This window comes from Pongo pygmaeus, chromosome Y (assembly GCF_028885625.2).
Source record: "Pongo pygmaeus isolate AG05252 chromosome Y, NHGRI_mPonPyg2-v2.0_pri, whole genome shotgun sequence".
In the NCBI taxonomy this organism is placed as follows: Eukaryota; Metazoa; Chordata; class Mammalia; order Primates; family Hominidae; genus Pongo; species Pongo pygmaeus.
The window spans coordinates 40614376-40686464 of NC_072397.2; the positions used below are offsets into that span (position 1 = coordinate 40614376).

General features: G+C 40.7%; 1 pseudogene; it reads left to right on the forward strand.

Moving 5' to 3' along the window:
• Nucleotides 1-9592: 9592 nt before the first annotated feature.
• LOC129025790 (adenylate kinase isoenzyme 6-like) lies at nucleotides 9593-39170 on the forward strand (annotated as a pseudogene).
• Nucleotides 39171-72089: the final 32919 nt, after the last annotated feature.

Genomic DNA, 72089 nt, shown 5'->3' on the forward strand with positions numbered 1-72089 from the left:
AGTGGTCAGGCATGATTTGTATTTGAACATTGTTTGTATTTGGTTCCCAAGAAACATGTTTCCTCCTCACTTTCAAGTCTCCATTCTAGAATCTTTTCCAAGATGGACAGCTCCCTCCAAATTTGTGGTTGCTGAAATCAATCCTCTGGGCAGGACCAGATGTGAGGTACAAATAGAAAGCAGGGTCTGCAGAACATGCATCCCAGAGGAGATAATGACCAGTTAATCCCTGCAAATAGTTAAATCTAGGAGACTACACCTGGGCTTCAGGGCTCCCTGCCTCTGAATCCAGCAGTGCAAATGAAAGCCTCTATGGTCACCCCAAATAATAGGTGGCTGAGTAGCCATGGTGTTGCCAGCATTTCTATAAAGGAAGAGCTCAGAGCATCAATCTCATCAGAGGGGAGGCTGGGGCTGGCCTTGAATTTTAGTTGTATGTATATTTGGGGCAATTTGCAGGGAGGGGGTGCCCTGATAGAGATTAAGTGAGCTAAGTCCCCCACATAAACCCATTTTGTGCCTCTGTTCTTGTGCCAACTGACCAGAAAGGCTGGACTGATTTCTCCCCTCTCTCCTTTCCTGGTTGTGTTCTCTGACCCTGGGTGATTAATGTAACCTAGCTATGTTCAATTACCCATCCTTTTCACCATGTAAGGATGTCTGCTACCTGTCCCTGGTGCTCTTCTTGGCTTCCCATGAGCCGTGACAATGGGAGTCTTGTGAACTTGAAGGAGAGTAATGGGCCCTGTGTCTGCCATCAGTCTGGGCTCCCTAATCACATGATTGTCACTGGAGCCTGCCTGAGCTGGGAAGTTGCAAAACAAGCATATAGGGAACAATCTTCCACCTAAATATATTCCCCTCATGAAATCATCAAGCAAACCCTGAATGCTTTCTCTTGGTGCAGTCAGGGAGAAGGGCTTTCCTTCTCATACCAGAGCAGACAGTGGCCATTTGCTGACTGAGACTAACAGCAGATCTAGAAGGATTTGGAGAAGACTGTCTTTGTTCTCTTAGAACTGCATGTGGCCCTAGCGGTGCACATGTTTTTGGGACAGTGGTTACCCTGCAAGCCATGAAAACTGAAGGGGCAGGAGGGTGAGCTCCAGCCAGAAATAGGAAGTGTCTCAAACGTTAGTGAAGTTGTTGTGGGAAGTCAGGGACCCCAAATGGAGGGACCAGCTGAAGCCACGGCAGAAGAATGTAGATTGTGAAGATTTCATGGATATTTATTAGTTCCCCAAGTTAATACTTTTGTAATTTCTTATGCCTGTCTTTACTGTAATTTATAAACATAAATTGTAAAGATTTCATGGACACTTAACCCTTCCCCAATCAATACCTTGTGATTTCCTATGCCTGTCTTTACTTTAATCTCTTAATCCTGTCAGCTGAGGAGGATGTATATCACCTCAGGACCCTGTAATAATTGCATTAACTGCACAAATTGTACAGCATGTGTGTTTGAGCAATATGAAATTTGGGCACCTTGAAAAAAAGAACAGGATAACAGCAATGTTTAGGAAACAAGAGAGATAACCTTAAACTCTGACCACTGATGAGCCCAGAAGGACAGAGCCATATTTCTCTTCTTTCAAAAGCAAATGGAAGAAATATTACTGAATTCTTTTTCTCAGAAAGGAATATCCCTAAGAAAGAGAATGTGAACCTTGGGGTGGGTCCCTGAACTGGCCCCCTTGGGTGTGGCCATCTCCTATGATCATTTTGCAGGGTGAAATAGACCCCAGTCTCCCATAGCACTCCCAGGCTTATTAGGAAGAGGAAATTCCCACCTAATAAATTTTGGTCAGACCGGTTGATCTCAAAACCCTGTCTCCTGATAAGATGTTATCAATGACAATGGTGCGCGATACTTCATTAACAATATAAATTTTGCTCCAGTCGTGTGGTCCTGTGAATTTGCCCTGCCTCCACTTTCCTTGTAATATTCTGTTACCTTGTAAAGTACTTGATGTCGGTGACCCACACCTATTTGCACACTCACTCCCCTTTTGAAACTCCCTAATAAAAACTTACTGGTTTTTGCGGCTTGTGGAGCATCATGGAACCTACCGACATGTGATGTCTCCCCCAGAAGCTCAGATTTAAAATTTGTCTCTTTTGTACTCTGTCCCTTTATTTCTCAAGCTGGCTGATGCTTAAGGAAAATAGAAAAGAACCTACATGAATACCAGAGCAGATTCCCCAATATCTGGCACCCACATGGTCTTTCTTTTTTCCTAAGAGCATGAGGGAACCCGATTCCCTTCGGTAGGTGAGGTGAAACGTCAATGGGCTTGCTCCACAGATACATGCGTTAGACTCCCTTACAAGGGCTGAGTAGTCTGTGTAAGGTCTGTTTTAACTATGGTTCATGAGGAGTCTAAGCATCATGCTTATCTCTGGTATATTAAACTCCTGTTAAAACAGGGTGGTGTCCGAGTAACAATGAAAAATATGGTCACTCTATTTGGACAATGGTGAAATACTGTCCTTGGTTTCCTGAAAGAGGAACCGTGTATACAAAATTGTGGAATTGTGTTGGTAAAGCATTCCGGAAATGGATCTCGGCAGTGTATTATGTTCCCATCACTATGTGGGGTGGTTGGGCCTTGGTACGTGCTGTCTTAGTGGTGTGCAGATCTCATGACCCCCTGCAGCTTTCTGCCTTTTCCTCAGTTTCTCTGTCTTTCCTCAGCCTTCCGCTACCTCACAGCCTTCATTATCTGATCAGACTCTCGCTTGGGCTATGCCTCCCCCACCTATCAATGCTGAAAATTCAATGTCTAACTCCAGTGACTTTGGCTTAATGTTACTCTCTACTTATCTCACTTCTTTTCACAAATAGCCAAAACTTGAAACTCCCGCGGCTGTGGCTCACACTGCCTGGTACCATAGATATGATAATTCTCCTCTCTTCAAACCTCTGGCGTCAGCTAATGGCTCCAGGACCAAACTACTATTTACCTATCATTTCTCCAGGCCCTCCCCCATCCACTACAGCCCCTCAACCTCCTGTCGTTTTAGTTCCTCAACCTATCTTCTGGATTCAGCAGTGGCCGCTTTCTAAAGAAAAACTGGAGGCTTTAAATCAATTGGTTTCTGAGCAGTTGCAACTTGGAAATGTGGAACCTTCCCTTTCCCCTTGGAATTCTGTGTTCCTAGTAAAAAAGGAGTCTGGCAAATGGCAGATGGTAACCGATTTATGGGCCATTAATGCTGTAATTAAACCTATGGGGGCCATCCAACCTGACATGCCTGCCCATGCTTTAATACCTAAAGATTGGTCTCTCGTAGTTATTGATCTTAAAGTTTTTTATATTGCTTTAAATAAATTGGATTATGAAAAATTTGCTTTTACTTTACCATCTATCAATAATCAGGAGCCTACAGCTCATTATCAATGGAAAGTACTTCCTCAGGGAATGCTAAATTGTCCTGCAATCTTCCAGCTTCATGTTGGACAAGTGCTTTCACCAGTTTGAGCCCAATTTCCTGAGGCCGATATTCTTCATTATATTGATGATATTTTAATTGCTGCCCCCACTGATAAACAATTAATTCACTGTTACCAAATTTTAAGCTGCTGTGTTACAGAGGCTGGATTACACATCACTCAGGATAAAACTCAACAAACCACTCCTGTTCAATATTTAGGAATGGTGGTCGATAAACAATAGATTCAACCTCAAAAAGTTCAAATTAGAAGAGATTCTTTGAAAATTTTAAATGACTTCCAAAAACGTTTGGGTAAAATTAATTATTTAAGACCTACTTTAGGCATTCCAACCTATGCGCTGTCTAACTTTTTCTCTATGCTGCGGGGAAATTCTGATTTCCACAGTGCCAGGACTTTGACCCCTGGGGCTTTACTAGAACTGGAATTCATAGAGGAAAGAATCCAGACGACCCAGTTATCTAGAGTACAGCCATTTCAGCCTCTTCAGTTTCTGGTTTTTGCTTCATTACACTCCCCTACTGGACTAATAGTTCAACATAATGGTTTAGTGGAGTGGTGTTTTCTCCCTCATTCTGTGTCAGAAACTTTGTTTATCTAGACCAAATAGACATATTAATTGGACAGGCTCAGTGCAGAATACTTCAAATTTCTGGATTTGATCCAAATATAATTGTAGTCTCTTTAAATTGGCTCGAAGTTGAAGCTGCCTTTCAATATTCTATACTGTGACAAATTCACTTGGCTGATTTTATTGGTGTTATTGACTATCATTATCCAAAAAACAAATTGTTTGATTTTATAAAAATGAGGTCTTTGGTGGTTCCTTGCTTAACCAAAGATCAACCCATTCCTGAGGCTGTTACAGTGTTCACTGATGGCTCCAGTAATGGCAATGCTGGCTATATAGGTCCTATAGACAAACTTATTTCTACCTCTTATACTTATGCTCAAAAGGCAGAGTTAATTGCTGTGATTACTGCCTCAGAGGATTTTCCTAAAGCTTTAAATATTGTCTCAGATTCCACTTATGTTGTACATGCCACTAAAAATATAGAAACTGCTACTATCAAACATACTGATAATTCTGAATTGGCTTTTTTATTTTCAAGGTTACAAGAGGCGGTTCACAAATGTACACACCCTTTCTGTATTACACATATCAGTTCTCATACCAATTTACCAGGACCCATGTCTATTGGTAACCGTGAAGTCAACTGTTTGGTCTCTTTTACAACCCAAGAAGCTCAGGAGTTCCGTAATCTGACTCATGTCAATGCCGCTGAATTAAAAGATAAATTTGCTTTTACCTGGAAACAGGCTAAGTTTATTTTTCACAGCTGCCCTCATTGCCAGTTCTTTCTACTTCCAAATCAGGAACCTGCTGTTAATCCTAGAGGCCTAACTTCTAATGCTTTATAGCAAATGGATGTGACTCATGCTAGTTCCTTTGGCAGACTGTCATATGTGCATGTCTGTGTAGATACCTTCTCAGGTTTTATCTGGGCTACTTGCCAAACAGGGGAAGGCATGGCCCATGTTAAAAAAAATCTGTATTCTTGCTTTGCAGTTATGAGGCTTCCATATCAAATAAAGACAGATAATGCTCCTGAATATGTTAGCAGGGATTTTGATTCATTTATGCAACAATGGGGAATTTCCCATATTACTGGAATCCCTTGCAATCCTAAGGGAAAAGCTGTGGTGGAATTTGCCAATCACACTTTAAAAACCCAAATGTCCAAACAGTCTGAACAACCAAAACATGATTTAACTACTCCACCCTCCCAATTACATTTGGCATTGTTTAAGTTTTTTTCAGTCTTCCTAAAGATACTACTCTAACTGCCGCCGAATGCCATTATACAGGCAAAAAAATTTCCTTAAATGGAGGCAAGCCAGTGTTATGGAAAAACTCCCAAACCAATACCTGGGAACCTGGCACAATTATAACATGGGGAAGAGGATATGCTTGTGTTTCAGCAGGAGATCATCAATACCCTGTCTGGTTACCCACCAGAAGAATCAAGCTCTGGGTGAAGGCTGAACAGTGAAAATCACAGAGAAAAGACATCTGTGTCAAAGACTGCCTTCAGACATGGTGAGATCTGTATTGACTTCTCAGAAATAGGCACACCAAATCACAATGAGTGTAAATCAATCCTCCCTGATGGCAATGGAGACCCATGTAACTAATCACACTTCTCTTGATTACCTTTTTCTCCTTACAAACCTAAAAATCTCACCATTTCTATTAGCCTGAAAATAACGTCCCTCTGTTCTTCTCTTCCTCCTTCAGCACTAAATCTTGCTTACGCTAGGTTTTATTTAATGATTCTCTTCCTTATACTTTTTGTCTTGCCAGTTTCCTCTTACACTGATTTACTTGTTACGCATAATTATTCTTATTGGGCTTTTGTGCCTTTTCCTCCACTTATTCGACCTCTCAGCTGGATAGATGCTCCCACAGAAATCTACACTAATGATAGTGCGTGGGTGCCTGGAGACACAGATGACCATTGCCCTGCTCAACCAGGAGAAGGCACTGCATTTAATGTAACCATGGATTATAAATACCCACCTCTGTGCCTCGGACATGCACCTGATTGCATGCATCTAGAAACTCTATTCTGGGCTGCTTATCTTCTGGAAAGATCAGCTAAAGATAAAATGGGACGTTTGATCTCTGGCCTCTCCCTTTCTCCTTTAAAACAAATGAAAAGAGGAGTAATGGGAGATACCCCATACATTCAATATAAACCTGCAGGAAAACCATGCCCTAAAAATTTTGAGGGCCCATCTAAAACTTTAATTTGAGAAGACTGATAACTCACATGCGGTAATATTAAAAAATGACTCATATTGGTTTAGTAATAGACTGGGAAATAAAGGCCTTTTTTAAAAACTATTACTCCTCTGGAGGAAGGGAATGTCTGGAGGCTACTTATTTTATTTCTTATTAGAATGAGAATCATCACTCTACTTTACATAGGAGGATCAGCTCATTCTTTCCCTTAAAATGGGAAGATAAAAGCATTACCCTCCCCAGGCCTCATATGATACACCCCATTCTGAGCCCAGAACACCCAGAACTTTGGAAATTGGCTATTGCCATATCTGGACTGTGAGAATGGGAAAGGAAAACTATTCTGACTGTTGTTCCCACTACCATCCCACCCTCTCAGTATCAACGTACACCCAGACATTCTGCTTTACTTACCTCCAACCTGACTGTTCCCATATAGTGTTGTGTTAAGCCTTCTTACATACTGTTAGTAGGAAATATCAAAATTTGGACGAGTAATCAAACTGTCCAATGCATTAATTGTTATCTATACACTTGTATTAACTCCCATTTTGACTCCAGGGAAAGTGTAATTTTGGTTCAAGCTTGAGAAGGAATCTGGATTCTGGTAACTTTACTTAGACCTTGGGAATCCTCTCCCTCAATACATGTAATTAATGAAGTGCTACAGCGAATTCTAAAAACATCTAAGAGATTTGTTTTCATTTTAATCGCTGTTATCATGGGCCTAATTACAGTCACTACAATGGCCACCACTGCTGGAATGGCATTATACTGATCTATTCAAATGGCTCATTTTGTTAATGATTGGCAAACCAATTCCACCCAAATGTGGAATTCTCAACAACGGATTGATCAACAATTGGCAAATCAAAGTAATGATTTAAGACAGTCTGTTTGGAGACCGGGTAGTGAGTCTCGAGCATTGCATGCAAATGCAGTGCGATTGGAATACTTCGGATTCTGCATCACCCCGTATTTCTATAATGAGACTTATCATTCATGGGAAATGGTCAAAGGACACCTTCTGGGTAGGGAAGATAATTTATCATTGGACATAACTTTGATGTGCTTCCGTGTGAAGAGACCACCAAACAGACTTTTTGTGAGCAATAAATCATTTAATCACCTGGGTGCAGGCGGGCTGAGTCCGCAAAGAGAGTCAGCAAAGGGAGATGGGGTGGGGCCATTTTATAGGATTTCAGTAGGTAAAGGAAAAAGAGGGGTTTTTCTCTGGCGGTTAGGAATGGGGATCACAAGGTTCTCATGGGGGAGCTTTTGAGCCAGGATGAGCCAGGATGAGCCAGGAGAAGGAATTTCAAAAGACAATGTCATCAGTTAAGGCAGAACAGGCCATTTTCACTTCTTTTGTGGTGGAATGTCATCAGTTAAGGCAGGAACCGGCCATCTGGATGTGTATGTACAGGTCACAGGGGATATGATGGCTTAGCTTTGGCTCATAGGTCTGACATTCCAGTCTTCTTATATTAATAAGAAAAATAAAATGAAATAGTCGTAAGGTGTTGGGATGGTGAAAATTTTTGGGGGGTGTACGGAGAGATAATTGGTGATGCTTCTCAGGGCTGCTTCGAGCATTAGTAGGGGTGGCATGGGAACCTAGAATGGGAAAGAGTAAGTTGAAGGAAGACTTTGTGGTAAGGGGTGATATTGTGGGGTTGTTAGAAGAAGCATTTGTCATTTAGAATTATTGGTGATGGCCTGGATACAGTTTTGTATGAATTGAAAAATTAAATGGGAAAAGAGAAGGAGAAAAACGGGTATTAAGGGACTAAGAATTGGGAGGACCTAGGACATCTAATTAGAGAGTGCCTAAGGAGGTTCAGCATAGCCTTGCCAGAGTGGCGGTTTGGGGATAGCACTAGGAGATATCAGCTGTGCTGGCTTGGAGAAACAGTGTAAACTGGCAGTGTAAACATGAGCAGGGCATGTATAAGTAGTTGAGAACGGTGAATAGGAGTATGACTAGGCAGAAGACAGTAGGGATGACAAGTTTCTTGGAGCAAAGTCCAAGTTGGTCTGGTGTCTGGAATGAGACTGGGGCCTAATAAAAAGGAGCTTAATTGGGCCGTACCTTGTAGCATTCCGAGGACAGGCCCGAATTCTGCGAAGTGAAAGTGGTAAAAGTATTGTCCAGTCCTTTTTAAATTGGTGGCTGAGATTTGTAGGTGTGTTTTTAAAAGACTTTTAGTCTGTTCTACTTTTCCTGATGACAGAGGACCATAAGGGTTATAAAGGTTTCACTGAATACTAACAGACCAAAAAAGTGCTTGGCTGATTTGACTGATAAAGGCTGATCTGTTATCAGGCTGTATAGAGGTGGGAACGCTAAACTGAGGAATTATGTCTGACAGAAGGGAAGAAATGACTGTGGTGACCTTCTCAGAACCTGTAGGAAAGGCCTGTACCTATGCAGTGAAAGTGTCTACCTAGACTAAGAGGTATTTTAGTTATCTGACTTGGGGTATGTTGAGTAAAGCTAATTTGCCAGTCCTGGTTTGGGGCAAATCTTTGAACTTGATGTGTAGGGAAGGCAGTGGCCCTGAATAATCCCTGAGGAGTAGTAGAATAGCAGATGGTACACTGAGAAGTTATTTCCTTGAGGATAGATTTCCATGATGGAAAGAAAATGAGAGGTTCTAAGAGGTGGGCTAGTGGCTTGTACTATAGAATAGCCTGCCTTTGCTGGTGTGTGGTGATTAGGCCTGGTGGAACTGCCATCAATAAATCAAGCATGATCAGGGTGAGGATAGAAGGAAATATGGGGAAATGGGGTGAATGTCAGGTGGATCAGAGAGATACAGTCATGGGGGTCATGTGTGGTATCAGGAATAATACAGGAGGCCGGATTGAAATCCGGGCCAGGACCAATGGTAATTGTGGGACTTAACAAAGAGTGAGCACAGCTGAAAGAGCCAGGGAGCAGAAAGTATATGTATCAGGTATGAGGAAGAAAATAGATTTTGGAAGTTATGGGAAATGCAGAGACTGAGTTGAGCATAGTTTATGATTTTCAGGGCCTGTAAAATTATTAAAGCAGTGGCAGCCACTGCACACAGACGTGAGGGCTAGGCTAAAACAGTAAGGTCAAGTTGTTTGGACAGAAAGGCTACAGGGTGCAGTCCTGGTTCCTGTGTAAGAATTCTGACCACAGTAACCATGCCTAGGAAGGAAAAGAGTTGCTGTTTTGTAAGGGATTGAGGTTTGGGAAATTAGTTGGGCATGATCAGAAGGGAGAGCACATACGTTTTTATGAGAATTATGCCGAGATAGGTAACAGATGTGGATGAAATTTGGGCTTGACTGAAGTAATGGGGGCTATCTGTGAAGCCTTCTGGCAGTACAGCCCAGGTAATTTGCTGAGCCTAAAGGGTTTCAGGGTCAGTCTAAGTGAAAGCGAAGACAGGCTGGGATGAGGGTGGCAAAGGAGTAGTAAAGAAAGCATGATTGAGATCTAGAACAGAATAATGGGTTGTAGAGGGAGGTATTGAGGATAGGAGAGTATATGGATTTGGCACCATGGGGTGAGTAGGCAAAACAATTTTGTTGATAAGGTGCAGATCCTGAACTAATCTGTAAGACTTGACCAGTTTTTCGACAGGTAAAATGGGGGAATTGTAAGGAGAATTTATATGTTTTAGAAGCCCATGCTGTAGCAGGAGAGTGATAACAGGCTTTAATCCTTTTAAAGTGTGCGGTGGGATGAGATATTGGCATTGATCAGGTTAAGGGTGATTAGGTTTTAATGGGATGATAAGGGGTGCATGATCGGTTACTAAGGAGGGAGTAGAGGTGTCATACTTGTGGGTTAATGTGGGGAGATACAAGGGGAATATGGGAAGGAGGCTTTGAGGCTGGGGGAAAAGGCAGCAATGAGGTGTGGCTGTAGCCTAGGAATAGTCAGGGAAGCAGATAATTTAGCTAAAATATCTCAGCCTAGTAAGGGAACTGGGCCGGTGGCGATAACTAAAAAAGAGTGCATAAAAGGGTATTGTCTAAGTTGGCACCAGAGTTGGGGAGTTTTAAGAGGTTTTGAAGCCTGGTTGTCAATACCCACAACAGTTATGGAGGCAAGGGAAACACGCTCTTGAAAAGAAGGTAATGTGGAGTGGGTAGCCTCCATACTGACTAAGAAGGGGACAGACTTACCCTCCACTGTGAGAGTTTCCTAGAGCATCTGTGATGGTCCTGTAGGCTTCTTAGCCAATCGGGCAGTGTCAATCTTCAGCTGCTAAGCTGAGAACATCTGAGAAGGAGTCGCTCAGAGAAACTTGGACCAGAGTTCCAGGGGCTCTGGGAGTGGTAGCCAAGTGAGTTGAACAGTCCGATTTCCAGTGGGGTAACACACAGGTGGGAGGAGGCTTTGGAGGAATCCTGGGCTGCAGGCATTCCTTGGTCTGGTGGTCAGATTTCTGGCATCTGTAGCAAGCTTCTGGGGGGAGGAGGTTCTGGAGGAATTCCTGGCCACTGTGATTCAGGCATTTGGAAATCCTTGTATGCTGGAGATGTGGCTGGGGTTTGTCTCATAGTGGAGGCAAGGAATTGCAACTATTTTCTATTCTTGTACACCTTGAACGTGAGGTTAATTAAGTCCTGTTGTGGGGTTTGTGGGCCAGAATTTAATTTTTGGAGTTTTATTTGATGTCGGAAGCAGATTGTGTAATAAAATGTATATTGAGAATAAGTCTTTTGACCTTTGAGTGTCTAGGGCTGTAATGTATCTCAGGGTTGCTGCCAAATGAACCATGAACTGGGCTGGGTTTTATATTTGAAAAAGAGTCTAAATGCTATCTGATTTCGGAGAGGTCAGATAAAGAAAAAGGAGCATTAACCTTGACTATGCCTTTAGCTCCAGCCACATTTTAAGAGCAAATTGCTGGGCAGGTGGGGGAGGGCTACTCACGGAATGAAACTGTAAACAAGACCGGGTGTGAGAAGGGAGGTAATAAAAAGATTATAGGGTGAAGGAGCAGAGGTTGAGGAAGAATTGGCACCTAGCTCGGCCTGGTGAGGAGCAGCCTGGGGAGGAGGGGAGAGGTCAGATTGGTCTGTAGAAAAGGAAGATTAGGAAGACTCAGTGACACTTGGGGTTGGGACTGAAAGGACTTGCTGGAGGGAAAGAAGAAAGATTTGGGACAAGTTGGACTGGACACAGAGACTAGTGAGGGACCGATGTGTAAAAGAATGCCTGGATGTCAGGCACCTCAGACCGTTTGCCCATTTTACATGAAGAATTATTTAGATCTTGCAGGATGGAAAAATTGAAAGTGCCATTTTCTGGCTATTTGGAACCATGGTAGAGTTTGTATTGGGGTCAAACGGCATTGCAGAAGAAAATAAGACACTTAGATTTTATGTCAGGTGAGATTTGAAGAGGTTTTAAGTTCTTAAGAACACAAGTTAAGGGAGAAGAAGGAGGAATGGAGGGTAGAAAGTTGCCCATAGTGAAGGAGGCAAGCCCATAGAAAAGAGAGATTAGAGACATGGAGGGAAGGGGTTAGGGGGTTCTTACCCTCCAGAAAAGTGGGAAAGGGGTCAGGGCACACAGATATGAGGTCAGGGTGTGGAAATAAATTATTGGGTCACAGAGATATATGAGGTTGGGGTGTGGAAATAAGGGATTGGGGTGCAGAGATATAAGAGATTGGGGTGCAGAAAAAAGGGATTGGGGCACAGAGATATGAGGTTGGGACACGGAAATAAGGGATCAGGGCACAGAGATATAAAGAGTTGTGGTACTTGTCCCTCCCCCAGAAAAGTGGGACTTGTAACCAAGGGTGAAGGAGAAGGGGTGGGAGCTTTCTTGCCCCCTAGAAAGGCGAGGAATGGGTAGAGACATGGAGAGAAGGGGTTGGGGTACTTGCCCTTCCCCAAGAAAAATGGGACTTGCTGCTAAGGGTGAAGGACCAAGACAGGCAGCCTTGCGTGGTCTGACAACTCTGAAACCTGGGTGAATAATCAGAGAGGCATCCCTGCAATGATTAAATACCAAGGGAAGGCTGCCTTCCCTAGCCTGTGACTGGTGCCAGAGTTTTGGGTCCAAAGATAAAACATGTCTCCTTTATCTCTATGAGAAAATGAAAAGAATTGAAATTAAGAGAAGGGAGAGATTGAAGAGTGGCATCAAGATTGAAAGGAGAAAGAGGTTGAGGGAAAGTGAGGGAGGTTGGAGAAGAGAGTAAAAAGAAGACACTTACCAGATTTGAAATTGTTGAGATATTTCTTGGGCTGGTCGGTCTGAGGACCTGAGGTCATAGGTGGAGCTTTCTCATGGAGCAAAGAGCAGGAGGACAGGGGATTGATCTCCCAAGGGAGGTCTCCCGATCCAAGTCTTGGCACTAAATTTCATGCACGTCCATGTGAAGAGACCACCAATCAGGCTTTGTGTGAGCAATAAAGCTTTTAATCACCTGGGTGCAGGTGGGCTGAGTCCGAAAAGAGAGTCAGTGAAGGGAGATGCGGTGGGGCTGTTTTATATGATTTGAGTAGGGAAAGGAAAAAGGGGGGTTGTTTTCTGGCGGGCAGGAGTGGGGGTCACAAGATACTCAGTGAGGGAGCTTTTGAGCCAGAATGAGCTAGGAGAAGGAATTTCACAAGACAATGTCATCAGTTAAGGCAGGAACCAGCCATCTGGATGTGTACATGCAGGTCACAGGGGATATGAGGGCTTAGTTTGGGCTCAGAGGCCTGACAATAACTTAATTAAGGAAACACATTTTTGAAGGCCCTCAAGCTCACTTATCCATTGTGCCTGAAGCTGAGGTGTTACATCAGGTGGCAGAAAATATTTATGGATTAAACCCCACGACTTGGATTAAGTCTACTGGGGGCCCCACTGTAGTAAATTTTGTAATTATGTTTCTCTGTTTAATTGGCTTGTTTTTAGCATGCCAGGCTAGTCAAATAATCCTGTGTCAAAATCAAGAGAATGAACAAGACTTCATCACCATGACACATTTATATAAAAAGAAAGGGGGAGATATGCTGTGGAGAGTCAGGTACCCCAAATGGAGTGACCGGCTGAAGTCATGGCAGAAGAACATAAATTGTGAAGATTTCATGGACATTTATTAGTTCCCCAAATTAATGCTTTTGTAATTTCTTATACCTGTCTACTGCAATCTCTAAATATAAATTGTAAAGATTTCATGGACACTTATCACTTCCCCAATCAATATCCTTGTGATTTCCTTGCCTGTCTTTACTTTAATCTCTTCATCCTGTCAGCTGAGGAGGATGTATATCACCTCAGGACCCTGTAATAATTGCATTAACAGCACAAGTTGTACAGCATGTGTGTTTGAGCAATATGAAATTTGGGCACCTTGAAAAAAAGAACAGGGTAAGAGGAATGTTCAGTGAGCTGGACAGAACAGAGCCTTATTTCTCTTCTTTCAAAGGCAAATGAGAGAAATATCACTGAATTCTTTTTCTCAGCAAGGAATATCCCCAAGAAAGAGAATGTAAACCAGGGTTGGGGATCTCGGTCATCTCTTATGGTCAAGACTGCAGGATGAAATAGACCCCAGTCTCCCATAGTGCTCCCAGGCTTATTAGGAAGAGGAAATTCCTACCTAATAAATTTTGGTCAGACCGGTTAATCTCAAAACCCTGTCTCCTGATAAGATGTTATCAATGACAATGGTGCCCAAAACTTCATTAGCCATTTAAATTTTGCCCCAGTCCTGTGGTCCTGTGATCTCACCCTGCCTCCACTTGCCTTGTGATATTCTGTTACCTTGTAAAGTACTTGGTGTCAGTGACCAACACCTATTCGCACACTCACTCCCCTTTTGAAACTCCCTAATAAAAACTTGCTGGCTTTTGTGGCTTGTGGAACATCATGGAACCTACCAACATGTGATGTCTCCCCGGGATGACCAGATTTAAAATTTCTCTCTTTTGTACTCTGTCCCTTTATTTCTCAAGCTGGCTGATGCTTAGGGAAAATAGAAAAGAACCTAAGTGAATATTGAGGCAGATTCCTTGATATGAAGTGATCTTGAATCTCTGATATACAAGGCTGATGTTGACATAGTATTCTCAACAAAATAGTGGTTTATTGCATGGTCTCAAGCTCTATCAAGGTTTAAATTGTGTCTGGCATGTTGGCTCACATTTGTAATCCCAGCACTTTGGGAGGCCAAGGAAGGAGAATTGCTTGAGCTCAGAATTTTGAGACCAGTCTGAGCAACATAACAAGACACCATCTCTACAAAAAAATTTAAAAATTAGTTGGGCATGGTGACATGTATCTGTAGTCCTAGCTACTGAGGAGGCTGAGACAGAAGGATCACCTGATCCCAGGAGTTTGAGGTTGTGATGAGCTGTGATCACGCCACAGCACTCCATCCAGGGTAACAGAGCAAGACCCTGCCTCAAAAAAAAAAAAAAAGAAAAAAAAAATCTTTACCAGCTCTAGGACCTAACACAATTTGTTTGAGTTTTGCAGGCCTCATCCAAAGACAATAATTGGACTTATCTTATTGGTTATGACAACTAAATAAAAAATAATACATGAAAAGTGCTTAAAATAGTTCCTGGCATTTAGTAAGAGCTTTGTGAGTATTAACCGTTTTTAGTAGCATCAGCATCTTTATTGCCACTGTTTAGTGGGTAATACGTACCAGACATGTTTAAGCACATATATATAGTACGTGCATTATTAGCCCATTGAACTTCACTTTGTTTGTTTGTTTTTCTGGGGTGGTTCTTGTTTTTTGAGATGGAGTCTCACTCTGTCACTCAGACAGGAGTGCAATGGTGTGATCTCAGCTCACTGCAACCCAGGTTCAAGAAATTTTCCTGGTTCAGCCTCCCAAGTAGCTTGGACTACAGGTTTGTGCCAACACACCTGGCTAATTTTTGTATTTTTAGTAGAGACAGGGTTTCACCATGTTGAATAGGTTGATCTTTAACTTCTGACCTCAAGTGATCAGCCCACCTCGACCTCCCAAAGTGCTGGCATTACAGGATTGAGCCATTGTACCTGGCTGAACTACACTTTGAAGTAGAGGTTAACCCTTTGCTTCAGTTGAGGAAATTAAAAATGGGAGAGTTTAGTAACCTACACAAAGTTAAACCTGCAAGTAATTGGAGTCAAAATGTAGACAAGGGTTTTTTGTTTATTTTTTGTTTTGGAGACAGGACCTTGCCATGTTGCCCAGGCTGGAGTGCAGTGGTGCAATCACAGCTCCCTTTAGCTTCAACCTCCTGGGCTCAAGCAATCCTCCTCCCTCAGCCTTCTGAGTAGCTGGGATGAGAAGTATGCACCACCACACCTGGCTAATTTTTTTATTTTTTATTTTTTATAGAGAGAGGGTTTCACTATGTTGTTGTGGCTGGTCTAGAACTCCTGGGTTCAAGTGAATCTGCCACCCGCCTTGGCCTCCCAAAGTGCTGGTATTACAGGCATGAGCCAGTGTTCTGGCCTGGAATCGAGTTTTCCTAACTCTGGAGTTATGTTGTTATTGCCCTCTACTACTGTCCATAGTAACAGGCATATTAATGAATACTTCCCACTTGCTGAGTAGGGTGCTGAGCACTTTACATGTCTTATTTCATTTGATGTTCACAATAATCCTATGAGGTAGTTTCTCTTGTTATTCCCATTTTAGAGATGAGGTAACCAAGGTTCAGAGCAGTTAAGCCGCCTCTACAGATTTATACAGTAAAGAAAGCCAGCATTTAAATCCAGGCCTGTATGACTCTAAAGTCTGTTCTATTGAGTTTGGCTGGCAAACAGGTAAGCACGATGCTCCTAGGAGAATAGTAGCAGTGATTGGTGATCCATGACATCTAGGATCCACTGAAACTCAGGGCTACAGTTCACCTAATCAGCCCTATTTTCTGAGCTATCGTTAGGGACAATTTTCACTTTCTCTAACACTTCATTTCCTTGCAGCTTCTGAAAGCTGCTGATTTGCTCAGATTAAGACCAGCTTCTGTGCGTTTCACATCTCAGATTGTTGTGTACATGCTCAAGTGTATGGAGGAATCATAAACATTCCAGAAGGAGACCCTGGCATACTATGCAAAGTTTTTGCCACATTGTTGTGGGAGGCATCTGTCTCTCTTGACCAAACACTTGAGGTTATGTGACTGCAAGATTCCAAATGTGCATTTCAACACCAGGTCGTGACGGGCAACTTGTTTTGTGATGAATAGCACTATAAGTAGAATATATAAAATAGACAAGGGATTCTTAGCCAGGGATGCAGGGCGGGGCTTCTGAGGCTCTGGGAACATTCTGCATGTGTGTGTGTATTTTCCTGGAGAGAGGGCTCCTAATTTTTATAATATTCTCAAAGGACTTCATGACTCAAAAAAATAATTAAAAAGCCATTGTTCTCTGGCCAAGTGCAGTGGCTCATGCCTGTAATCCCAACACTTTGGGAGTCCAAGAAGGGCCATTCACCTGAGACCAGACTGGCCAAAATAGTGAAACCCCATTTCTACTAAAATTACAATTTGCTAGGTGTGGTGGTGCCTGCCTGTAATCCCAGCTACTCGCGGGGAGAGGCAGGAGAATAGCTGGAACTCGGGAGGTGGAGGTTGCAGTGAGCAGAGTTCAAGGCTCCCATCTGCTTTTGCAGAATCAGAAAATGTGATCGCTGCAAGGGTTGAGGGGAGGGTGCAGAGGACTGAAGGGGGAGGGCCAAAGGCTGAAGGGACAATAGCTCACCCTGGACTGTTTCCAGATTTGGTGAAGATGACTCAGGAAACAAGTCGACACTGAAAATGTCACAGAATTCAGTGTTATTGCTTCTTTGAAAGGTGGGCAGTTCGTGTTTTTTCCTTAACAGTCATTCATATACTTCTAGAAAGGGCCATTTAGTTTCATACAATTTACATATACCTGGTTTCCCGGCATCTGGAGAGATTCAGGACAGTTCTTGTTAATGAGAAATCCCAGGGTGGAGCTACAATGCATTCTCCATTGTGAACCCTAATCACTTGAGACAGGTCTCAGTGAATTTATAAAGTATATTTGGCCAAGTTTGAGGACACACACCTGTGACACAGCTTCAGGAGGTTCTGAGGACGTGGCCTAATGTCATCAGAACAGTTTGGTTTCATACATTCTTTGAACACAGCAGACATCAATCAATGTGTGCAAGATTAACATTGGTTCAGTCTGCAAAGGCAGGAAAACTTGAAGCAAAAGCCGGAATTCTCAAAGCGAGGAGGGGACTTCCGGGTCATAGGTAGTTGAGAAACAAATGTTTTCAATGACAAAAATACTTATGATTGACTGCAGAACTGGAGGCAAAATCTTCATATTTGTATTATTTCTCCTTGTTCATACTACAATTGTTGGAGGGATTTCAAAAGGCTCAGGTGCACATTGCACATACGGAAGATTCGTATCACAGCTGAGCAACCTCAAGATTAAGAAACCTTAATCTTTTAAAAGTAGGTTACAGGAAAACCTGTCCAACATTTGCCTCACAGAGAAAAACTGTCTTTTTTATATTGGTTGAGTAATTTATCTGCCATTCACCTGAAAAGAAAAAGATTACTACCCTTTTCCCAGGCTATTTCCGTACAAAAATCTGCAAAAAATAACCTGGAAAGGGAGAGATATGTGACATAAAAATTAACAAAACAATAAACTCTGAAAGACTTTTGGAGAATTACATCTCAGCAGTGTGCATCCTTTCCATTTAATAATACGGTAAGCAATCTTCTGATGTAAAAGATCCATTGAAGATTTTTGACATGTAGACTAACATTGGTTGTTTTGTGTTGTGAGATTGTTAAAGATTGTAAGAGACAGGAATAAATACAATTACCACGGCCTTTAGGGACATTAGAGGAATGGAAGTTGTTTGATTTTTTCTTTTTCCTTTTTTTTCTTTTTTTTTGAGATGGAGTTTCTCTGTCTCCCAGGCTTGAGTGCAATGGCGTGATCTCAAATCACTGTAACTTCTGCCTTCCAGGTTCAATTGATTCTCCTGCATCATAGCTGAGACTACAGGCTCCTGCCCCCCAGCCCAGCTAATTTTTGTTTTTTTAGTAAAGACAGAGTTTCACCATATTGGTGAGCCTGGTCTCAAACTCCTGATATCAGGTGATCCACCCATGCTGGCCTCCCAAAATGCTAGGATTACTGGCATAAACCACTGCATCAGTTACCAGAAATGAAAGTTCTATGTGTGAAATTATGACAGGTGAGAGGAAATGAAAATAAAACACAATTGAACATATTTAGAACACAGTGAAATTAGTTGGCTTATTGGAAATTGTTAAGTGACTACCAATATAAACAGCATATTTATTCTGAATGAATTGCAAAGTTACATTTGAGAGATAAACTCATTATTTCTACAACACAGAAACATAAACTGCATTTCCGTATGCCAACAATAAATTTGAGAGTAAATTAAGAAAAGAATTGTTTGCAACAACATTGAAATAATATAATGCTTAGCAATAAATTTAATAAGGAGGTACAAAACATGTATGATGAGAACTACTAGATAATAATATTTATGAAATAAACTAAAAAATACTTAGCTAAGTGGCAAGGAATTCTATGTTCATGGACTGGAAGACTTAATAAAGTTAAAAGGTCAATATTAGCCAAACTAGTGTACAGAGGTACTGTAATCCCAATTTTTAGTTTTTTCCACGTTTTCTTCTGCAAAAAAGAATAGCCGATTTTAAAATTCATATGAAATTTGAAGGTGATCTGAATATCCAAAATAATCATGAAAAAAAGAAAAAAGATAGGTGGCTCACATTTTAAACTTCAGAACATAAAATGCTGCTACAATTAAAAGTTTGATACTGGCATAAAAGCAACGATAGAGAGAAAATTAATAAAATAGATAACTTTGAAAAAAATACCTTGCATAAACTGTTGATTCTCTTTTGATAAGGGTACCTAAACCATTATGTAAAGGAAATGACAGTTTGTTCAACAAGTGATGCTAGGAAAACAAGTCCAAATTTAAACCAGTAAGTTTAAATCTGTATCACATTCCATGTAAAAAATTAAACAAAAATCAATTCAAAACATAAAAATGACTGTTAAAACTTTAGTGTTTTCTGATAGTTGTTTTTATTTATGTGGGGTCAGTACTACCATGAACAACTTTATACACACAATTTATAAAATTTAGAAGGGATAGATGCATTCCTAGACACAAACACACCCTTCGAAAACTAAGCTAGGAAGATATTGATTTCCTAAACAGACCAATAACGAGTTCTGAAATTGAATCAGTAATACATAGCTTGTAAGTCAAAAAGAGCGCTGGACCTTGTGAATTTACAGCCAAATTCTACCAAATGTTCAAAGAAGAGCTGGTACAATTCCTACAGAAACTGTCCCCAAAAAATGAGGAGAATTCCCCCCCCCCTCCACAACTCATTCTATGAGGCCAGCATTATCTTGACACAAAAACCTGGCAGAGACACAAGAAGTGTAGAAAACTTTAGGCTAACGTTCTTGATGAACATCAACATAAAAGTTCTGAATAAAATATTTGTAAACCGAATCTAGCAGCACATCAAACAGATAGTCATCATGGTCAAGTAGGCTGCCTCCTTAAGATGCAAGGTTGGTTCAGCATATGCAAATCAGTCAATGTAATTCATCACATAGAATTAAAAAGAAAACACGATTATCTCAATAGATGCAGAAAATAATAACAGCCGTCTATAACAAACCCACACCCAACATTCTGCTGAATGGGCAAAAGTTGGGAGCATTCGCTTTGAAAACCAGTACAAGGCAAGAATGCCCTCTCTCACCATTTCTATTCAACATAGTATTGGAAGTCCTGACCAGAACAATCAGGCAACAGAAAAAAAATAAAGAGCATCCAAATAGGAAAAGAGAAAATCAAACTATCTCTGTTTGCAGATAATATGATTATATATCTAGAAAACCCTGTAGTTACAACTCTAAAACTTCTTTAGTCAGTGAACAACTTCAGCAAAGTTTCAAGATACAAAATGAGTGTGCAATAATATATAGCATTTCTCTCTACCAAAGATAGCAACACGTTAGCCAAATCAGAAAGGCCATCCCATTCACAATTGCCACAAAAATGATAAAATATCAAGGAATACAACTAACCAGGGAGGTGAAAGACCTCTACAATGAGAATTGCAAAACACTGTTTGGAGAAATCAGAGAAGACACAAACAAATGGAAAAGCAGCCCATGCTAATGGATAGGAAGATCCAATATGACTAAAATGGCTATACTGGAAAAAGCAATTTATAGATTCAATGCTATTCCTTTCAAATTACCAATGAAATTATTTACAGAGCTAGACAAAACTATTTTAAAGTTCATATAAAACCAAAAGGCCAGGAGTGGTGGCTCACACCTGTAATCCCAACATTTTGGGAGGCTGAGACAGGCAGATCGTGAGGTGAAACCCCTTCTCTACTAAAAATACAAAAAATTACCAGGTATAGTGGTGGGCACCTGTATTCCCAGTGACTCGGGAGGCTGAGGCAAGAGAATGGCATGAAACAAGGAGGTGGAGCTTGCAGTGAGCCGAGATTCTGCAACTCCACTCCAGCCCGGGTGACAGAGTAAGACTCTATGAAAAAAGAAAAAAAAAAAGCACAAATAGATGAGGCAATTTTAAGCAAAGAGAGCAAAGCTGGAGGAATCACGTTACCTGACTTCAAACTATTCTACAAGGCCACAGTAACCAAAACAGCATGATATTGATACAAATACAGGTATATAGAGAAATGGAACAGAATAGAGAACCCCGAAATAAGGCTGCACATCTGTGACCATGTGATAATAAACAAAGCTGAAAAAAACAAGCAATAAGAAAAGGTTTCTTATTCAATAAATTGTGCTTGGATAACTGGTTAGCCATATGTGGAAGACTGAAGCTAGATCCCTTCTTTACAGTATATATAATAAATAAATAAATAAGTTCAAGATTGATTGAAAACTTAAATATAAAACCAAAAAGTATAAAACCCTAGAGGACAATCCAGACAAAACAATCCTGGACATAGGAATGTGCAAAGATTTCATGACAAAAACACCAAAAGCAATGGTAAGAAAAACAAACATTGACAAGTAAGATCTAACTAAACTAAAGAGCATTTGCACAGCAGAAAATAAAACTATCAACGGAGTAAACAGAGAACCTAGTGAGTGGAAGAAAACATTTGGAAGTTATGCATCTGAAAAAGATGGAAATTTAGCAAAATTCCATCCCTACAAATAGTACAAAAATTTGCTGGCCTTGGTGGTATGTGCCAACAGTCCCAGGCACAGGGGAGGTCCATGTGAATCAGAAGGTTCACTTGAGCCTGGGGAGACTGAGGCAGCCCTGAGTCATGACTGCATTGCTGTGCACTCCAGCCTGGGTGAAAAAAGACTCCATCTCAAAAAAAATAAAAATGCAATGCTGATACATGCTACAACATGGATGAAATTTGAAGACATTATACTATGTAAAACAAGCCAAATATAAAAGATAAATATTTAACGTCAAATTTTCTATGTAGGGGAATGTCATATGAGGCTGGCCCATTCTGAGAAGGAGAAGATTGTTGGGTTGTTAGAATACTGATAGCTCATGTTTACAAACCGGGTCATGGTTGGCAAAGCAGGAAGGCAAATTCTGCTGTGGTACCCATCCACCTGAATTGATTGTTCTGAGCCCTGGAGCTGTTATCTGGTACCTTCCAAGGCTGAAGGTCTGTTCAGACATAATTCTATGCCTCACCTGGGGAGCAGAATGTTGCATGGGGTATAAGGAGCAGCAGTGATGACCAGAAATAGCTCTGAGTCTTCCAAATCTGGCTGCCAGTTACTGTCTTCACAGATCTCCACACAGGAGATTAACCAAAAGGTTTTAATCGGGTCACACTCTGTTTCCTCTGGTGCAGGGCAGAAACTTGCTGTTGCCAACAACGGCCAACATTGAAATTAGGTGAGTGGAAGAACAGAGGGTTCTCTAAACCAGCCCAGAGATGGCTGAGAAAGGCCCCCTGCACAGACACCGCCATGGCAACCCAAAAGGGCTCTGTCCCATATATTAACACACACATAGATACTGACACAGAGGTAGATATTTGTTCTATTCCTTCTATTTCTCTGAATAAGTCTAATACAAACTATAACTAGCAAAAGACTGCATAAATTATCAAAATCATACTAACAAGAAAAGTCGAAAATCAGATGGCTTCACTGATGAACTCTTTTAAACATTAGAAGATGTAAATTCAATTTATCTGACTCTAACAATTGCAATTAGTCAAGGCAATCAATATACCACCTCAACAGAATGAATTTTAGAAAAAAAAAGATCATCTCAATTGATGGAGAAAAAATTTGAAATAATCCAAAACATTTTTATAAGAGCACCTAGTAAACTAGATATAGACTAAAACTTCCTCAACATAAAAAAAAGGTACCTACAAAAAACTCAAAACTACCACTACATGCAATGGTGAAAGACTAAAAACTTTCTCCTTAAGATCAGGAACAAGACAAGGATAATTGCTTTCATCACTTCTGATCAAAATTGCAATACAAATCAGGTCAGAATTATTGAGCAATACAAGAAAAGAAACATTCGAATTGGAAAAGAAATAAGCTTATTTCTACATATAGATGTTATAATTTTATATATATAATTAAAATCCTAAGTAATAATAAAACTGTTAACACTAATAATCAAATTCTGCAAAGTTGTAGAATAAAAGATCAATATATACACATTAATGTAACAGAATTAAGGGTCAGGAAATATATCCATAAGTGTAATTTTTTTTTTTTTTTTTTGAGATGGAGTCTTGCTCTGTCGCCCACGCTGGAGTGCAGTGGTGCGATCTCGGCTCATTGCAAACTCAGCATCCTGGGTTCACATCATTCTTTTGCCTCAGCCTCCCTAGTAGCTGGGGCTACAGGCGCCTGCCACCACGCCTGGCTAATTTTTTGTGTTTTTAGTGGAGACGGGGTTTCACCGTGTTAGCCAGGATGGTCTCGATCTCCTGACCTTGTTATCCGCCTGCCTCAGCCCTCCAAAGTGCTGGGGTTACAGGCAGGAGCCACCGCGCCAGTCCCCATACACGTAATTTTTTAAACATGGACTTGGCAAAGCTTCAGGAATTATTGGAAACCATTTAGTTCGTGTATTTGCCCTGTGTGTGTGTGTTTGTTTGTTTTTTTTTTTTTTTTTTTGAGACGGAGTTTTGCTCTCCTTGTCCAGTCTGGAGTGCAATGGCGCGATATCCGCTCACCGCAACCTCCACCTTCCGGGTTCAAGTGATGCTCCTGCCTCAGTCTCCCAAGTAGCTGGGATTACAGGTATGCACCACCACGCACGGCTCATTTTGTATTTTTAGTAGAGACAGGGTTTCACCATGTTGGTTAGGCTGGTCTGAACTCCCGACCTCAGGTGGTGTGGATGCCTCGCCCTCCCAAAGTGCTGGGATTATAGGCATGAGACACCATGCCCAGCCAACTCTAACCAATTCTAGAACTTGGCTTGCCTTCTTATGTACCTTATAAAAGCCTTTCCTGCATGTTTCTCGGGTGGACTACAAATCATGGCTGGGTGCTTTCCATTTCACTGATCACTGTTTGCTCAAATAAACTGGTTAACATTTTAACATGGACTCTCTTTATTTTTATTTTATTATTATTATTATTATATTATTATTATTATTATTTTGAAACAGAGTCTCGCTCTGTTGCCCAGGCTGGAGTGCAGTGGCGCGATCTCGGCTCACTGCAAGCTTCGCCTCCAGGGTTCACGCCATTCTCCTGCCTCAGCCTCCCGAGTAGCTGGGACTACAGGCCCCAAAGTGCTTGGATTACAGGCGTGAGCCACCGCGCCCTGCTCAACTCCCTTTAATTTTTAACAAGAGAGAATGGAGACCCCTGGGGCCACAGCTCCTCCAACGCACACTGCCAGTCATGTTTCTGCCCTTATGACCCACTGGCATCCCTGAACAATCTGAAGAGTACTCGGAGTTGTGGGCGCACAACGGAACGCTGCACAGGGAGAGGACAGGACTGCACTAGGTGGGACTCGGGGATCCCCACTGCAGGCCCAGCCACCATCTTGTCGCCACAGGAGACTGACCGCCAAGCTGCACGGGAGACTGGGAGCTGACTGTGGAGAGGCCAGTCCTGCCGGTTTCACAGCCTGCTCTCTTCTCTCGGGATGCCGAACCCCCGTACTCACCATTTCACAGCTTGCAGGATGCCCTGGTATCTTAGCTATGCATCAGCAAGTACCTGCAGATTACAGGGCTATTAACAGAGACTGTGAGGAAGTCGCCTGGAGCTCCCAACCTGGAGAAGGCGGAAGAGGAGAGACGGTTCCCAAGTTCCGGCGCAAGGGAGAGAAAAAGTTCCCGCCAAATGCTGGAAGCCACGCCCTCCCTTCCTCTACAACTGCATGCCTGATGGGGCGGTTCCCACGCCACTGCCACTGATTGGATAAAGTTCCAGGGCCCACCCACTCCCGCTCCTCCCCCCACTCTTGCCCCTCCCCCCACTCCCCCTCAGCCTTAGTGCGTTTTTTTTTTTTTAAATTAAGTTCTGGGATACATGTGCAAAACGTGCAGGTTTATTCCATAAGTTTACATGTGCCATGGTGGTTTGCTGCACCTATCTCAAACTCCTGACCTCAGGTGATCCACCCACCTCCGCCTCCCAAAGTGCTGGGATTTCAGGCGTGAGCCACCTCGCCCCTCTGCTGCACCTATCAATCCGCCATCTATGTTTTGAGCCCCACGTGCTTTAGCTGTTTCTCCTAATGCTCTCCCTCTTCTTGACGCCCATTCTCAGACAGGCAGCAGTGTGTGATGTTTCCCTCCTTGTGTCCATGTGGTTTCAGCGTTCAACTTCCCCTTATGAATGAGAACATGTGGCGTTGGATTTCCTGTTCCTGTGTTAGTTTGCTATGGATGATGGTTTCCAGTTTCATCCATGACCCTGCAAAGGACATGAACTCATCTTTTTATGGCTACATAATATTCTATGTTGCATATGTGCGTAATTTTTTTCTCCAGTCTATCACTGACGGGCATTTGGGTGGGTTCCAAGTCTTTGCTATTGTAAAGAATGCAGCAATAAACACACATGTGCATGTGTCTTTATACTAGAACGATTTATAATGCTTTGGGTATATACCCAGTAATGAGATTGCTGAGTCAAATGATATTTCTGTTTCTAGATCCTTGAGGAATTGTCACACTGTCTTCCACAATGATTGAACTAATTTACACTTCCACCGACAGTGTAAAAGTGTGTCTATTTCTCCACAGCCTCACCAGCATCTGTTCATTCCTGACATTTTAATAATTGCCATTCTAACTGGCGTGAGATGTTATCTCACTGTGGTTTTGATATGAAGTTCTGTAAGGACCAGTGAAAATGAGGTTTATGTTTCTTTGTCACATAAATGCCTTTTTTATTATTTATTTATTTATTTGCTTATTTATTTATTTGTTTATTCATTGAGATGAAGTCTTGCTCTGTTACCCAGGCTGCAGTGCAGTGGCAGGATCTCAGCTCACTGCAATATCTGCTTCCCAGTTTCAAGTGATTCTCCTGACTCAGCCTCCTGAGAAGCTGGGGTTACAGAGGCCCACCCAAACGCCCAGCAAATTTTTTGTATTTTTAGCACAGACGAGGTTTCCCCAAGTTGGCCAGGCTGGTCTTGTGATCCTCCTGCCTCAGCTTCCCAGAGTGCTGGGATTACAGGCCTGAGACACCTCGCCCAGCCAAATGTCTTCTTTTGAGAAGAGTCTGTTAATATCCCTTGCCCACTTTCTCATGGTGGTGTTTGTTTTTCCTTGTGAATTTGTTTATATTCCTTCTACATTCTGGATATTAGAGCTCTGTCAGATGGATAGATTGCAAAAATTTTCTGCCATTCTGTAGGCTGCCTGTTCACTCTGATGACACCTTCTTTTGCAGTGCAGAAGCTCTTTAGTTTAATTAGATCTAACTTATCAATTTTTCTTTGTTGCAATTGCTTTCAGTGTTTTAGTCATGAAGTCTTTGTCCATGCCTATGTCCTGCATGAAATTGCTTAGGTTTTCTTCTAGGGTTTTTATGGTTTGGATTCTTACATTTAAGACTTTAATCCAGCCAGGTGCATTGGTTCACGCCTGTAACATGAGCACTTTAGGAGGCTGAGGCAAGCAAATCACAAGGTCAGGAGTTTTAGACCAGCCTGGCCAACATGGTGAAACTGCGTTTCTACTAAAAATACAAAAAAATTATCTGGACGTAGTGGTGGGTGCCTGTAATCTCAGCTACTTAGGAGCTGGAGGCAGGAGAATTGCTAGAAAGGTATTTCCATTTCTATTTGAAAACGGAGGTTGCACTGAGCCGAGATCAATCCACTGTACTCCAGCCTGGACAACAACGTGAGACTCCATCTCAAAAAAAATCCATGAAACAAAAAAACTTTATTCCATCTTGAGTTAATGTTTGTATAAGATGTGAGGAAAGGATCCAATTTCTGTTTACTGCATATGGATAGCCAGCTTTTTCAGCACCATTTGTTAAATAGCGATTTTTTCCCCTTTGTTCTTTTCGGTCAGGTTTATTGAAGATCAGATGGTTGTAGATGTGTGGTGTTTTCTGAGGTGTCTGTTCTCTTCCATTGGTCTATATATCTGTTTTGTACTAGGACCATGTTGTTTTGGCTGCTATAGCTTTGTAATATAGTTTGAAGTTGGGTAGCATGATGACTCAAGCTTTGTTATTTTTGCTTAGGATTGTATTGGGTGAACAGGCAAACAGGCTCCAATAGTTGGAGTCACATGCCCAGAGTATCATAGCTAATAAAGAAGTGAGCTGAGACTTGAAATGCACTTGTTATTTCCTTTTCCTGAGTCTGTTGCACAATGCATCTTAGCAGCTATTTAAAGGTAGGAAGTAGAACATTTAGACACATTTTTCACAACTTTTTAAGCATTTTGTTAATGCAGGAAAGACCCTCGTCCCATCTCTAAACCCCTCTCTCATCACACTGTACCCCACTGCTGACCACATCCTGAGGTGGCCATTAGGAATCAGGTGGGAAGCAAGGGCTGGGAATAAATAAGCGAGAATTATATTGCCCAAATTTGCTCATCTAAGAAAGGCTCCTCAACCATTCTGTGTGAGGAGGTTATTCCAGGGTAGTTGTGCTCTGACTGTGCTGCATCTCAGTCTGATTTCTGTTTTTGAGAATCACTGTATTACTCTTATTAACGGGGATAATTTTCTTTCTACTTGAAAACAACCAACTGTCCTCTGCAGTTGTCCTGCTTTGGGTTGCTAGTTTAGATTCTGAAGGTAGTGGTGAGAAAATATTTGGGCTGCATTTAGAATACCTCGTTCACAGCCGGAGGACATATAGAAATTTTTAAATACTATCTAACTGTTTTCACAATAACCATTATATTTAACTGTGGTAGCTTGGAGGGCAGGGCTGGACACAGATGACACAATATTCAAAGCTTAATTTGATTGTATTTTTTTGTTTCATTTTGCTTTGTTTTTGGATATAAGGTCTCGCTCTGGTGCCCAGGCTGGAGAGCAGTGGTACAATCATAACTTATAATTTGGTTGTAACGGTTCTTTAAGATATATATTTTTGGCTGAGTTTTGTAGCTCACAGCTGCAATCTAAACACTTTGGGAGGGAAAGGTGGGATGATTGCTTGATCTCGGAAGTTCAAGACCAGTCTGGGCAACATAAGTAGGCTCAGTTTCTAGAAAACAGTTTACAAATTGTCTGGGTGTAGCATTTCTTGCCTGTAATTGAGAGGCTGAGGTGGAAGCATGACTTGAGCCTAAGAGTTTGAGGCTGCAGTGTCCCATGATTCAGCCACTGCACTGTAGCCTAGATGACAGAGTGAGACCTGTATGTGTATGTGTGTGTGTGTGTGTGTATATATATTTATATATATATAAAATATATGTACGTTAAAAAATTATATATACATATATAAATATATACATATACACACATATGTATATACATATACATACATATATGTGTATACATACATATATACACATACATACATATATAATATATACACATACATACATATATAATATATACACATATATACGTATATACGTATATATACATATACGTATATACGTATATATACATATATACATATACATACATATATACATATATACATTTATATATATATAATATATGTATGTTTAAAAAATAAAATATATGTATGTTATAAATAAAATATATGTATGTTAAAAAATTCAAGCATGGGAGATAAGTGAAAGTCCACAGTGAAGGATGTGGAGAAAGGTGAGTATGGCTCCAGCAACTCAGTGAGACTTGTTTTACCATCTTGAAGAATAGCCCATCCACATTGAAACCATAGCCTAGCACAAGCCAGTTCTCACACTACACCTGCTGGGATACCACTATGTACCCTTGTTAAAAAAATAACATATTTCACCCAAGAGAAGGAGAAAATGAGGGTTTCACATTCAAAGCCTTTATTTATTTTTTTTTATGAAACAACAGCCACTTGTCATTTGAGTTGTCCAAAGGTGACTGACAGCACTAATACACTTAAGGAATTAACCAAAGAAAATAGGCCTCTCAGGTGAGGAGAAGGCACAATGGTAACTAAACCCAATCCATTCTCAGCTTTGCATGGTGAAGGCATCTCAAGAAGTGGTGTTAGCCGTGTGAACAGTGTTCACTGCACAAGCCCAGGGGAAAGGAAATTCTAAGACAAAGAGCACTCTCTATATACTTCAAAAGACATTCAGCTATACACGTGGCTGATGACCAGAATACTCTGCAGAGGGATTGCTGAGAAGCAGCCACCAGCTGTAAAAGCTTTCAACTCTTCCTCTCATAAGGACAGGCCACCCCCACAAGCACCCACCCCGAGCACCATGGGCTCCGGTCGTCAGGTGCACCTGGGGGACTGCCTTCCTCCCATCTCATTAGCTCTCCAAGAGTGTCCAGATCACTCTAAAACCTACCCTAGGATGGCCATTTGTAGATTCTCCTCCATTCTCCCAGCACAGTGTGACTTCTGAAGAGTGCTGCCCAATCCTCTTACCTCAACTCATGTGTCAAGGGCCGGTTCCCAGGCAGTTAGTTGTCCAGTGACAGAACAGGCTCAGCATGCCCAGGGCACAGCCCCACAGCCTGGCACCTCTCCCCCACCTAGTCTTCATGCTGGCCTTTTCTCTTCTGTCACCAATGTCAGGTGAGGTTCACCAGAGCTACACTCATGAGCCTGGAAAATGACAGGTGGGTGAACTCCAACTGAGTGCCTGTTACTCCACCCTCTTATCTCCCACACAAATGACATTATAAGCATAATTTTACATTTGATCTAATTTATACATATTCTTCTTTTCATAACATTTCTGACAACAGCCGTCACAACCAAATGAGTCTTGGTTACAGAACACATGGCCGAGGCTGTTGTAGCAGGTTTCACTTACTTTATTCCAATGTGAAATGAAAATGTGATGGTTTAAAGACAAGAAAAAGTTATTTATCAAGTGTGGGGTTTCTGCACTTGCTAGTTCAAGCTCACTTCGTTTGAAACAAGGTATCTGGACAGACCATATTCATAAGTAGCTCTATGCAAAACCCCAGACAGAAGCCCCGGTCAGACACATCTCCCTCAGGCTCACAGGGTGGCAACCTCCCCCTCCATGTTGGGCTCTGCCAGCAGGAAAGGTAAGGAGCACAGACAGGGGGTGACAGGGAGCAGCCCAGAGCCTTAGGGATCCCCAAACTTGCCAGAGCTGGTCTCTGTAGATGGGGCTGTGTGGCAAGGATCAGGTAGGGAGCTGGGCTACACAGAGAGGTGACAACCACCCCTGTATCTCTAAATTTCCACCAGGATCCATGATCCAGCCCTGCTTTCCCCCAGGCCCTTCACTCACCCATCCCCTCTGTGTGTTAGGTGGCTCAGGTCAAACTGGGAGGATGATACATTCAGATTGTAGCTTCCAGGTATTCCCATCTGGCATTCAAGGAGTAGGGAGGCAAGTCAGCGCCTGTGGTGGTGCCTCTTGCTATGTCTGAGGGCAGGCAGGCCAGGATTGGACACGTGGATGTCTGCGTGACCACCACTGCTGTCTCCCTCCCCATCACTCAGAGCTACAACCAGGCCTGGCCTATCACGATTAATAAAACCACTGCAGCTCTCATCCTGTCACAAAACTAATGTGCACCCAGTGCCAGCCCTACACAGATCTCTGGCTTCCTATTCCAGGACACAGAAAAGCCTCTTATCTTTTCTATTTAAATCCAGATTATAAGCCAGATTGAGCCTGGGGATAGTGGCAGCAAAAGCAGTAGCCAGATGTATACACTCCAGGTGTATACACTCATGGCTTGGGCACGTTCCACAGTTGCTGGAGGATGAGGCCTGAGAGGCACCTGTTTCCCAGCTGCTAACTGATGTCCACACACTCCATTCATGTGTCTTCATTTAGGTCTCTGCATCAAATATTCCTTGAGCCATTGCCAACACATCTTTTGGGAGGCATTGTTTATTGCAGCACCAGCCCCTACTTCTTCTAAAGGCAGTCAGGAGCTATCAGGTCAGCTCCTAATCCCCCATGACAAAGGTTCTGTCCTCTTGCCAGTGCTCACATCCAGCAGCACCATCTCAGGATGTTTTTTTCAAACACAAGCAGTGTGAGGTAGCAGGCATGGCATGACAGGCTCAGGACCATGGGCGGCTGACTGCTGGAGAAGCAGCACAGGACAGATACTTCTGTGGGTGGTGCCATAACAAGCCAAGGTGGCTTCAGCCCCTGCCCACCACAGCCCCAGCCCAGATGGCATTCAAATTTTCCGAGATGGTATTGGGGTGCCTGATGCCCATCACTGACCCGCTAATTAGCTCTGCCTTGGGTGGTTACTCAGGAGAGGGGGTGTGGTGTGTAGATCAAGGGTGGGCATCACCTCACAGCCAGGGTCCACCTGACTGCAGACCAGGAAGCAAGTCTAGGCAGCTCTTCTCTAGACACTTGGCCTCATCACCTATGGCTGCACTTTCTGTGTATACTTTGCACAAAGGTAGCAAAAAGAGTTCAACAGTACCTGTTGTGACATGAAGTCTATGCTCCCTTAAGACCTAAAATATTGTTGTCTTAAGCCCTCTTTCTTCTAATAAAATTTTTACAAATACACAAATACAAGCTTGAAATTACCATAAATGAAATATTAGGATATTTTAAACCCATAAATGAACAGACAAACATGAAAACAGTCACTGTTTGGTTGCAGAGCACACCCTCAGGCAGCAATGCTCAGATGAGCAGACAGGCCGCAGATCCCCCACCCCATGATGTTCCGTCCCACTTGGCAGAGCTTTTGCATTGGCCATTCCCCACTGCTTTCTAGTGAGATGTCCAAGGTGAAGTGAGTGTTGAAGGCTGTACAGCTGATGGAACTGACTGCCTTGCACACATTGAAAATCACCCCCTGGCTCCAAGGGTCAGCTGTGTTGACACCACTTGATGGGAGGTAGTGCCAAGCCACCATCAGTGTGCCTGGGTTGCTCTGGTCTACATACCCCAGCTCCTTGCTGGGATGTCTGCCTGCTTCTCTCAGGGGCTGGGACATAAGCCACCTCTAGAAATGACCTGCTGGCTGGACAGGCTGGGCACTCTCCCCCAGCATCCTCAGCAGCCCTGCCTAAGCTGTCACCTGTGCTGATGCTCTCCAGGGTAAGATTAGGGGAAATTTTTCAAGGCAACTCTTTCCCCCTAATTTCTCTATCTTAATAACAGCACTGATAACTTTTAAGCCCTAGTAAGCTGAACCTGTAAGACAAATGGGGTCCTGCCTTAGAAGGGCCATGGTTGGGCAGTGTGTGCCCAGGTGAGAGCCCATTGGTTGTTACTGAAGGGGGAGAGATGGATGGCCCTGGCCACTTAGCCTAGTGAAAAGTAGGGCCTTCTCCTTCCAGAGAATCAAAGTCTCAAAGGCCAGAAAATGATGCTTGGGTGGTCTGCCAAGAAACAGAAGGCTAGAAGGCCTTGCAGGGAACACCAGGCAACCTTCAGGGTGACTGAGAGGGCTGGGCTCATTCCTGTTTTCCTTGTTTTCATTCTGTCAGCAAGAAAACCTGCCTGCAGATGGTAGGTGGGCCTGAGGCTGCCAGTCAGTCACTAGGGGCTGTAGGCACTTTGACTGTGGTTCTTTCTTGAAGCAGCCACTAAGGCCTGTTCTTGCAGAGTGGTTCCCTCATTGTCTGCAGCTCCTTTTTTCAGTCCTGGGACCATAGAGGGACCAGGGAGGAAGGCAAGGGCTCAGCCTGTGCCCCACAGTGTGCTCTGAGAAGTCTCCCTTTTCTTTCTTTCTTCTTTTTTTTATTTTTTTTCCAGATGGAGGAGAAGTCTCTTTCGTTACCTGCCTATGGACAGCCTCAAACTTCCAAATGAACAGACCCAGCATGGAGCCTTCAGGAAAGTGCACGGAATTCTGTCTAGTACCCAGGAGGAAGGGGGTTCCCACTGAGGTCTGGAACAGTCTGCATGCCCCTGTTCAGGAATGTTCTCCTCATAGTACAGCCTCAAGCTGTAGGCATTCTCTGTGTGCACACAGTCCATGGCAGCCTCTGCCTGGGGAGCCATCCAGCTGCACACGTGCAATGGAGCAGTGACCTCAGTGAGTGTGTGGTGCTGGACCTTGTGACAAGCAGGGGAGGGGGAGATACACAGCCCACCGAGCCCAGAACCCTGCCATAGGCTTCTTCTCTAAGACTTCCATCTCCTCTAGGATCTTCTTGCTCTGAGAATCTGCCCTGAAGTCAGATGGAAGCAAATGGCCAACACTCCCAGGGATGCCCCCTGTCACATGGACAGCTCCCTAGAGGGGACTCAAGCAGTGGGGGCAGATAGTTTGGGCAGAAGCTCTGGAGTTTTGGCTGGCTGCTTCATCCCATAAGCATCTGTAACTTGACACAAGACAGGGGAGATGAAACAGTGACAATACTTTTATTTTATTTTATTTTATTTTACTTTATTTTATTTTATTTTATTATTTTTTGAGAAGAAGTCTCACTCTGTCACCCAGATTGGAGTGAATCAATGTGATCTGAGCTCGCTGCAACCTTCACCTCCCGGGTCCAAAGAATTCTGCCTCAGCATCTTGAGCAACTGGGACTACAGGCATGCATCAACACACCCAGCTAATTTTTGCATTTTTCATAGAGACAGAGATTCACTGTATTGGCCAGGCTGGTCATGAACTCCTGACCTGGTAATCCACCCACTTTGGCCTTCCAAAGTATTGGGATTACAGGCATGAGCCACCAAGCCAGGCAGACTTACCTTTTCTTTCATGGCATGACAAAGTGTTTTGTGAAGTTCAGGCTGTTGTACTTGAGCAGCTCCAGTAGGGAATGGCTTAGGAAGCAAGGGCTGGTGGGCTTGCGGTTGAGCAATAGGCTGTAGGCCTACAAGGAGGAAGTGGGCACTGAGCACATGCACTGGTTATCTGTCCACAGACCCAGAAAAAGTGACATCCCAGGAGTCTGTAGGGAGCTGGCAGAGACACTGGATCCAGTAAAAGCCCCATGCAGATGCAGTGATGGGGCCCTTCTGGTCCTTGTCTGTAATTACAAAGAGGTACATGAAGTCCCCTTGCATCTTGCAGTTTCCAGGAAGTGGGTTCCAGCTGCTCATGCTAGGCACTTTCAGTCACTGAAAGTGCTTCAGGAATGGTCAAGTAGAATTAAGCTCTTCATCTCACTGAGGACCCTCTTCTTTGTTCCCTTTGGGAGTTCCACCTTCCAGTCATGGCTCTGGAGACACAGTGGCTCCTCCTGGGTCCCTAGAAAGATGTACTCAGGTGGCACACAGTCAGTTAGATTCATCTCCAAGCCATTCTTTCACTTCTTATTGTTTGAGGGACTTGAGGCCTGTGGTCAGCACAGGGCCACCCAAGGCCAGCTGTCTCCACCTAAATTTGACCCTGGTTTGAGTGCCTCTAGGCCAGACCCCTCCAGGTGGGAAAACCTGGTCCTCAGCTTCTGGTCTTCATGCTCCCTTCCCCTCTTTTCAATCTTGGCCCCAATGTCTCCCCCACCACTAAAGTCATTGGAGAAGATGCTCAGGAAGAACAAGGAGCTTTAGTCAGCCCTGCTGAAGGTGGCACATGGGTCCAGGCCCTTAAGCTGCTCTTTGATGTGGTTCATGTGGAAGCAGGCCTTGAATAGTGTGTGTAACTCTTTCAGGGAGAGGGAAATAGGATGTTACCAGGGCCCTGTACCCTTAAACATCACATCTAGCACAGAAAATATTTTGTAAGATACTTTCACGGGTGATTTTAACTTTCAAATTTAGGCTTCCATTTTCAAATTCCATAATGAACACATAAGGTGGGGTTCTAATTTCAACACACACACCCACACTCACACAAACACACACTCCTGTCTGCTAGTGGGCAGGGATCCTTTCTTACAAAGAATCTTCTACCAAATGCCTCTGAAGCACTCATGGGCCTTGAGGAGCTGACAAGGCTAACTGCTTTTTTTGCACTAGTGTCTTGGGTAGATGGAACATTTAGAGCTGCCTTTTTGGGCAGCCCTCATGCAGGGGTGTGCTGAGGACTCCCCAGGGACTCCAACTTCAGGACCATCTTCCAGTATGGGTTGCATAGAATTTTAATGGTGGCTGTTTTGGGAAAGAGAAAAGATTCTGTGATCAATTATGGGCATCACTGAGCTCCAAATCTTTTCCACAATTGCTCTTAGCAAGCAGGTAGACCCTGGGAACATGAGTGGCTTTTACCCAGGGAACATGAGTACATGAGAGATTTTGCTTTACAACCAGGTGAATCTCACCACAGCAGTTGGTGCTGCACTGGGCAGATTTCTGCACTCAAATACTGTGAATCTTTTTAAGTTTTTTTTTCCCAAGACATCATTTATCTTTATAGAATTTTATTGGGCTGATATCAAGCCTGGCTTTGTATTGCCTGATTTTTTTAGAATCACAACTCTGTTCTTTAACTTGTGGGATATGAAGTTATAAGGTGTTGGTGGGACAGGCTGAGAAGGAGGCCTGGGCTCGAATCCTACATTCACATGCTTATCTGTGACACAAAGACCTCCGAAGAGTGGAGAAGTGCTGCCTGGCCCTTCTTTTGGGATCCCTCCTCTAGGCCGTCTACCCAACTTCCAAACCAGCCTTCCCTCTTACACAGCCCTGAGCTCCCTGCAGGTCCTCACTGTTTTGCAGCCCTGGGAAGTTGTTTGGCATGTTGTTGTCCAGGTGCAGTGAGAAGCAGGTGCAGTGTCACAGATCTTCATGGACCATCAGCACCGGCTAAATCTCCTGCAACATCTCCTTAAGGGACATCTGCAGGGAGAAGGCCCCAGCAACTCTGATGAGAAACCGCATGACTGGAAGAAAGGACTTACCGTTTCCCCAGCCCAAAGCCCTGAGAATCATGCCCAAAATTCTCAGTTTTCCACTTTTTGAATATTTAATTACTCTTAGAATCCCAGACCCCCTCTATACACGCCAGGCTTACCTACACCTGTCTGTGTGTGCAGAACAGAACCTGGCCACATTGACTATTCCTGCAGACCAAGAAAAATCCCTATGCAGAGTGGGGGAGATGGGAGAACTAAGGGAGACAAAATGGCAGCTTTGTCTCATCCCTTGCCCAGTGCTAAGGTCCCCAAGGCAAACAGATTTTGCCTTCAACTTCAAGTTAACAGCATACAAAATATACTCATTTTTACTTCCCCCACTCTCTTACTAATGTTACAAATTATATCTCTATATATTGTGTGTATTTTCACAGATATTTAAGAATTTTATGCACCATTATTATTACAATAGCAAATTTTATATCGGTGTATATACTTATATTTAACAGAGAGCTTTATATTATCATATGGTTTTATGATGCTGTCCAGCATCATTTAATGTTTCAACATAATTGACTCTCATTTGTATTTTTTTCTAGGGTTATTCTAGCAGTAAGCAACTTTAGATTTTTTATTTTAAACTTAGAAAGGTTTTCTTTTTTTCTAATTTTTGAAGTATAGTGTTTTCCAGATCAATTATTCTTGGTTACTGGTATGTTTTATTTCATCACTGAAATGGGTAAGGGTCTCAGCATGACCTCTATTTCTCCTAAATAAGATTTATGTCATTTTCTTCCTATATTCTTTTTATAAGACTCTTTCTCTGAATATATTGGTCTACTTGATCGTGTCCAGTAAGTCTCATATTTCACACTTATTTTTTCCATTTTTTTCAAAAATTTGTTTCCAGGCTTAAATGTTTGTGAATAATATATGTTTAATTTCCTGATTCCTTTTTTGCTCCATTGTTTGCTGTTGTGTCTCTGTAGTGAATTTGTAAATGCCAGTTATTGGATCCTTCAATGACACAATTTCTGTTGGGTTTTTAGAAAAATGTTTCATCTCTTTGTTGATATCATATTTTGGTCATTTATTATTTTTAAATGTTATCAATTGTTTATTTTTGTTTTATTTTTGTTCACTGAGACTGTTTCATTATTTTTAATTCTTTATCAGATATGCAAAAATCTTCATTTCTTAAGATTCAACTTCTGGATATTTATTCTGTTTCTTCCAGTGAAGTGTATTTTCCACCATCTCTGTATGCCTTGTAATTTTTTAATAAGATCTGGAAAATTACACAACATCCATCAAATGTAGCACTTAAAACCTGGCATGGTTGGGCATGGTAGCTCATGCCTGTAATCCCAGCATTTTGGGAGGCTCATACGGGCAGATTACTGGAGGCCAGGAGTTTGAGACCAGCCTGGCTAACATAGCAAAACCCGTCTCTACTGAAGATACAAAAAAAAATTAGCTGGGCATTGTGGTGTGCACCTCTCATCCCAGCCACTCAGGAGACTGAGAGAAGAGAATCACTTGAACCGAGGAGACGGAGGTTGCAGTGAGCTGAGATCACTCCACTGCACTCCAGCCTGGGTGACAAAGCAAATCTCTTTCTCAAAACACACACACACACACACACACACACACAAATACTGGCTTAGTAAAGGGGGATATTGACAGCACTCAGCCAGGCTATAGATTCTGGGTGCTTCACAGATGCATTCTCAGATATGTCTTCTCTGGATCTGTGTGTATTTCTCAGTTAAAGGGAATTTGTTTCATTGTTTTTAGATGGATTACCTATTTTCTTCCCCAGTTGACTCTCTGTGGTATTACAGTTTCTCTAGTGCTGCAATTTTCTTTCTTCTCATCAGACACAACTGTCATTTGTATGACTCCATCATGTCCTTCAGCACTCCATGTCAGGAAAGACAGAATGTATTCATTAGGCAATCTCTCCAAAAGACAAACATTTCAACACATACACTACAGTGTTAATTCTTTCCTGAGGAAGATGCTGGGAGTTGGGCATTTTCTGGTGAGCCCAATTACTATTGTGGGGAAGGAAAAAAAAAGAAAAAACTTTGGTGGATATTCTGTAGCAAAGAAAAAATTCCTGCAGTGTGGAAAGAGAGGAGGCAACAGCCATATACAAAGCAAGGTGAAAATAAATGAGCAGGTAACACATGGAAGAGGTCCAAAAGTCACAGAGAAAACCAGAGTTTAAGTATGGTTTAGTCATCCCTATTCCAATGGAAATTGTTTTAGAAAAGTGTAATTTTATTTTTCTTGCTGTCACAGAGAAACATGTTCCTGTCCCATGCTTACTATTCTCTTCAATCTTCTACGGCTTCTTTTCTCCCTCCCAGAATCTTCCAGTGCATTCACACTGAAAACCAAAGTCCTCCCAGAATCTGTAAGAACCTACATGATCTGACTAGTTTTCATTAGTTTTGAGAATCTGGGGAAATGTGTTCACATTTCTGGAGACCTCAATGTTATGCAATTTTTTAATAAATATGTGGTGTCTGAAGTCAAATGTGTGTGAAGGGAGTTGTGGAGGCATTGGGATTTGGTTTAGAAATTCCAAGAACAGTAGTGCAAAGGACATGTGAACAGGCACTCGGAGCCCTCGCGGCAAGCCATCATTGCTTCTGAACATCCTTCCCACCGGTACACCAGCGGGTGGAAGAATCACACTAGGCAAAGAACTTGCATGAATATCAGGATTGAAATACATTGATGTGGGTGATTTATCTGGAGAAGAGCAATTGTATGATGGCTATGTTGAAGAGTATGGTTGTCCCATTTTAGATGAAGACAGAGTAGTTGATGAGTTAGATAACCAAATGAGAGAAGGTGGAGTTATTGTTGATTACCCTGGTTTTGATTTCTTCTCTAAACGCTGGTTTCATATAGTTTTTGTGCTGAGGACAGATACCAATGTATTGTATGAAAGACTTGAAACAAGGGGTTGTAATGAGAAGACTCTAACAGACAATATTCAGTGTGAGATTATTCAAGATCTTTATGAAGAAGCCACAATATCCCACAAGGAAGAAATCATGCATCAGTTGCCAAGAAATATACCAGAAGAGCTAGAAAATAATGTAGATCAGATTGGCTGGGTGCAGTGGCTCACTCCTGTAATCATAGCACTTTGGGAGGCTAAGGCGCGTGGATCACCAGGCCAAGAGATCAAGACTATCCTGGCTAACACGGTGTAATTCCATCTCTGGTAAAAATACAAAAAAAAAAAAAAAAAAAAATAGCCGGGACCTGGTGGTGGGTGCCTGTTGTCCTAGCTTCTCAGGAGGCTGAGGCAGGAGAATGGCAAGAACCTAGGATGTGTAGCTTGCAGTGAGCTAAGATCGCACCACTGCACTCCAGCCTGGGTGACAGAGCGAAACACCCTCTCAAAATAAATAAATAAATAAATAAATAAAAATATATAAATAAAAAAGAAAATAACCTACATCAGATCTAGAAATGGATTGAACAGTGGATCAAATATTATAACTCTTGACTTATAAGACCAGCTGCTTTACAATCATTCTTGTTGATATTACTCTACTGACATCATAGAAATTGTTCAAGTATCAGCAACACTTTATTAAAATCATGTTGCAGGACTAGCAGCTGGATAGTACAGAGGTTTATGCCTGTGTTTCTTTTTCTCCGTGAGAAACCTAAACATCTGAAATATAATGAATATAGTATTATTAAGGATTGAGACAAAAACTCTACTTTTAAAACAAATTGCTAAGGAATAAATAAATCTGACAAAATGGGTGGATATGTTTTAAGTTTATTACAGAAAAAAATGCAGATGATCTCTTAAAATAAAACTAAAGACTAAAGAGAATTCCTTTTGTAAAGATAAATATCAGAGTATTCCTTTTTTTCTTTCTATAAATTAGAAAATAAGGGAAGTGTTGTACTCTATACAAAATTTAAAAGGCACAAAAGAGCATGTTGAAAAGTTAGGTCTCCCTTCCAGACCACAATATTCACAGGCACTCCAGGATCCTTCACTTTAGGAAATAATGTTACTGGTTTCCCGTATGTCTTTTGAGAGGTTTTATGCCTGGACAGTGTGTGTGTGTGTATATATATGTACAAATTTTTTAAGAATATACTAGTATATTGCACTCACTATTCTGTACCTCTCATTTTTACTAAATATATTTGGAGGTTATATCATATCAGTACAGAACTCCCTGTTCTTTTTTTTTTTTTTAGCTGAGATATACATATCATACAATAAAATTTACAATTTTGAAGTGTATTATCAGAATTGGATATGGTGACTTATGTCTGTAATCCCAGCAGCTGGGGAGGCTGAGGTGGAGAACTGCTTGAGGCAAGAGTTCAAGAACAGCCTAGGAACATAGTGAGACCTTAGCCTCTAATAACAAACATAAATGAAATATACAATCCATTGGTTTTTAGTTTACTAACAAGGTTATGACTGTCACCACTGTGGGGGAAGCAGTGATGATAAAGGGAAATCCTACACCCTTTAGCAGTCACTCTCTATTCTTTCTTCCTCATCCCTTTGCAGTTACTAGTCTGCTTTCTGTCTCTATGGATTTGCATATTCTGGATATTTCATATAAATGGGATTACACAATAAAAAAAGAAATTCCAGGAATACCAAAGAGAGATGACACATGTTTTCTGCTATATAATTTCACATCCTATGAAGGTTTAAGACATAATTCTACAAAAAAATTTGATGGAAAATCTTTATGTGCAAAAGTGTCTTGTTAAATATAAGAAAATTATTTTATGGAGAATTCTTTTTTATTATCAGGACCTAATTTTAAAAATTTAACCTCTGTATGCCAACAATATCTACTGTAGGGTGGCTTATTGTATGTAATCGTTTTATGGATTCCTTACAAAAACTTTTCCCATCGGGGAACTTAGAACACTGCTCTACATACATTGAATTTCCCATTCTTACCTTATTTCTCACTTATTGTTTTGTGATTCTGTCTTCTTCAGCATGAAGATTATCATGACTGGGTTTTCACTTTCTGAATTGTCATATGTCTGTAATTTGTCTGTAATCTTAGTTTCAGAAGTTCTACAATAGCACGCTCAAGGCCTGGCATGGTCTCTCATGCATGTAATCCCAGCACTTTGGAAGGCAGAGGTGGACAGATCATGATGCCAGGAGTTTGAGACCAGCCTGGCCAACATAGTGAAACCCCAACTACTAAAAGTACAAAAATTATCCAGGTGTGCTGGAACGCACATGTAATCATAGTTACTCGGGAGGCTGAGGAAAGAGAATCACTTGAAATTCGGAGGCGGAGTTTGCAGTGAGCCGAGATCCTTCCGCTGTACACCAGCCTGGGCAGCAGAGTGACACCCTGCCTCAAAAAATAAATACATAAATAAAATAAAACAACATTCTCAAATGTATATGTTATATGTAAATTATATAATTTATTAAAATATTTGTCTTGTATGTTTCATCGACTTTAGGCACAATGTTATTACTAGCATTTTCTTCCATTTTCCTCAACTTTTACCTGAATAATAGCAAAACTAATTCCCAATTTTATTTTATATATCAATTTTTTTATACTCTATTTAAAATATGTATAGTTATTGTATTTAGAAATGTAAGACTTTTCTTCTAAAGGCTAGATTACAGCCTTACCATTTTGAAAGAAAAGCAACAATGGGCCAGGCACAGTGGCTTATGCCTGTAATCCCAGCACTTTGGGAGGTCAAGCTGGGCGGATCACCTGAGGTCAGAAGTTTGAGACAAGCAGCCTTGACCAACATGGAGAATCCCTGTCTCTGCTAAAAATACAAAATTAGTTGAGCATGGTGGCACATATCTGTAATTCCAGTTGCTCAGGAGGCTGAGACAGGAGAATAGCTTGAACCTGGGAGGCGGAGGTTGTGGTAAGCGGAGATCATTGCCTTCCAGCCTGGGAAAAAAGAGTAAAACTCTGTCTCAAAAAAAAAAAAGAGAAAACAAAGCAGCAACATATCAATGTATTAGTAGCATAATTTAAAAGTTTCTCTAGTATTTATAAAATGCTTATTTTTTAAAACTTTCTCATCAATGCTCTTTATGAATAATTATAATGTGTTTTCTTTGAAATGCTGTTGCCCTAACTGTATCAAACAATTCAAAATCCATGCTTTTCGTGGATGCACAGTTAGAGTTGAAAATTGTAGTTGTCTAGATTTTTTTCTCTGTTATTGAGGATTTTATGCGTTAAAGTTGCTCTTCATTAAGTTTTGTATTTTATATTTCTGTATTTTTCAGAGTAGGCTGCCTCACATCAGTTGTGTTTCTAGTTTCTACCTATTTATTATGGTTTTGATTTGCAGTATTCAAATCAGAATTTTGGAGGTTAATGTTAATTTTAACTTTGTTTGCAATTTTATATCTGTTTGTTTCATTTTTTAGGGTAGGCCACCTTACATCAGTTTACTGTTCTTAGTTTTAATTTATGTATTATAATTTTGTATGACAATTGTCAACTCTGTACATCTTAATACAGTTTGAGGCAAAAGTCAACTATGAATCAGCCCTGCGTCCTTTGTCAATATAATTATCAAAGTGTTTGTTTGCCTGTATAAAGTTTACCCCTATTTTGTTTACGATTTGTATATTTTTCTTCTTGGCTGGTGGCCAATAATTGATTTTGTCTATGTGAGTATTCATGGAAATGTCTTAATTTCAACATCTTTATCTTATAATATCTTAGAGTGAAAGAAACCATTTTGTGGTTTGAAGGTAACATTTTAGAAAGTTTGTATCTCTATCTCTGTTAGCTATCGTATTTACTTTTAAGACAGACTCTTGTTCTGTCACCCAAAGTCTTGCTCTGTCACCCAAAGTGCAGTGGCACAATCTCAGCTCACTGCAACCTCCACCTCCCAGGTTAAAGCATTTCTCCTGCTTCAGCCTCCTGAATAGCTGGGATTAAAGACATGCACCACCATGCCTGGCTAAGTTTTGTATTTTTAGTGGAAATGGGGCCAGGCTGGTCTTGAATTCTTAATCTCTAGTGATCTGAACACCTTGGCCTCCCAGTGTGTTGTGATTCCAGGCCTTAGCCACCTGCCCTCCGGTGTCATTGTTAATTTTAATTGTAGTAAAAATACATAACATAAAATTGAGAATTTTAAATATTTTTTCTTATACAGTTTAACTATGTTAAGTGTATTTACTTTTTTATGCAACATATCTGTAAAACTTTTTTCTGTTGCAACACTAAAACTCAATATAAATTAGTAATATCCATGGTTTTTTTACCACTTGGCTCTGGATGAAAACAATACCATTTTCTGTTCCTAAGGGTTTCAATACTTTAGATATTACATGTAAGTGGAATCATAGAGTATCTGTTTTATTGTGGCTAAGTTTATTAGCATCATGTGCTCAAGGTTTATCTTTATTGTGGATGTTACAAGATTTTCTCTTTAAAAGGCTGAGTAGTTTTCCATTACTTTTATATCACAAATTGTATTTATTCATTTATTCGGTGAGGAAAGTTTGTTTTGCTTTCAAATATTGGCCTTTGTGTATAATGCTTCAATGAGTATAGGTGTTCCAATAACTATTTTCACATATGCGCAAGGTTTTCATCTGTGCTACTTTGTGCTTTTTTGGAAAACTTGTCTGACTTCATGCCAGAACCAAACTGTTTTTATTACTTTAGCTTTGTAATGTGCTTTGAAATCAGAAAAAGTGACGTCAATATCATTATTTCTTTTTTTAAACATTTTTTGGCTGTTTTGTGTCCTTTGAAATTCCATACAATTTGTTGGTTACTTTTTCTATTTCTAAAAAAAAAGAAAAAAGTGTTAATTTAAAAGGGATTGCATTGAATCTGTAGTTCACTAGGAAGTATGAACATTTTCACAATATTAAGCCTTACAACCCTTGAACACAAGCATGCTCAAAAGAAAGTTGTTTAATTTCCATATGTGCTGATATTTTTGTTTTCTTCTGTTATTGATTTCTAGTTTTATTCCATTTTGATCAGAAATAATAGCCTTTAAGATTTCTGTTCTAAAAAATTGTTAAGTCTTGTTTTGTGGCCTAATAAGTGGTGTATCTAGGAGAATGTTTTATGAACTATTGAGAAAATTGTGTTCTTCTGTTGTTGTGTATTCTGTATATTCTCATTAGATCTAATTTTTCTCTAGTGTTTTCAAAATTTGTTTCCTTATTAGTATTTCGGCTAGCTTTACTATTTATTATTAAAAGTTTCAATTAAAATATTCTACTATTATTATTTTTCTCTCTATTGTAATAATTATTTCAGTGTTTGCTTTGTACATTTGGAAATACTGGTGTGAAAAATTTATGTGTATATATATGTACGCATACATATATATAATAAAATTTCATAAGTTCTAAGTGAATGAGCCCTCTTATTATTATTAAATGGCCTTCTTTGTCTCCTGTGACAGTTTAGACTAAAAGTTTATTTTTATTTTTGAGAAGGAGTCTCACTCTGTCGCCCAGGCTGGAGTGCAGTGGGACGATCTCAGCTCACTGCAAGCTCCGCCTCCTGGGTTCACGCCATTCTCCTGACTCGCCTCTCGAGTAGCTCGGTCTACAGGCACCCGCTACCATTCCTAGCTACCTTTATGTATTTTTAGCAGAGATGGGGTTTCACCGTGTTAGCCAGGATGGTTTCCATCTCCTGACGTCATGACCCGCCCACCTTGCCTTTCAAAGTGTTGGGATTACAGGTGTGAGCCACCATGCCTGGCCAACTAAAAGTTTGTTTTATGAACTATGACTAAAATGTATTTTGCCTAACACAGCTGTGACCAGCACTGCTGTCATTCGATTTCCATTTACATCAAACTTCGATTTTGATCTTACTACTTTCAGTATAGTTTTGACATTAGATCTAAAGTGAGTCACTGATGGAGAGGATAAAGTTGTTGTTGTTCTTTATTAATCCCTCTATACAGTTTATATGTTTTGATTGAAAAGTTTAGTTCATAAATATTAAGATGTGTTTTTGAAATTGAAGAAATTAATTTTGTCATTGTTTTCTCTGATTTTTATAGCTATGTGGTCCCCTTTACTCACTCCTTTTAATCTTCCCTTTTGTGTTGATTTTTGTAGTGACATGCTTTAATATTTTTTTTTGTGCGTGTGTGTGCATCTCTGCAAATATTTTTCTTGTGGTTACCATGGGGATATCATAAAATCTTCTTTCTTTTATTTTTTTTTTTTTTGAGATGGAGTCTGACACTGTCACTCATGTTGGAGTGCAAGGGTGTGATCTCAGCTCACAACAACTTCTGCTTCCTGAGCTCAGATGATTCTCCTGCCTCAGCCTCCCCAGGGGTTGGGATTACAAGGGACCACCACCATGCCCAGCTAATTTTTTGTATTTTTAGTAGAGGCGGGGGGTTTCACCAAGTTGACCATGCTGGTGTCAATCTCCTGACTTCATGATTTGCCTGTCTCAGCCTCCTAAAGTGCTGTGATTACAGATGTGAGCCACCATGCCAAGCCAGTAAAAACTTAATTTTAATTGCATACAAACATTCTTTCTCTTTCCATCTGCCTCAACTTAATATTATTGATGTCGCCAATATCTTTTTATATTATATATCATTAACAAATGTTTTTGCATATTTTAGGCTTTTGTTTTTAATTATGTTACATAATTACATATGTTTTATGAGCCATCATTTGAATTCATCAGAATTTTATTTTTGTGCCTATGTATTTCTTTTTCAGAGAGTTATGTACTTTCATCTAATTTTGCAATGCTATTTATCATCACTTTATTTTTATCATGAGAAAATCTCTCTTTAGCATTTCTTGTAGTGCAGTCCTAGTGGTGATATGCTATTGCAGTATGTGGTCATATGCTATTGCAGTATGTGGTCATCATGAAAAGACTTTACTTTTTCTTCATTTTGATAAATAGTATATCTGGATACAGTATTATTGCTTAAATTTTTTTCTTCTTTCAGCACATTAACAATATTACCCATGTCCCTTCTGGCCGGCGAGATTCCTGCAGCTAGATTCACTGATTATCTCATAGAAGCACCCATATAAATGACACAAAGTTTTTCTTTTTTGGTTTTCAAGATTATCTGCTAGTCTGTGACTTTCAAAATTTGCTTATAATTTTTCTCATTATGAATCTTTTTGTGTTTATCCTAGTTAAAATTTGTTGAATATTTTTAGTTTTTATCTTTTTTTCCTAAGCTTGATAATTTCTCAGGCAGGTTTTCTTTTATATTCTTCAACTCCATAATTTTCTCTTTAATATTTTTTATGTTATTGTTTATATTCTCATTTTCCTGATTTTATTTCATCGTCTGTGCTCTCACATTTTGCTCACTGAGCACCATTTAGATAATTATTTTAAAATTTGTTAAGTAATTTATACTCTCTATTTCTTTATGGTAGATTTCTGGATATTTATCTTTTTTATTATTTTGCCGTATTACCCTAATACTTTGTATATAATGTAATATTTGGCTGATTATATTATATTACATTAGATATGTCCATTAAACTTGACCATTTAAAATAATCACTGGTCACAGTTTTTACATAGAGGCTTTGTTCTTAGAGAGTCTGACAAAAACTTGTTGGCCTAGAAATTCTGAAGTTCTCTCAAAACTTTTCTCAAGATTTATTTTCTTTTATTACATGTGGTCTCAGCCAAACCAATCTGTCATTCAAAGTACACTACCATGTCTTTGAGCATTCTGAAGCCAGGAGTTAGGAGTCCATTCCTACATGCACCTTTCTGTATTGGGAAGGAGAAAGAACTGTCGTGTGTAAATGTGACAAACATTCCTTTTTTTTTTTTGTGAGGGGGATGTGGTTTCACTCTCGTTGCCCAGGCGGGAGTGCAATGGCATGATCTCAGCTCTCTGCAACCTCTGCCTCCCAGGTTCAAGTGATTCTCCTGCCTCAGACCCCCGAGTAGCTTGGATTACAGGCATGAACCTCCATGCCTGACTAATTTTGCATTTTTAGTAGAAACGGGGTATCTCCATGTTGTTCAGACTGCCCTTGAACTCCTGACCTCAAGTGCTCTGCCTGACTTGACCCCATACAATGCTGAGATGACACGCATGAGCCACCGCACCTGGCCACAAACATTGCTTCTTGTGAATGTGGAGGACATGCATGTCCCTGACAAAAAAAGTTTTAGGCTTTAAAAAATTTGATATGGGTTTGGGGGTAATCTAACCACTACTAGCTACAAGAAATCCTCAAGTAATTTTGTCAACTGTGAAGCAACAGCATCCATCAGCATTAATAGCCTGTATGAAGTGCATTTTTCCCACTGAGTTCTCCAAAAAAGTTCTCAGTGTATAGATGAGAAAACACAGGCTACGCAATTTCAAATGGCTGCTGAACAGCACATGGGTCAGACCTAAGAACCTTCCAGAGAGGGCTGCATGAAATTTCTTCTAAATTACCTGAAACACAGAAGCTTCTGACATTGAGTGTAAGAACCTGGAGAAGCCATATTTCCTCTCCATTTTGGAGACAGTGAACAGGGCAAGATAGCTTAGAAAGAATTAAAGCAACATTTTTTTCCTTTTTTTTTTTTTTTTTTTTTTTGAGACAGAGTCTCTCACTGTCACCCAGGCTGGAGTGAAGTGGCATAATCTCGGCTCACTGAAAGCTCAGCCTCCTGGGTTCATGCCATTTTTCTGCCTCAGCTTCCTGAGTAGCTGGGACTACAGGAGCCTGCCACCACTCCTGGGTAATTTTTTTGTATTTTTATTAGAGACGGGGATTCACCGTGTTAGCAAGGATGGTCTCGATCTCCTGACCTCGTGATTCACCCATGTCAGCCTCCTAAAGTGCTGGGATTACAGGCATGAGCCACTGTGCCTGGCCTTTCTGTCTTTAATATTAAAGAAAGTCTTAAGAAAGGGACACAACATTTTCAGACCTGGTAAGAAGATAAATGCTGGAAGACTGAAGGATTAATAAGATAGTCAAAGATCTGAGGAGATAAATTGAGGAACAGAACACCCATATCTATATTTAAAATAACAACTAACAAGTGACTTAAACATATCAGTTGGAAAAATGGAAATAAAAGGATCAATGTGGTTTTATTGGCCCCACACACATGAGATTGTCAGAAAATTAAAAGAATGTTAATATCCAGGTGAGGCTGAGTTCAGAGAATCAGCTTTATTCTGGGACTGTGGATGACAATGTACTTGCCACAGACCTTGTGGAAAGTCACCTGGCTGTAGCTTTAAACATTTTACATGTGTATATCCTTTTACCCAGTAATCATTTTCCTGGCAATCAACAATTAATACATATCATGTTCTAAATTGTTTCCCTTCTCCCAAATTTATAAGTTGCTATTCTAATATTTATATGTTGACATTCTAAGGCATATATAATGTAATTAACCTCAAACTGTGAGTTAAGCGTGTGTTTGGACATATCATTTTCAAAGAGGTGACTATGATTAAGTAAGTTCAGTAAAGTGGAACCTAATCTAACATAACTGGAGTCCTTTTAAAAAGAGTAAAGACGCAGAGGCTCAAGAGAAGACCCTGAGAAAAAAGAAATAGAAGGTGGTCAATTAATCTCCAATAGAAAGAGGCGTTAGAGAAACCACTTCAGCCAATAGCTTCTTGTTCAATTTCTAACCTCCAGAATTATGAGAAACTCAGTTTCCATTGAGAGCTTCAGTACACGGTACTGGATTATGGAAGCCCAAGCAAGCTGTTACTGCCAATCATGACACACAGATAAATTTTCTTCATTACAACTAAAATGAAAATAGAGTGTTATCATGGCAGTCTCCACCATTATTGAAAGGCTAAGCCACTCTGGGAAATGGCCTTCTTTAATAGAACATTACAAAGACATGTGAGGTCACAGCTTGTACCCTGGTGGGCTACAGGGATGAGTTCCCTGAGGTGACATATTGCAGGCAAATGCAGGGAACAGCATAACCTTTGTTTCGTGTAACCACTTCCCTATTTTTGTGTAAAAACCTCCCTAGTAATAGTGGTGGCTTTTAAGTCTCAGAGAAAGTCTGTCAGTACAGTGAAGCTGCCTGCTACAGAAGATACCTGGGGTAAATAGTTAAAACAATACAAACTGTAGCAACATGAATAAATACAGCCTGGTGTAAAGTAAAAACAACACAAAGGCCTCCTCTGGTATTTCTACAAGTATGTGAACAGGGAATTTACACTTAATCAAGTTGCCATTGGGACTAATAAAGGCCAGATTTTTTGATGGCAGAACTTTGGGTCACTCTGAGAAAAAAAGCTCTAAGACAGAGCCCAGAGAGAGTCCATATTTGGATCTGGGTTTTGGACCCATCCTGGCCTTGTTAGGCCCCTGTCTGTAGAGACTCCCATGTGCCTGCTCTCACCATAGCTCACTGTAGGACATGCTTGGTGGTATGGCAAAACTGCCCCTTGTCGAAGGAGATGGGGACTTGAACTCATCAAACAGCTGCTCATTGACTTTAATACAGCTCTGTAAAGAGAATACCCAGCAGCCAAGCCAACCCAAAAAAACAAAAAAGTTAATGGCCTCCCTTGTATTTACCACAAGGTGACATCCCGATTAGAAATTCTGCTCCCGGCTGGGCATGGTGGCTCACACTTGTAATTCCAGCAGTTTGGAAGGCCAAGGTGGGTCGATCATGTGGTCAGGAGATCGAGACCATCCTGGCTAACACGGTGAAACCCCATCTCTCCTGAAAATAAATTTAAAAAAATCAGCTGGATGTGGTGGCAGGAGCCTGTAGTTCCAGGTACTCGGGAGCCTGAGGCAGGAGAATTGTGTGAACCCAGGTGGCAGAGCTTGCAGTGAGTGGAGATTGAGTCGCTGCACTCCAGCCTGTGTGACAGAGCAAGATTGTCTTTAAAAAAAATTTTTTCTACTCCCCAGATCAGGCACACAGGAGCATCTACATAGACCCCCAGCCCATGAGGAAACCAGAGGACAGCTTAAGGCCTTGGGATTCACATCTGAGTAGACACACTTGGTCTCCAACACTCACTTTTTATTCAACCAGCCATGGCCTGGGTGTGAACATGACAGACTTACCAGGGTTCCAATGCCTGACAACCTGCATATGTGAGGAAAAGCCACTTCCTTTCCTGTTCCCCCTGCAACACATGGTTATGGTGGGCCAGATGGGGTTTCCCAGATTAGAAGACAAGAGAGGCCTGGAATGGACAGACCTGCCCTGGGCTACAGTGCCTTATCTTTGGGTGTCTCTTGCCAAATAGACACAGGTGTCAAGGATGTGGGCTTAACCAATGTCTGTATTATTTGAGAAGGCTCTCACTTTGGACATTTCTAAGGCAACAGTTTAGAAATGTCACCATGAAATAAGAACACAATGTTCTCTTTAGCATCTCCCATAAAATGAGCTAGGTACAGGGCTGTCTCTAGAATGTGTCTCTAGATTATGTCTAGTTTTCAAACTTGTAAATTCTGTCAGGTTCTGTCACAAGAGGAGTGTGTTAGTTCTTCAAGGTTCCATCATTTCCTGAGCGCTTTTCTTCTATAAATGGATGCAAAAGTACCTGCGCAGCTGCTGATTACTCACCTTCCTCTCCTACATCAACTCTTCACCTGTACACAATTATGCAAACACAAGCCCCTAACCGCATGAAGATATCTAAATGTAGCCAGGGCCCCAGGTTTGAGGGAACAGAGCTGGATTAAAACATTATTTTCTTCTCATTTCCGTGACCATCAAAAATCACTCTTTCAGGTCTCCCCAGCCTTGAAATATATGCACAATGGGGATTATGCTAGCATTGACTTCCAAGCAATTTCTTTGAGTATATATGAGATAGAGTGAATAAAATTCAGTTAGGTGCAGTGGCTCAGGCCTGTAATCCCAGCACATTAGGAGGCCAAGGCAGGTGGATCAAATTAAGGCCAAGAGTTCGAGACCAACCTTGACCAACATGGCCAAAACTCAGGAGGCTGGGGTCAGTGAGTCACTTGAACCAGGCAGGGAGAGTTTGCAGTAAGCCAAGAGTGTGCCACGGCACTCCAGCCTAGGTGATAGAGCAAGATCCTGTCTCAAAATAATAATAATCAGAATAAAAATGATAAAAACATTAGCTAGGCATGGTGGTGCATGCCAGTATTCTCAGCTACTCAGGAGTCTGAGATAAGGAGATCACTTGAGGCCTGAAAGTTTGAGGCAGCAGTCAGTCATGACCCACTCTAAACTGGGTGGTCCTGTGAGAAAGAAAGAAAAGAAGGAAGGAAAGAAGGAAAGTAGGAAAGAAAGACAAAGAAAGAAAGAAAGAAAGAGAGAGAAAGAAAGAGAGAAACAAAGAACCAAATGTGGACAGATCATGAGGTCAGGAGATCAAGATCATCCTGGCCAACATAGTGAAACTCTGTCTCTAAAAAAAATCCAAAATTAGCTAGGCATGGTGGTGCATGACTGTAATTTCAGCTACTCGGGGGGCTGAGGTGGCAGAATGGCTTGAACCAGGGAGCCAAAAATTGCCGTGAGCTGAGATCCCACCACAGCACTCCAGCCTGGTGTCAGAGCTAAAAATAAATAAATAAAAATAAAAATAAAAAAAGAAAACTGCAAATCAAACTTGGCCACCATCCTATGTGCATCTCATACTGGATCTACCCATTTGTCAACTCTGAGATCTATACCTTCCATCTTCTTTTTATTTTTTTTTTTTGAGATGGATTCTCCTTCTGTTACCTAGGCTGGAATACATTAGTCCAAGCTCGGCTCACTGCAACCTCCGCCTCCCAGGTTCAAGTGATTCTCCTGCCTCAGCCACCTGAGCAGGTGGGACTACAGTAGTGCAACACCAAGCCTGCTAATTTTGTATTTTTGGTAGAGATGGTGTTTCACCATATTGGTCAGACTAGTCTCAAAATCCTCACCTTATGATCTACCTGCCTTGGCCGTGAAAGCACTGGGATTACAGGTGTCAGCCACCGTGTCCAGCCTCATCTTTTTTTTTTTTTTTGAGACAGGGTATCACTCTGTCATCCAGGCCAGAGTGCTGTGGCTCGAATTAGGCTCTCTGCTACCTCCACCTGCCAGGCTCAAGTGATTCTTGTGCCTCAGGTTCCCTGAGTGTCTGGGATCACAGGTGTGTGCCACCATGCCTGGCTGATATTTTCATTTTTAGTAGAGATGAACGGGGTTTTGCCATGTTGGTCAGGCTGGTCCACTCATTCTGTTTTTTTTTTTTTAATATATATATATATATTGAGACAGAGTCTTTCTCTGTCATCCTATATATATATATATATATATATATATATATATATTTTTTTTTTTTTTTTGAGATGGAGTCTTGTTTTGTCACCCGGAGCAAGAATGCAGTGTCCTGATCTTGGCACACTGCAACCTTCACCTCCCGGGTTCAAGTGGTTCTCCTCCCTCAGCCTGCCTGGTAGCAGGGATTATAGGTTCCAACCACTGCACCCTGCAATTTTTGTATTTTTAGTAAAGACATGGTTTCACTATCTTGGCCAGGCTGGTCTTGAACTCCTGGCCTCATGATCCACCCACTTTGGTCTCCCAAAGTTCTGAGATTACAGGCATGAGCCACTCTCATCCCTGGCCCCAGTCACATTTAAGATGACAACACTGTACAGTAGTTTAAGAAAACGGGATGCGTTTACTGAATCCTACGCACATTCCTTCCTTGTAGGGTTTGTGTAATGTTAGTCACCAGTCAAAGATATACACCTCCCCCCACTTTTTTTTTCTTTCTTTATTTTAATCCTCCCACCCTGGCTTCAAAAAGTGCTGGGATTACTGGGGTGAGCCATCATGCCTATCGGACCTAAAGAGATATCCATTGAAAGTAAGAAATAGAGAGGTCCTTTCAGTGATTTGATTGATTGATTGATTCAGAGACAGCATCTCACTCTGCCACCCTGGCGGAGTGCAGTTGTACCATCATAGCTCACACACTGCAGCCTAGACACACATTAGCTCAAGTGATTCTTCCTCCTCAGCCTCCAGAGTAGAGTAAATGGGACCACAGGCACACACCACTGTGCCCAGATTATTTTTAAATGTTTTCTACAGACAGCGTCTCATCACTTCGTTGCAATCCTCCTGACCCAGCATCTCAGAGTGCTGGAATGACGGGCTTGAGCCACTTCGCCTGGCCTCCCAGTAATCACTCACGACCACGACGAGTGTTCTAATTTTTTTTCTTTTTCTTTTCTTTCTTTTCTTTTTTCTTTCTTTTTTTTTTTTTTGACAGAGTCTAGCTCTGTGGGAGGCGAAGAGCATCAACTTAGAAGCCACAGCACCGCATTCCAAAGCCCCGTTCAAAAGCCCAAATCTTTGTTCCCTTCCTGGAGTCCTAGCTGGTGATTTCTATAGCCTCAGGCTTCTCTCCATTCAGAAGCTTTTGCAGGAGCCACCCCACCCGAAGGCTGGGGAGTGGGGATAGATAGTCAGTCTCCCACCTTTTCTAGCTTGGCAATGACATCCCCAGCCCCCCACCTCTTGCTCACCCTTTGAGATCCCCCGCCTCCACTGACTTGGATGCTGACCTCTTGCTTTACTTTCTGTCTTTCTTCCTTTCTTGGGCTTGAGCATGGGGTGCAGGGGTGCGAGTTTGTGTGGGGAGGGATCTGTGTGGTGAGGACGGAGGGGAGTGTCCTAAAGGTTGATTTACTCTCATACCTCTTTTATTATCATCACCGTAGATGAAATCAACAATAAACTAAGAGACCCACGTTCTGCGGAGGGTCCTGCACCTTCCACGAAAGGAAGGAGCGCTGTCCTTGGAGAGGAGGAGAGGAATCTAGACAGACAGGTCTTGTTGGGCTTCCCCACTCGGTTTATGATTTCTGGTGGTCGAGGCCAGATACGCACTTGGATGGAAGGGGCATGTTCAGACATTTCCCCCTGTCACTTGTGAAGTCTACTTCTCATATTTCCCTTACAAACTCCTCAATTTAAAAATAAACGGTTAAAGAAAATTTTACCTAGTGAAACCAATTCTGAAGGCAACGAGGAAGAAAGCTCACTATTGTGGTGTAAAATTCTATACACATGGTGGGGCGCGGTGGCTGATGCCTATAATCCCAGCACTTTTGGAGGCTGAGGTGGGCGGATCACCTGAGGTCGGGAGTTCGAGACCAGCCAGACCCACATGAGAAACCCCGCATGTACTAAAAATACAAAATTAACCGCGCGTGGTGGTGCATGCCTATAATCCCAGGTACTCAGAAGGCTGAGGCAGGAAAGTCGCTTGAACCTGGGAGGCAGAGGTTGCAGTGTTCCGAGTTTGTGCCACCGCACTCTAGCCTGGGCAACAAGAGCGAAACTCTTGAGTGATTTCTAGTAAATGGCACTGTATCGCTACCTGGATAATACGGCGGTGATATTTTCTTGACAAGACACTGCTCTTCCGCCCCCCCCCCCAACTACCTCCACCCTGACCCAAAACTATGTATCGTTCGTTTCTTTTCCGTGCTGACTGACACTTGCAAGCATCGGTTGTCTTCGAGCATCATCTAGCGGCCACTATTATTTAAAGTGGAGGTGGCACAGAGGGAGGTCAGGCCGACTTCACAGAGCCTGGGTCACCTGGTTTCTCTTCCTCCCTTCTGGAGACCCCTCGCTCTCTCCCTCATTCCTAGGGAACCTCTGCCCTGGTGGGGCCTCTGTTGGTCTTTTATCAGCACATTATTTTTCTTCATGTGTTGGTTACTTTAATGCTCATAGGATCTTCCACTTTGGCCTTATGTAGGGTCACTTTAATTTTTAAGTCACCCCCCGGCCCCTCAAGCCCTTTTACCGTAATTTAGTGTTAGTTAGGTGGGTTTCCCGCAACCCTTCCACCTCCCACCACCGTGCTTGGAAATGTTCGAGTGCCACCCTGGTGTGCCTCCGTCTTCTCTCCCCTTCCCCCACCCCTCCCCGGTGATCTCATTCTCACCAGGCTGACATTTGCATTGGTGGTCGTCAGGTCTCACTCATTGGCCACAGTTTTTGAAGATGGGGAAGGCACGGTCCCACTGCCGCAGAGGCAGCTTGGGCCGATGGCATAGACCTTGACATGCGTGGACAAGCGGACAGGCAGGTGGGCCAGACTGCAGTTGAGTTTTTTCCCCCTTAGCTCCTCAGGCCTCTCTCCCTAGGAAAGCTTCATTCTGGATTGGTGTCAATCACCTTTCATCAAGATGTAATTTTTTTTATTTTCTCCTACCACAGGCCAGCATATTTTCAAAATAGGAAAGGCATCACTGCTCTACTCTGGGCCTTATTAGTATTTGCCCAAAATAGAAACGCTTTCTACAAAGCATTTTGCTCTTTTAAGATTTCCAGAGACAATGCTGTGGCCCGTGTTTGTTTGCTTGTTTTGTTTTGTTATTGTTTTTTCTTTTTTGTGTTTATTTTCAGCTTAAGTAGAATTCACCAACTTTTAGGAAGATGTATATTTTCCCCAGGACAGATTAGCCGCTGTTTTCTCCTGTTATTAACCAGCACTTTTGCAAATCTCTCAACATGTAGTGAGAACCAGTTGAGGCAAACTATAGTTCATAATATCCTACTTTCTAAAAATCTGTAAGTGAGTGTTGCTGCTGCCGCTGTTGTTTTTGATGTTCTTGTTTTCAAAGCGTACTCTGGCCACTGTTTATGGCAACAGAGCATTATAAAATATATGTAATTATTTCTTGAGTACCCCCTTCCTCTTCCTCTCTCTCTTTCTCTGCCTCTGTCCCTCTGTCTCTGTCTCTATCTCTCTCTGTCTCTCTCTATCTCTCTTTCTTTGTATCTTTATTTTTCTGTCGTATTCTACTATAGGCTCATGTAGATCTAATCTAATCTGTTACCAAGGCTGAATTCTTAACTTCAGAAATCCCAGATTTGATCCCCATACAGAATCCTCTACAGAACTGGGGAGTTCATTTCTGATCTTGGATATCTCATAGATATTACATACTAATAAAAATCCAAACTTAAAATCTGGGTTTGCTTTTCCCTCCCCTTGGCTGTGACCCAGATTACTGTCTCAATAAATCGTACCTCTCTTCACCTAGGATGCTTGGAGGGTTTTCTCAATCTGTATCCCCTGTGTCCTAAACAACTCATGACCAAGCTCTGTCCATTCTGTCTAAAATATATATCTCCCAACACTTATCTCAATTTCCAGAACTCCCACAGCCACTTGTGGAACGACTGACTCTTTGAAAAACCTCCCAGAAGTGGTTTCAGCTTCTTGGATAGGAAGCCTGCTGAGAACTTTCCTTCCCAGGATTCAGTGTGAAAAAAAAAAAAAGAAAAGCCTCTGCTGGGAGCTGTGATCCTGGAGACCATGCTTGCTAGCACTGAATGACTCTCTGGAAGGATGCACAGGACTCCACAAAGCTGACCACCCCCAAAGAGGTCAAATGCATACCTCTACATTGGCCTGCTCCCTCCACCATACATCCCTCTCACTGTCACCATCAGCATCTTTGTGAGCCTGCCCAAGGCATCCACTCCAGTGAAACCCCTGGGAGGGCGGCCTTCCTTTGCTTAAGTCCCAGGTGATGGAAACCTCCACCTACATCGTCTCCACTGCACTGTGAGGATGTGGAGAGTAGGGCAGAGAGGAAAGCAGAAGGCGAGATGTCTTGACAGGTGATGAGTTCCCTAGACTCTGACCAACCCAACCACATCCCGTGTCTCTGGCACATGCTGGACACAACCACCCTCTCCACTCCTCTGTCCACAGCACCCCCCACCAGCACATATGCTGGAGGTTACAAAACCACATGGTGTGAGTAGAGCCTGACATTCTTCTTATGCGAGTGTCCAGATCATCGTTCATTGGCAGCTGCATGCTAGGAAACAGATTCTCCCATTTTCATTGAATGGAGCGAGAGCCCATTTCAGGAGGAGTTCTGTAGAGAGCCTAATTATCTCACATGGGTGGCTACAGGCTAGAAGTGAATATTGCTTCTTGAGTGCAGGGGATTCCTTAGGCTATCAGGTTTGTGGGACTACCTCTCAAACCCTCCCTTGAGGCCACAAAATAGTTTCCACCCCAACCCCTGACATTTCCCTGCATGCTCAATGTACCCTGTCAATAGACCCGAGCATGACACTGAGTTAAACACATTCATTGGCTTTGTTTGTTTGTTTGTTTCTGAGATGGAGTCTCACTTTGTCCCCCAGGCTGGAGTTACAGTGGCTCCGCCTTTTGGGTTCCAGCGATTCTCCTGCCTCAGCCTCCTGAGAAGCTAGGATTACAGGCATGCACCACCACCCTCAGCTAATTTTTGTAATTTTAGTAAAAATGGGGTTTCACCACGTTGGCCAGGCTGGTCTTGCAATCCTGACCTTGCGATCTGCCTGCCTTAGCCTCCCAAATTGCTGGATTGACAGGCATGAGCCAAAGCGCTTGGCCACCTTTGTTGGTTTTAAATGGAGGTTCAAGATTCAAACCACACCTCATTCTATGCCACAGAATGATTTCTTTATCCTACTGACTCAGGGAAGGCTAGCCCCTTGTCATACATTTCCAACCAGGAGTCACCTCATGTTTGGAAAATCGATCCGCTTTCAAGTTCAGTGGAGGGATGTGGCATGTAGGATGAGGGATTTTTCCTTCTGACTTGGTCTGCACAGTGGGGCCTAGGGCAAGAACTCAGTGAGGACCGATGGGTCCTTCTACCCTGTATTCCATAGACCCCTCAACCCGCAACATGGGCCTTGTCAGATCCTGGACCTTCCTGGCCCTTCAGACACTGTCAGAAACCCCATCCTTTGCTCTAGATGACTGTGGCTTTTGCCTCTACAGAAATATTTGAAATCTATCCTCTACACGTGGCCACCTAAAAGCACAGAAGTGCAGGACATTTGGCCACCATCCACCTCCCTGCTTTAGGGAAAGGATGCTGAAAGTCTCTTGTTGATTCTCCCTTGATTTGAGTTCTTCACGGGCATGTGGTCAAGGTGTAATAAGACCAGATGTATTAAGTCAGGCTGGGTGCAGTGGCTAATGCCTGCAACCTTAACATTTTGGGAAGTTGAGGTTGTAGGAATACTTTAGCCCAGGAGCTCAAGTCAAGTCTTGGAAAACGCAGCCAAAACCTGAAGTGCATGCCTGTGTGGTCCCAGCTACTAGGGAGGCCAAAGTGGAAGACTCACCTAACCCTGGGGAGGTTGATGCTGCAGTCAGCCATAATGGTGTCACTGCACTGCAGCCTGGCTGACAGACAGAGTGAGACTCTCTCACAAGCAGATGGACAGTCAGACAGACAACAGCTATATTATGTTCTTCTCAGGGTACAAAGCAAAAATAAGCGAAAACTGCATTTAAGATTTTGTATTTTTAATTTTAATCTATTCATTAATTTTGAGTCAAGGTTATGAAACCAGTTAATTTTTTTATTTTTGTAGAGAGGTTTCACCATGTTGCCTAGGCTGTTCCAGATTGCCTGGGATCAAGGGATCCATGTGCCCTCAGGCTCCCAAAGTGCAGGCATGACAGGTGTGAAACAGTTCCCCTGACAGCATTGTTTTTTTTTTTATTTTTCTTTCCCTTTTTCAATCTCTTGTCTTTATGAGAGTTTCACTGCACAGTGTTTGGCTGGCTTGTTTAAATTCAATCTAAATAGAAATTGAAGATGTCAGCATCTGGTCTTATGGACTCTGAGGTGATGAGTCCCCTGATCTGTTTATCATAGGACCGTACACATAATGAGTAAAAAGAAAATGTCAACTCTGTGAAATAAACCCACACATCCCAAAGTGGCTTCACAGATAGCTTGTTTCTGCTTTTTTATCTCCAGATATTCAGTTTTTCACCATAGGCCTTAATGGGCTCTGAAATGTCCCTTTATATATTTTACAAAAAGAGTGCTTCCAACGTGATAAATCTAAAGAAAGGTTTATCTTTGGGAGATGAATCCACACCTCACAATGAGATTTCACTGGGAGATTGTTTCTCATTTTTATCGTGGGATATTCATTTTTTTAATAGACTTCATGGGCTCTAAAATGTCCCTTCTTAAGCTCTACTAAAGGAGGTTTCCAACATGCTGAATCAAAAGAAAGGTCCACCTCTGTGAGATTAATCTACACATCACACAAAGGTTTAACAGAGAACTTGTTTCTAGATTTATTTATTTATTTTTTTTTTGAGATGGAGTTTTTCACTTCTTGACTAGGTTAAAGTGTAATAGTGTGATCTCTGCTCACTGAAACCTCCACCTCCTGGGTTTAAGCAACTTTCTTGCCTTACCCTCCTGAATAGCTGGGATTAGAAACATGCACCACAATGCCCAGAGCAATTTGTATTTTTAGTAGAGAAAAGGTTTCTTCATGTTGGTCAGGCTTGTCTCAAACTCCCGACCTCAAGTGAGTTATCCTCATAATGTGCTTGGATTTTAGGTTTTAGCCACAGTTCCTGCCCTTGTTTCTATTTTTTGTTCTGTGATATTCAGTTTTTCAAAATAGACCTCAATGGGTTTTGATATCTCACTTCAGATATTCTACTTCAAGAGTGTTTCTAACTGCTGGATCAAAAGACAAGTTTAACTCTGTGAAATCAATCCAAATATGACATAGGCATTTCACAGATAGCTTGTTCTAGTTTTCATAGTAGGATATTCAGTTTTTCACTATAGGTCTCAGTTGGCTCTGAAATGTCCCTTTGCAGATTCTACAAAAAGAGTGTTTTGAACCAGCTGAATCAAAAGAAAGGCTTCACCCTGTGAGATGTATCCATACATCATAAAGCGGTTTCACAGATATCTGCTTGCTAGTCTTTATTGCAGGATATTCAAGGGATATTCAATTTTTCACTGTAGGCTTCAATGGGCCCCAAAATGTCCCTTAGGGGATTCTTTTTTTTTTTTTTTTTTGAGATGGAGTCTCACTCTGTCACCCAGGATGGAGTGCAGTGGCATGACATTGGCTCACTGCATGCTCTGCCTCCCAGGTTCACACCATTCTCCTGCTTCTGCCTCCCAAGTAGCTGGGACTACAAACGCCCACCACTACACCGGGCTAATTTTTTTTTTTTTTTTTTTTTTAGTAGAGATGTGGTTTCACCATGTTAGCCAGGTTGGTCTCAAGCTCCTGACCTCGTGATCCACTCTCTTCAGCATCCCAAAGTGCTAGAATTACAGGCGAGATCTACCACACCTGGCCATCCCTTAATAGATTCTAAAAAAAAGGGTTTTCAACCTGCTGAATCAAAGAAAGGCTTACCTCTGTTAGATGAACTCACACATTGCTAAGTTGTTTCCCAGATAAGTTGTTTCTAGTTTTTATCACGTGATATTCTGTTTTTCACTATAGTCCTTGATGGGCTCAGAAATGTCCTTTGTACATTCCACAAGAGAGTGTTTGTAGAATTAAAATAATTTTTTAACTCTGTAAGATAAATCCACACATAGCAAAGCAGTTTTACAGATATCTTGTTTCTAGTTTTTATCATGGGATAGTCAGTTTTTCACTCTATGCCTCAATGGTCTCCAAAATATCCCATTGTAGATTATAGAAAGAAAGTGTTTCCAACATGTGGAATCAAAAGTAAGATTTAACTCTGTGCAATAATAGCATACGTCATACAACAATTCAACAGAAAGCTTGTTTCTAGTTTTTCTCACAGAATATTTGGTTTTTCACTGTAGGCCTCACTGGGAATTGAAATGTCCCTTTGCAGATTCTACACAATGAGGGTTTCCAACCAGCTGAATCAAAAGAAAGGTTTAACTCTGTGAGCTGAATCCACACACCACTAAGTGGTTTCACAGGTAGCTCCTTTCAGTTTTTGTCACGGGATATTCAGTTTTTCACTATAGGCCTTCTGGGCTCCAATATATTCTTTCCCAGATTCTACTAAAATAGTGTTTCCACCCAGCTGAATCAGAAGAAAGTTCAACTCTGTGAGCTAAATCCACACACGAAAAGCAGTTTCACAAATAGCTTCTTTATAGTTTTTATCACAGGATATTTGGTATTTCACTGTAGCCTCATAAAGCTCTGAAATGTCCGTTCATAAATTCTATACATAGAGTGGTTTCAACCTGCTGAAACAAAAACAATGTTTATCTCGGTGAAATGAATCTGCACATAACAAAGTGGTTTTACAGTTGGATTCTTTCTAGTTTTTTTTTGAAGTATATTCCATTTTTCTCTATAGGCCTTAATGGGAACCGAAGTGTCCCCTTGTAGATTCTTCAAAAAGAGGGTTTCCAATATGCTGAATCAAAGGAAAGATTTAGTTCTTTAGGATGAATTCACACATCACAAAGCGGAGATCTTCTTTCTAGTTTTTATCGTGGGATATTCAGGATTTCAATATTGGCAACAGTGGGCTCTGAAATGTTCCTTAGAAGATACTAGAAAAAGAGTGTTTTCAACCACTGAATCAAAAGAAAAGTTTAACTCTTTGAATCCACACTTTCCAAAGTGGTTTAACAGTTAACAACTTTCTAGTTTTCATGGCGGCATATTCAGTGTTTTAATATAGGCCTCAGTGGGCTGCAAAATGGCTCCCTGTAGACTCTACAAAAAGAGTGTTACTGAGCTGCCATATCAAAAGCAAGATTTCACACTTGGAGATGAACTCACACATTGCAAAGCAGTTTCAGAGATAGCTTCTTTCTAGTCTGTATGTCAGGATATTCAGTTTTTCATTATAGGCCTTACTGCACCTTGAAATATCTCTGCAGATTCTATAAAAAGAGCTTACAAACTGCTGATTCAAAAGAAAGTTTTAACTCTCTGAGCTGAAACCACACATTACAAAGCATTTCACAGATAGATTTTTTTTCTAGTTTTTATTGCATGATGTTCGGTTTTTCACTATAAGTCTCAAGGCCCTCCGAAATGTCCCTTTGCAGATTCTACAAAACATGTGTTTCAAAACTGCTGAATTAAAAGTAAGGTTTAATTCTGTGAGCAGAATACACACTTCAGAAAGCATTATCACTGATAGCTTCTTTCTAGGTTTTATGGTGGGACATTTGAGTTTTTACTATAGGCCTCAATGAGGTGTGAAATGTCCCTTCACAGATTCTACAAAAAAAGTGTTTCTAACCTGCTGAATCAAAAGACAAGTTTAACTTTGTCAGCTGAATCCACATCTCACAAAGCGGATTCACAGATAGTATCTTTCCCACAATTATGGCTGGACATTTGATGTTTTACTATAAGTCTCAGTGGGCTGAGGAATGTCCCTTCACAGATTCTACAAAAATAGTGTTTCCAACCTGCTGAATCAAAAGAAAGGTTTAATTATGTGAACTGAATCCACAAATCACAAAACAATTTCAGATACTTCTTTCTAGTTTTTGTGACTGAATATTGGGTTTTGCACTATAAGCCTCACTGTGCTCAAAATGTCCCTTCACAGATTCTACAAAAAGAGTATTTGCAAACTGCTGATTCAAAAGTAAAGGTTAATTCTGTGAGCTGTTTGCACATATGACAAAGCATTTTCACAGAGAGCTTCCTTCTAGTTTTTAATCTAATACAATTCTGTGTTTCACCATAGGCCTTACTGCACTAGGAAACGTCCCTTTGCAGATTCTACATAAAGAATGTTTCCAAAATGCTGAATCAAAAGAAACACTTAAATCTGTGAGGTGAATCCACACACCACAAAGCAGTTTCACATATAGCATCTTTCTAGTTTTTAATCAAGAAATATTTGGTTTTTCACTACAGGTCAAAATGACCTTTGAAATGCAGCTTTGTGTATCCTACAAAAGAGTGTTTTCAAACTCCTGAAGCAAAAGAAAGATTTAAACCTGTGAGCTGAATATCCACATCACAAGGCAATTTCACAGATCAGATGTTTCTTGCTAGTTTTTATCAAGGCATATTCTGTTTTTCACCATGTATCTTAATGACCTTCAAAATGCTGCTTCACCAATTCTGCAAAAACAGTATTTCCAATCTGTTTAATCAAAAGAAAGGTTTCATCCTGTGAGATGAATCCACATGTCACAAAGCAGTTCTACAGATGCCATTTTTCCAGTTTTTATTGTGGGATATTCAGATTTTCACTGTAGGCCTCACTACGTTCTGAAATGTCCCTCTGTAGATTCTTCAAACAGACTGTTTCCAAATAGATGAATAAAAAGTAATGTTAGCACTGTGAGCTGAATAAACACAGAACAAAGAAGTTTCACAGATAGCTTCTTTCTAGTTTTTATTATGGGATATTTAGTTTTTCCTTATAAACCTCAGTTTGCTTTGTAATGTCCCTTTACAGATTATACAAAAAGAGTTTCCAACCTGCAGAATCAAAAGAAAGCTGAATCGACCCATCACAAAGCAGTTTCACAGATAGATTTTTCTAGTTTTTATCATGGGATGTGTATTTTTTCACCATAGGCCTCAATGCACTACGAAATCTCCCTTTGCTGATTGTACAAAAAGAGTGTTTCCAAACTGCTTAATCAAAGAAAAAAAAGTTTAATTCTGTGAGCTGAATGTACACACCATAAAGCAATTTCCCAGAGAGCTTTTTTTCTACTTTTTATCACAGGTTATTGGGTAGTTTAATAAAGGTCTCAGGGGCTTCTTTCTTCACAGATTCTACATAAAGAGTGCTTCAAAACTACTGAATCAAATAAAAAGTTTAACTGTGTGAGGTGAATCCACAAATCACAAAGAAGTTTCACAGATAGCTTCTTTCTAAATTGTATTGTGAGATATTCAACATTTTACTATAGGTCTTAGTGAGGTGTGAAATGTTCCTTGGTTGATTCCACAAAAAACAGTTTCTAACCTACTGAATCAAAGATAGGTTTAACTCTGCCAGCTGAATTCACACCTAAAAAAGTGGATTCACAGACAGCATCTTTCCCATTTGTATGGCTTGATATTCTGTGTTTTGCTATAGGCCTCAATGGATTGAGAATATTTCCTTAGCAGATCCTACAAAAATAGTTTTTTCCAACATGCCTAATCAAAAGAAAGGTTTCACTCTGTGAGCTGAATCTACACATCACAAAGCAGTTTCCTATATAGCTTCTTTCTATTCTTTACCAAAAGATATTCAGTTTTCCACTATAGGCCTCAATGCTCTTTGAAGTGTCCTGATGCACAATCTATGAAAAGAATGTTTCCAAATTGCTGAATCAAAAGTAAGGTTTAACTCTGTAAGCTGAATGCACACATCAAAAAACAGTTTTACAGGCAGGTTCTTTCTAGTTTTTATTTCAAGATATTCAGTTTTTCACTATAGGTCTCTGTGGGATCAGAAATGTCCCTTCGCAGATTCTACAAAAAGAGAGTTTCCAAACTGCTGAATCCAAACAAAGACTTAACTGTGAAGTGCATGCACACATCACAAAATGGGTTCACAAATAGCTCCTTTCTTGTCTTTATTTTGGGATATTCTGTTTTTCACTTAATCCCTCAGTGGGCTTTAAATACTCCCTTCAGAGATTCTGCAAAAAGAGTGTTTTTAAACTGCTGAATCAAAAGAAAGGGTTAACTCTGTAAACTGAATGCAGACATCACAAAGCAGTTTCACAAATAGGTTCTTTCTAGTTTTTATCGTGGGATATTTCCAGATTGATGAATCACTCTGTGAGCTGAAAGAAAGGTTTCACTCTGTGAAACTGTGAGCTGAATCCACACATTACAAAGCAGTTTCACGTATAGCTTCTTTCTAGTTTTCATCATGAAATATTCAGTCTTTTACTATATGCCTCCATGCCCTCTAAAATTTCCATTTTGCATATTCTACAAAAAATCCTTTCCAATCTGCACTATATGTCTCAACAGACAGAAATGTGCCCTGGCTGATTCCAAAAACGGTGTTTCCAAACTGCTTAATCAAAAGAAAGGTTCAACCCTGAAAGTTGAATCCACACATGAGAAAGCAGTTTCACAGATAGATTCTCATTTTTATGTTAGGATATACATGTATTCACTATAGGCCTCATTGGGCACCCAAATGTTTCTTTGCAGCTATTATAAGAGGAATATTTTCAAACTGTTGAATCAAATGTTACATTGAACAATGTGAACTGAATGCTTATGTCACAAAGCAATTTCGCAGATAGATTCTTTCTAGATTTTATTTCAGAATATTGTTTTTCACTATAGGCCTCACTGGGGTCTGCAATGTCACTTTGCAAATTCTACAAAAAGAGTGTTTCCAAAATGCTGAATCAAAAGTAAGGTTGAAATCTTTGACATTAATGTACACATCACAAAGCAGTTTCACAAATAGCTTCTTGCTAGTTTTTATTTTGTGATCTGTTTTTCATTGTAAGCCTTACTGTACTCCAAAATGTCCCTTTGTAGATTCTAGAAAATATGTTTTTCACAATCTGCTGAATCAAAAGAAAGCTTTCACTCTGTGAACTGAATGCACACTTCACAAGGCAGTTTGGCAGGTAGATTCTTTCTAGGATATTTTATTTTGGGATATTCAGTTTTTCACTTTTAGGTCTCAGTGGGCTCAGAAATGTCCTTTTGCATATTCTACAAAAAGAGTGTTTCAAAACTACTGAATCAAAAGTAAGGTTCAACTCTGTGAATTGCATGCACACATCACAAAACAGGTTCACATATAGCTTCTTTCTTGTTTTTATTTCACGATATTTGGTTTTTCACTATAGGGCTCTGTGGTCTCTAAATTGTCTCTTGATGGACTCTATAAAGAAACTGTTTAAAAACATCTGATTCAAAAGTAAGATTCAACTCTGTGAACTGAATGCTCACATCAAAAGCAGTTTCACAAATATCTTCTTTCTAGATTTTATCTAGAGATAGTCAGGTTTTCACTATATGCTTCAAAGAGCTCTGAAACGCCCTTTGCAGATTCTACAAAAAGTGCGTTTCCAAACTGCTGAGTCAAACAAAGGTTTCATTCTATGGGCTGAATGCATGCATCACAAAGTAGTTTCAAAGATACCTTCTTCTAGGTTTTTATCATGCTATATTTGTTTTTTCACGATAGGCCTCAATGCCTTCCAAAATGTCCTTTTGGAAAAACTACAAAAAGAGTATTTCCAACTTGCTGAATCAAAGGAAAGGTTTACCTCTATGAACTGAATTCACACATTACAAAGTAGTTTCACAGGTAGCTTTTTTGTAGTTTTTGTCTTGGGATATTCAGTTTTTCACTAAATGCTTCAGTGCATTCCCAAATGTCGCTTTGCAGATTCTACACAATGAGGGTTTCCAAACTGCTGAATTAAAAGAAAGGTTTAACTCTTTGAGCTGACTCTACACATCACAAAGCAGTTTCACAGATATTTGCTTTCTAGTTTTTATCAGAAGATTTTTCATTTTTCACTATAGGCATCAATACACTCATAAATGTACCTTCTCAGATTCTACAAAAAGAGTGTTTCCAAACTGCTGAATTAAAAAAAAAGAAAAGTTTCACTCTATGAATTTAATGCACACATCACAGAGAAGTTTCATTGACAGCTTCTTTCTAGTTTTTATCATGGGAAACAGTGTTTTTCAGTATAGGCCTTTTGGGCCTTGTAATATCCTTTCACAGATCCTACAAAAAGTGTGCTTTCAAATTGTTGAATCAAAAGTAATGCTGTACACCATGAACTGAAAGCACACAACACAAAGCAGTTTCACAGATAGCTTCTTTCTAGTTTTTATTTCAGGATATTCAGTTTTTCACTATTTGCCTTAGTGGGCTCCTAAATGTTGCTTCACAGATTCTACCAAAATAGTGTTTCCAAACTGCTGAATCAGAAATAAGGTTTAACTCTCTGAGCTGAATGTATGCATCACAAAGCAGTTTCACAAATAGCTTCTTACTAGTTATTTTGGGATATTTTGTTTCTCACTGTAGGCCTTACTATATCCCAAAATGTCACTTTATAGATACTGTAAAAAGAGTGTTTCCAATCTGCTGAATCAAAATAAAGGTTTTGCTCTGTGAGCTGAATGCACACATCCCAAAGTAGCTTCACAGATAGATTCTTTCCAGATTTTTTTTTTTTTGAGATGGAGTCTCAATCTGTCACCCAGCCTGGGGTGCAGAGGCTTGATCTTGGCACACTGCAACATCTGCCACCCTGGTTCAAGTGATTCTCTGGCCTCAACCTACAAAGTAGCTGAGATTTAGGCTCCTGTCACTGTGCCTGGCTAACTTTTGTTTTTATGCAAGCAATGGGGTTTCACCATCTTGGCCAGGCTAGTCTTGAACTCCTGACCTCATGATCCACCCACACAGGCATCCCAGAATGCTAGAACTACAGGCATAAGCCACCATGCCCAGCTAATTTGTTTCTAGTTTTAAAAGTGGCTATTCATTTTTTCAGTATAGATCTCAATGCCCTTTGACATATCCCTTCACAGATTCTAGAAAAAGAGTGTTCCCAAACTGTTGAATCAAAAGTTAAATTTAATTATGTGAGATGGATGCACACATCACAAAGCAGTTTCACAAATAACTTCTTACTAGTGTTTATTTTGAGATATTCTGTTTTTCACTGTAGGCCTTACTGTGTCCCAAAATATCACTTTGTAGATTCTACAAAAAGAATGTTTCCAATCTGCTGAATTAAAATAAAGGCTTAACTCTGTGAGCTGAATGCACACATTACAAAGCATTTTCACAGATAGCTTCTTACTAGCTTTTATCCTGGGCTTTTCAGTTTTTCACTGCAGACCTCAATATACTCTGAAATGTCTCTTGGTAGAGTCTAAAAAAACAGTGTTTCCAAACTGCTGAATGAAAACAATGGTTTAGCTCTGTGAGTTGAATGCACACATCACAAATCAGATTCAGAAATAACTCCTTTATAGTTTTTATTGTGGGATAATCCATTTTTCATTATAGGCTTTACTGCACTCTGAAATGTCTCCCACAGATTCTACAAAAAGAGTGTTTCCAAACTGCTGAATGAAAACAAAGGTTTAAATCTGTAAACTGAATCCATACCTCTCAAAGAGGTTTCACAGAGAATTTCTTCCAATTTTTTATCAAGGAATATTCAATGTTTCACTATAGGCTTCAATGCCCTCCAAAATGTCCCTTTGCTGAATCTACAAAAGGAGTGTTTCCAAACTGCTGAATTAACAGTAAGGTTTAACTCTGTGAGCTGAATGTACACATCAGAAATAAGTTCTATGATAACTTCTTTCTACTTTTTGTTGAGGGATATTCTTTTTTTAACTATAGGCCTTAATGCAATTTAAAATGTACCTTTGTAGATTCTACAGAAAAAGTGCTTCCTAACAGCTGAATCAAAAGAAAGGTTTAACTCTGAGCTGAATGCATACATAACAAAGCGGTTTTACAGATAATTTCTTTCTAGTTTTTAGGGATATTTTGTTTTTTAATATGGGCCTTGCTGTTCTCTGAAATATCCCTCACAGATTCTAAAAAAAGAGTGTTTCCAACCTGCTGAATCAAAACATAGGTTTAATCCCGTGAGTTTAATGCACACATCACAAAACAATTACACAGATTTCTTCTTTCTAGTTTTTATCATGGAATATTCGGCTTTTCACTATAGGCCTTACTGTGCACTGAAATGTCCCTTCACTGATTCTACAAAAAGAGTGTTTCAAAACTGCTGAATCAAAGAAACAGTTTAATTCTGTGATCTGAATCCACATTTCATAATTCAGTTTCACAGACAGTTGCTTTCTAGACTTTATCACAAGATATTCAATTTTTTCCTGTTGGCATAGTGGGCTCTGAAATGTCTCTTCTAGATTCTACAAGAAGAGTGTTTCTCAACTATGGAATGAAAAGAAACTCTGTGAGATGAATGCAGACACCACTAAGCAGTTTCACAGTTAGCTTCTTTCTGTTTTTATTATGGGATATTCAGTTTTTCACTGTAGGCCTAATGGCCTCTGAAATGTCCCTTCACAGATTCTACAAAAAGAATATTTCCAAGTGTTGAGTCAAAATAAAAGCTTAAAGCTGTGATCTGGATGCAGACATCACAAAGCAGTTTCACAGATAGTTTCTTCCTAATTTTTATCATGGGATATTGGGTTTTTCACTATAGGCCTTAATGTGCTCTGAAATGTCCCTTAGCAGATTCTACAGATAGAGTGTTTCCAGGCTGGTGAATTAAAATACAGGTTTGACTCTGGAAGCTGAATCCACACATTGCAAAGCAGTTTCACTGATAGCTTCTTGTTAGTTTTTATCACAGGCTATTTGTTTTTTCACTATAAGCCTCAATGTCCTCCGAAATATGCCTTTGTAGATTCTACAAGAGATGAATTCACACACCAGGAAGCAATTTCACAGATAGCTTCTTTCTAGATTTTATCACGGGATATTCAGTTTTTCACTATAGGCCTCAATGCCTTCCAAAATGTCCTTCTCAGATTCTACAAATAGTGTGTTCCAAATGGCTGAATCAAAAGTAAGGTTTAATTCTGTGAGCTGAATGCACATAACAAAAAGCAGTTTCACATATAGCTTCTTTCTAGTTTTTATCTAGGGATATTTGATTTTTCACAATAGGCCTTACTGCACTTCTAAATGCCCATTTGCAGGTTCTACCAAAAAGTGTTTCCAAACTGCTGAATGAAAGGAACAATTTAACTTTGTAAGCTGAATCCACACATCACAAAGCAGTTTCTCAGATAGCTTCTTTCAATATTTTATCACAAGATATTCAATTTTTCACTACAGGCTTAGTGGCCTTGGAAATGTCCCTCACAGATTCTACAAAAAGAGTATTTCCAAAATTCTGAATCAAAGGAAAGGTTTAACACGTGATATGAATGCATGCAACACAAAGCATTTCACAGATTGCTTCTTTCTTGTTTTTATCACAGCATATTCAGTTTTATGCTATAGGCCTTAGTGTGCTCAGAATGGTCCCTTAGCTGATTCTACAAAAAGCATTTTCACACGTAGCGTCTTTTTAATTTTTATCTCAAGATATTTGGTTTTACACTCTCAGCTGTACTATGCTCTGAAATATCCATTTGCATATTCTACAAGAGTGTTTCTAAACTTTTGAATCAAAAGACAGGTTTAATTCTGAGAGCGGAATCCACACTTCACAAAGAAGTTTCACAGATAGCTTTTTCTAGATTTTAATGGTGAGATATTCAGTTTTTCAATATAGGCCTTTGTGCACTATGAAATGTCCCTTAGGTGATGCTACAAAAAGAGTTTTTCCAAACTCCTGAGTCAAAACAAAGATATAAATCTGTGATCTGATTCCACACATCACAAGGCAGTTTCACAGATAGCTTCTTTGTATTTTTTATTGTAAGATATTATGTTTTTCACTATATACCTCATGGTGCTCTGTAATGTTTTCTCACATATTCCACAAAAATAGTGTTCCAATCTGTTAAGCCAGAAGAAAAATTTAACTCTTGAGCTGAGTCCTTTCATAACTAAGCAGTTTTATACAGAACTTCTTTCTAGTTTCTAATCATAAGATACTCAGTTTTTCACTATAAACCTCTATGTGCTCTGAAACATCTCTTCTATAAAAAAAGTATCTCCAAAGCCAGGTGCAGTGGCTCATGCATGTACTTCCAGAACTTTGGGAGGCTGAGGCAGGCAGAACGCCTGAAGTTGGGAATTCAAGACAAGCCTGACCAAGATGGAGAAACCCTGTCTCTACTAAAATTACAAAATTAGCCAGGCATGGTGGCATATTCCTGTAATCCCAGCTACTAGGGAGGCTGAGGCAGGAGAATCACTTGAGCCCGGGAGGCAGAGGTTGCAGTGAGCTGAGATCGCTGCACCCATGCTGCAGTCCAGCCTGGGTGACAGAGTGATACTCCATCTCAAAAAAAAAAAAAAAAAAAGTGTTTCCAATCTGCTAAATCAAAAGAAAGGTTTCCTTTGTGAGCTAAATGCAGATGCCACATAGCAGTTTCACATAACTTCTTTCTAGTTTTTATCTAGGGGTATTCAGTCTTTTACTATAGGCCTTACTGCCCTCTAAAGTGTCCTTTCACAGTTTCTACAAATAGAGTGTTTTCAACCTGCTGAATCAAAAGAAAGGTTTAACTCAGCTGAATCCACATATCTTAAAGCAGTTTCACAGATAACTTCTTTCTAGTTTTTATCACAGGATATTTGGATTTTCACTATAGACTTATTAGGCTCCAAATTGTCCCTTGCAGATTCTCCAAAAACAAAAAAAAATTCCAAACTGCTGAATCAAAAGAAACCTTTAAGTTTCTGAGGTAAATGCGGACATTACAAAGCAGTTTCACAGACAGTTTCTTTCTAGTTTTCAACACAAGATATTTTTTTTTTCACAATAGGCCTCACTACACTCTGAAATGTCTCTGCAGCTTCTCCAAAAAGTGTGTTTCAAAACTGGTGAGTCAAAAGAAAGGTTTGGCTCTATGAGTTGAATACAGACATCACAAAGCAGTTTCACAGATAACTTTTTTTTCCAGTTTTTATCAGCAATACTCAGTTTTTCACAAAAAGCCTTAACGTGGTCTGAAATGTCTCTTCTCAGATTCTCCAAAGGAGTGTTTCAAGCCTGTGGAATCAAAATAAAAATTTAACTCTGTGAGCTGAATCCAAAATCACAAAGCAGTTTCACAGATACATTCTTTCTCGATTTTATTGTGAGATATTAGGTTTTTCGCTATAGGCCAAGTTGTCTCTGAAATATCCCTTTGCAGATTTTAGAAAAAGAGTGTTCCCAAACTGCTGAATCAAAAGAAAAGTTTAATTTTGTGAGTTGAATGCAGATATCACAAAGCAGTTTCACAGATAACATCTTTTTACTTTCTGTCATGGGATATTCTGCTTTCACAGTATGGCTTACTGTACACTGAAATATCTCTTAGCAGATTTCACAAAAGGGGTGTTCCAATACCAGAATCAAAAGAAAGATTTAACTCTCTGAGCTGAATTGAGACATTCCAAAAGAAGTTTCACAGATAGTTTCTTTAAGATTTTATGGTGAGATCCTCTGTTTTACACTATCGGCCTAGTTGTCTCTGAATTGTCCCTTTGCAGATTTTCCAAAAAGGGTGTTCCCAAACTGCTGAATCAACAGAAAATTTTAACTCTCTCAGCTGAATGACATCACAAAGCAGTTGTGCAGATAGCTTCTTTTTGTTTTTATTGCATGATCTTCTGTTTACTATTGGCCTTCCTGTGCTCTGAAGTGTTCCCTCACATATTCTAGAAAAAGAGTGTTTCCACTGAACCAAATAAAATGAAAGTCTTAACGTTGTAAGCTGAATACACACATCTCAAAGCATTTTCACAGAAAGCTTTTTACTAGTTTTTATTGTAGGCTTCAATGGCCACCGAATTGTCCCTTTGCAGGTTCAAAAAAAAGAGAGTTTCCAAACTGCTGAATGAAAAGAAAGGTTTACTTCTGTGAGCTGAATCCAGACATCTTGAAGCAGTTTCAAAGGTAACTTCTTTTACTTTTTATCATGGGATATTCAATTTTTTACTACATACCTCAATACCTTCCAAATTATACAAAATCAAAAGCAAAAGAAAGATTTCCCTGTGTGAGCTG